The sequence below is a fragment of the Diadema antillarum genome, unplaced genomic scaffold, assembly GCF_040938485.1.
Source record: "Diadema antillarum isolate AM-2024a unplaced genomic scaffold, OU_Dant_1.0 seq00000810_RagTag, whole genome shotgun sequence".
In the NCBI taxonomy this organism is placed as follows: Eukaryota; Metazoa; Echinodermata; class Echinoidea; order Diadematoida; family Diadematidae; genus Diadema; species Diadema antillarum.
The window spans coordinates 3,300,659-3,366,156 of record NW_027271690.1 but is presented as its reverse complement, the minus strand read 5'-3'; the positions used below and the strand labels follow the sequence as shown (position 1 = coordinate 3,366,156).

At 38.7% G+C, this 65,498-nt stretch overlaps 2 protein-coding genes across 2 annotated transcripts; both read left to right on the top strand.

Moving 5' to 3' along the window:
- Positions 1–5,480: 5,480 nt before the first annotated feature.
- LOC139739694 (UDP-glucuronosyltransferase 2C1-like) lies at positions 5,481–33,618 on the top strand. The gene is made up of 7 exons (XM_071650304.1): positions 5,481–5,786; positions 21,340–22,009; positions 22,042–22,196; positions 22,797–23,040; positions 29,070–29,289; positions 29,789–30,002; positions 33,610–33,618. The coding sequence occupies exons 1-7, from the start codon at positions 5,481–5,483 to the stop codon at positions 33,616–33,618; spliced, it is 1,818 nt and encodes a 605-aa protein (XP_071506405.1).
- Positions 33,619–34,992: 1,374 nt separating this feature from the next.
- LOC139739720 (UDP-glucuronosyltransferase 2C1-like) lies at positions 34,993–43,512 on the top strand. Its single transcript, XM_071650328.1, has 4 exons — positions 34,993–36,260; positions 38,133–38,376; positions 39,030–39,249; positions 41,357–43,512. Exons 1-4 carry the CDS (start codon positions 35,403–35,405, stop codon positions 41,640–41,642), a joined length of 1,608 nt encoding a protein of 535 aa, XP_071506429.1. The 5' UTR covers positions 34,993–35,402; the 3' UTR covers positions 41,643–43,512.
- The last annotated feature ends 21,986 nt before the right edge of the window (positions 43,513–65,498 follow it).

The following is a 65,498-nucleotide window of genomic DNA, read 5'->3' as shown; positions in this document are numbered from 1 at the left end:
TGATGGAATATGTGGGAGATTAGCGAAACAAATTGATCGGGGGAACTGAGAGAGGAAAAGGTTGATTAAAAGAGGATATTCCCCTTGTACATGAGGGAACTTTTGATTTTATCGGAATGTAAGTGATAAGTCTTGTGCACTAAGAATTATTCAGAATCTAACCTTTGTTACGCCAGTGCTTAGACGGAAACTTTATGTAAGGGCGGAATCTTTGGAAATTCAAATTTATGAATGTTGTGAATTTTTCAACGATTTTTCCTTTCTTTCCTTTCTTTCTTTTCCTTCTTTCTTCCCCCCCCCCCCCCACGAACCAAAAGTGTGTGTGTGTGTGGGGGGGGGGGGAGCTGCAGCCCCCCCAGCCCCCCCCCCCCCGCTTCCGCGGCCCCTGTATCGTAATGGTTTGCGTTAATCATTACAAAAAGTCTACACACGTCGGCGGACAAACTCTTAATGAGGTATGATGTCATATTTTCATTAACATACAACCAATTGAAACCCGTTGCTGGTAGTGTATAATGAATATTCATTAATTGATCACGCGTTGACCTCATTTGCATACAAACACAGGTCAAAGATATTAGCCAATCACGAGCTAGCGCTGGACGGCTGGCTAGCGTGGTCGCGCTCCGCGAAATACCAGCATGCGATGCGCGCAGCTAGCTGTATTATGCATGCACTGAGGGGATAGCTAGCTAGCTATACTAGTAATATAGCTAATGTGACTAGATGTAGTTGTATACGTATGCATGCAACACAAGAAAGTGTTAGAACTTATTTCATATTTGGACTTCATCGAGTAGGGCCCTAGACCTCTATTCTACAAGTACGAGACTACTTCATTCTGGAACCAATGAATGAACACCCAACCCAAAGACCAAGGAGAAGATGTGCTTCATATTGCATCGGACATTTCAAAAAACTTCAAGAACTTCCAGAATTAGGCCTACCGCGGAGACCCAGGAGAAAACAACTGCAGTGCCAGTGGAACAAAAAGTCAGCATTTGATGTCGAGGTAGGCCTAACGTTAAACTCTACTAAACATCATTCTAATATTTTGAAGCATGTTTAAGTATTGTCTCATGTAACTGTTAGCGCCGATGTAGAATATAACGAATCAAACTAGTGTAATTTATAGAGGGGATTAAACTAGTAAAAGTCAAAACTATTTATGCATTCATCAAACAGTCACTAGTAAAAACAGTCAGTAACACTAACAGTGTAGATCTACTGTAAGGTATACACTCTAGTCTGTAGTGTACTAGCTATAGTAACTAGTAGTAGTAACAGCACCAACCGTAACCCGGTCCACAAAACCAGGGTCAGTGAGCGGTAATTAACACGAATGAGCCTTTTTCTTGCGTATTCAGCGGCAGTTAAATAACGTCCCTCAATTGTTCTAGCCAAGTTACAGTCTCGGGAGCAGGCCTCAGGCTTAGGGTGTAAATTAGGTCCCCCAACATGGACCATGTTGTCAGGAAGGCGGGTGATATGAGCGCCCATCTGGGGGGCGTTTCATCAACAAGTTCGTCGGAGGTTTTCACCGACAAATTTGCTATCAGCCAATCAGACGCAAGGATTTCAGTAGCTTTCAACAGTTGTCAGTGTATATCACTGACAAAAAGTTTACCGTTTCATGAAACGCATCACGTCCTCGACCACGTAATCGTAACACCATGATTACTTCCTGTCTCCCCCCCCCCCCCCCCTCCCCCCGACCCGGGGGGAAAAATGGAAAAAATTGGATGAATTTTTTTTTTCATCATTTCATTTTCATTTTCATCGACTGTAAATCTGACGTTAGTGTTTAATAACTGTCAACCATAAAGCACTGAAGCACAGCAGTATTTAATAAAAGTCCCAGTAAAAAAATAATATCGAACAGTTTAGAGACAGTAGTGCGTGGGTAGCTTTTTTCTTATTTCCGTGAGTATTATACTATACTTATAGCACAAGGTGATAGCTTATTAAGTATATTGTCTAGATTGTTCATCTCATTCTAGAAAATCGTTTTCATCATTTCATTTGATAACTTATCATAGAAACTCTAGTTCTTACAATTAATTATTGATGCTCTGTTTATTTTTACATGAAAGATTCTGGAGGAAGATGATCACACTCACAGGGTTTTAGTTCACTATACCGGATGGGGGGATCAGTGGGATCAGTGGCTGGAAAAGGTAAGATGTATTTTCCAAAATTTAAACTATGGTCAATGGAAAGCCAAATGCCTGTTGACTCCTGCTGATGTGCATGGATGCTGCATACATCTCATTTTATTGTGCTACTTATTCATCTTCACATGTACTTGAATAGATTTTCAAACATTTTTGTCATTTTCTCAAACCTAAGCTCAAATAAAGATAAAAAATACTCCAGAGCACAGTCTGGAGAGGACATCATTTGCCAAACACAAATCAGTTCAACTATTAAACAGGAACGTACAATAGATACTGCAATGTTGTCTTCCCAGAGCTGATCACTTCTTCATAATTATATACAATACCAGCATAGAAGAGAATTCCTATGTCAGAAATGCTGTCCATCTCTTGGAAAATGAAGGCACTGTGAATGTGTTGTACAAAGTCCCTAAAAAAGTCCTATGCTCCAAAAGCTCTTGGGAAGTTAAATTTCACTGTCAATTGTAGAATTTAGTTTAGCTGACTTGCGTTTGACAAATGATGTCACCTTTAATATAGAGTGTGATCTGGAGGGTTGTTTATATTTATATTTTTGTTTTTAGGGTGAAGCTTAGATTTGAGGAAATGATATGATTGACAAAAATGTTAGAAAATTTGTCATACATTGTATACAATGTGAAGATGAACAAGTAACGCAATAAAATGAGATGTATGCGGTATTGCACGTCACCAGGAATCAACATGTATAATTGGTAGAGATGCTTGTTCTTAATTGTGTAACATAATTCAAATAATCTATCAGGAATCTTCAGTCACGTGTCTTTTCGTGCTTACTTGAATGCCCTATGGTATATGGAATCTAAATAATGTTTTTACTCTGTAGATTGCTCTAATGTGAAACTGAATGCCCATTATGAATTTTTTTTGTTGCCCTATATCGAAATTGAATGACTCTCTATACTCTTCCATGCACTAATACGAAATTGAACAGGAAAACGTATATTCCTAATCATGTAACCCATGTTTAACATTAAACTGCCGAAGGGATAAAGCCATTGTTATAATTCAGTTATACATCGTACATGATTCCTTTCTACCTACTTATCCTTCGTGTGTATACTTACCACTTCTCTAATAAATGATGGGTGCTTAGTATTATCATCTTTGATTTACAGAGAGATTGTATGAACTTGACTTTTAATTTCAGGCGGATCTCATCACCAAAGAAGATTTTTCAGGCAGCTGCGGAACAGCAAGTGATGTCAAGACTGCGCTCAGGCTTGCCATAAAGGAAAAACTTACAATCAGCATAAACCAGAATCCGGAGTGCGTGGCACGTGTCCCTGTAGATCCACTGGTGTTCGAGGAAGTATTTGCACTTTGTAAAAATACTCAAGACCGTAACCTAATGAATGAGCTGAATGCCATCCTCGGACCCGACTGGAACGTAAGAATAACCAATATGGCAGGGGATTTCGCATACGTGAAAGAAAAGGGCCTTTACCTAAAGCTCAGGAAAATGAGACCAATTACCGAATTTGTGGAACGTAGTGGTACCCTGCAAGAACATCACCTGGAGAGAGGGCACTATCTGATGTTGAGGTTCATAAGGTCGTATGGAACTCGAGAAGAGTGGAAACAACAGAAATGAAGTCAAGACACAACAACGTTTTGTTTCAGGGTTGTTTAAGAGTTTTACAGTTTCTTAGTTTCAAAGTTATTTAGACATTTTACACTCACACGTCATTTCCATATTTTTTATGCAGTTTGATTCATTCATGAACTATGGCATACTTTTTTTTAAATGTAGATTTGGCTTTTGTTACTGAAGTTACAAAGTTACATATGCATAAGGGTCCACAACAGGTTTCAAACATTGTGTTTTCTTCTATATGTCAACATTATTCTATGAATATTTCTTCAACTCCTCGTCTACTGAATGCAATAAAATCGTATCTAATCAGACCTAAAGGACTTTTTTCTCGAATAAAGCAGTCACGACGTGGAGGGAAGCAGCGAGCTCTGTTCAGTAAGTGGCTTAAAAAGACAAAGACATGGCAGCTTAAAATTTTGCAGTCAGAATGTCCGCAAAAAAGTCTGCTTGATACCATAAAGAAACTGAAAAGAAAAAATGAGAAGTTGACAGACATAAAACAGAAGCTTGAAAAAGCTTTGAAAAAGAATGAACGCCTTGAATTGATCAGGAAAAAGTACAAGAAACGTGCTCTGCATCTCTCTATGTTACTGAGAAATAGACAATCAGGCAAGCGATCAGCATGGATGAGAAAAGAACATTACTCAAGGAGACATGCCAGGAGACTCTCAATGCATCTCAAAGAAGAGTGTCGGGCCAGGTTGCAATTTCTTGATTCGTGGGGAGTTCGTGTCATACATATCACTGTAACAGACACAAACAGTGGAGAACTGAAGGATATTTCTCTGATTGAAGATACAGAAGAGTTGTGTAGCATGACAGGATGTAATGAAGAGGACATTTTACAAAGGGTAAATCTCGCCGTGCTAGTAAAGGATGCTCATGGCATCTCAGATGAGTCTTGGAATGCACTTGCGTGTATCAGCAATATCCCGAATCTCAAAAAAGTAAAAAGCCACATGACAATCACTGAATGCGAAATGGATATCCCTTTGTCCAAAACCAAGTCGTCTAACCCAGGAGTTCAAAGAGATATAAAGGTACTTTTGAAAAAAGAAATTGAATGTCTTGTAGACAAGGGCATACTTGGAAAAGGTAAGCAGAACGTAGATGTGAAGATAACTGGAGATGGCACAGTGGTAGGCCATTGGCATTACGTGAATGTCACATGTACAATTCTAAACGATGAAGCCAATGCAACTTCCGCAAGTGTACATCATCCCATAGCGATACTTTGCGATGAAGAGAAATACAGTCAGTTGAAAGAACACTTGGTGGATATAGTGCAGGATGTAGCTTCCTTCACAAGTGTTGTCATTGACGAGTTGGAGTACACTATTCGATATCATTTATCAGGAGATTACAAGTTTCTTCTAACCATCTGTGGAATGGGAGCGGCCAATTCCAAATATCCGTGTATCTACTGCCTGATTGATAGTCAACATTTGCATGTTACAGCTCCCAAACAGCCCAGGAGAATCGGTGAAAAGGGATATTCCTGTGTACGAGATCCTATATTCAAGTCGATCGGAACGGAGAACGTAGTTTTTGATACGTTGCACATGTATCTTAGAATCACAGACAGGTTACTGAAGAAGATTATTCAGATGATCAACGAGCTTGACTTGCAAGAAATTGGATCAGTGAGTAGGTGTTATGCTCCTGAAAAAATGAAAAGATGCGCTAAGATGGAAGACATCTTGAAGAAAGCAGGTGTGCGTGGTGCTCCTCTGGCTTATGACAAAGATGCCAAAATGGTCAAATGCCGGGATCTGAGAGGACCAGAAAAACAAAAAGTTGAGAAAGTCTTGGATGACATAGAAAAGCTTGTTGACTCTCATGCACACGGACATGTAGTGGTAAATGCATGGCGCAGGTTTAGGGTTCTGTATGACGATGTTCGATCATTCAAGAAGGCTGAGGCCATGTCTCCTGACAGGCCTGCCAAATTGACAAAGTTGAGAAATGACTTGGTTGAGTGGTATGACAACCTGGTAGATGCTTGCACTTCGAAGATAGCAACCCCCTACATGCATCTCTTTGTAGTACATGCCGCTGATATCATAGAAAGGCTAGGTTCTATCCACATATTCAATGCTCAGGGACTAGAAAAATTAAATGACATGACAACAACGGAGTACTTTAGAGGTACTAATCATCGAAGAGGAGTTGAGTCACTAGTCCAGATCATGCGAAGGAGCAATAGACGCCTCTACCGTGCACACAAAGGCATAAAACTTCCACGAAAATCCTACAAGTGTGGAAAGTGTGGCAAATATGCTGGCCATAATAGTGCTACTTGTCAAATGTAGAATTATGTCACAATGAATCATAAATGGTTCATGCACATCCAGTCACCCAGACCATACAGAAGCAATGAAAAATTAATATGGATCTTTATGTTCATCGTTTTGTATAATAGTACAGAGATGTTGTTGATGTTCAAGATAGTATGCATGTCCAAAAAAAAAAAGGAGAAAAACGCAGGTGTTTAAACTTTGGGGTACTCTGCCCTACTTTGGGTAAAGGAAGCAATTGACAAAACTGACAGTTATTGTTAAAAAAAAAATAAATGTTTCTGTCATTCTTTATTGACGCCAATGTAATGTCATGATGTCTTGCCCAGCACATCACTTGGTAGGATGAGTGTCCATGCACAAGAATTGACTACTAAGAGCGCACTAGATAGAGTATGAAAATATCACTAACTCAGATTGGATGGTATGTCATTTGCTTCCAATTGCCAAAGTAGAGCAGTACTGTTCTGATGGAAGTCAACTTTTTGAAACTTAAAAATTACCCTTTGAAGAACATTGCATAATTGTGTATCTTTCCTGAGAATATAAGGGTATAAAGTTCTATTTTCAAATGTCACCGTTTCATGTTTAATAATGTTACCATGGGCGTCACCAGGGGGGGTGCGTTGGGTGCGAACGCACCCCCCTTCAGATCCTGAAAAAAAAAAAAAAAAAAAGAAGAAGAAAAAAAAGAATAAATCAGTCTGCGAGCGACCTCAACGGCGGACGCTAAATAATTACTCTTTTCTAATTTTGTTTATATTTTGCACCAGGGACACACACACACACACACACACACACACACACACACAAATCAATTCGCACCCCTGTTTCTGGCAGCACTGATTTTGTACATATCTATTAGTATTCTACAGTGTTTATTATTTATCGACCGTACTGTAAATCCGTACGATACGGAGCACTTATACACGTTTGCCCCATCCCACATAATCATAATATCCGCGATGAAAAGATTTTCTTGCTTTTTTTTAGAATTCAAGAAATCTGTCCAATTATTTCACCCAAAAGCAGTGGCGTAACTACGGAGCGGGGGAGGGGGGGGGGGAGGGGGTGCGCCCCCCTCCCAATCCGCTGGTAAAAAAAAAAGACTTACCGAAATAGTATTCCTCAAGTGTTAGTAAACTGCTTTTGAATGAAAGGGTGATCAAGAAATAAGATATTTTTCTATGATTTCTTTTAACCATAATTAGATAGGTATATAGTGTGAAACATTGTTGAAAAAGCCCGGACCCGACAAAAGATTGTGATTCAGCGTGATTCCTGGTTGGCATTCTGCATAATATAAGCAGGATGTGCGCAGTGTACTCAGTACATCCGAACGAAGAGTCGCTACAATGTTGCGCAATGTGATGTAGAATGTACACCTTTGTACCTTACGCTTCGTTATATCAAAGCTAGATCATTGATTTTGCAGTGTTGCTTTACATACTAGTCTATGTAAAAATGTCTTGCATTGCCAATAAAAAGACTTGACCTGGGCTAATTCCTATAACTTTTCCATGTCAAATTGGTATACATATACGACACACACACAAACAAACACGCACAATTAGTTTAGGGGATGCTCTAAAGTGCAGATTTTGGACATCCTTTCTCCGCTTGGTCACTTCGACGCCACCTCGCTGGTCATATACCTCCCCTGGCCAGTCATGAACATAAACCCACACCCTTGACTACCAGTGGCGGATCCAGGGAGATGGGCGCACCGGGCGCACCGGGCGCACCGGGCGTCCCCCCCCCCCCTCCCCCTTTAATTTCCAAAGCGAAAAAAATAATAATATAGCTTCAAACGGCAGTTTTTGGACAGTATAAAATGTCAAAATTTTCAAGCTCGCTCGCTCCTCTCGCTCGCATTTAGTCGTAATGCCATTCTCCTGAAGTTGCTGCCAGTAATTGCCGGCAGTTGCACCTGGTGCGCGCCCCCCTTAATTTCCAAAGCAAAAAAAAATAAATAAATAAAAATAAAAAAATAGCTACAAACGGCAATTTGAGGACTGTAAAATGTCAAAATTTTCAAGCTCGCTCGCTCCGTTCGCTCGCATTAATCTTTATGCCATTCTTCTGATGTTGCTGCCAGTAATTGCCTGCAGTTGCGCCCGGTGCGCCCCCCTTAATTACCAAAGCGAAAAAATATGGCTAAGAACGGCAGTTTTTGGACTGTAAAATGTAAAATTTTCAAGCTCGTTCTCTTCGCTCGCTCGCATTTAATCGTTATGCAATTCACCTGATGTTGCTGCCAGTAATTGCCAGCAGTTCTGCCCGGTGCCCCTCCCCCCTTAATTTCCAAAGCGAAAAACATATGGCTAAGAAAAGAACGGCAGTTTTTGGACTGTAAAATGTGATATTTTCAAGTTCGCTCGTTCCGTTCGCTCGAATGTAATCATTATGCTCTCCTGATATTGCTGCCAGTATTTGCCAGCAGTTGCGCCCGATGCGCCCCCTTAAATTCTAAAGCGAAGAAATATAGCTACAAACGGCAGTTTGTTTGTTTTTTACTGTAAAATGTCAAAATTTTCAAGCTCGCTCGCTCGCTCGCTCGCTCGCATTTAATTGTTAATTGACGCAATTCTCCTGATGTTGCTGCCAGTAATTGCCGGCAGTTGCGCCCGGTGCGCCCCCCCCCCCACCTCCTTTATTTCCAAAGCGAAAAAATATGGCTCCAAATTGCAGTTTTGGGACTGTAAAATGTCAAAATTTTCAAGCTCGCTCTCTTCGCTCGCTCGCATTTAATTGTTATGCCATTCACCTGATGTTGCTGCCAGTAATTACCATGCAGCAGTAAGATGCGCCCGGTGCGCCCCCCTTAATTTCCAAAGCAAAAAAATACGGCTACAAAAGGCAGTTTTTGGACTGTAAAGTGTCAAAATTTTCAAGCTCTCTCGCTCGCTCGCTCGCATTTAATGCAATTCTCCTGATGTTGCTGCCAGTAATTACCGGCAGTTGCGCCCGTTGCGCCCCACCCCTCCTTTATTTCCAAAGCGAAAAAATATGGCTACAAACGGCAGTTTTTGGACTGTAAAATGTCAAAATTTCCAAGCTCGCTCTCTTTGCTCGCTCGCATTTGATTGTTATGCAAGTTACCTGATATTGCTACCAGTAATTGCCAGCAGTTGCGCCCGGTGCGCCCCCCTTAATTTACAAAGCAAAAAAATATGGCTACCAACGGCAGTTTTTGGACTGTAAAATGTCAAACTTTCCAAGCTCGCTCTCTTTGCTCGCTCGCATTTGATTATTATGCCATTCACCTGATGTTGCTGCCAGTAATTGCCAGCAGTTGCGCCCGGTGCGCCCCCCTTAATTTCCAAAGCAAAAAAATATGGCTACAAACGGCAGTTTTTGGACTGTAAAATGTTAAAATTTTCAAGCTCGCTCGCTCCGCTCGCTCGCATGTAGTCGTGATGCCATTCCCCTGATATCGCTGCGAGTAATTTGTCGTTTCACACCGTCATTCCATAATCCATTCATAAGGGGTACAACCCTCTCCGGCACTTCCACACCGTCCCCCCCCCCCCCACCCTTGCTCGCTCCCTCGCATACTATCCCCCCCCCCCCCCCCACAAGATGAAATCCTAGCTACCGGCGCGCCGGTGCCCTTTCCCCACTTGGTTTCCCTCAAAAAACAGTAAAAGTTATAGGGATTGAGAGCTTCCTATATTGCAAATGTCTGTCCAAAAAATCTCGTAAACATTTAGTGTCAAAACGCACCCCCCTTGAAAAAAAGCTGGTGACGCCCCTGTGTTACTGTGATGGATGTACATGGCAAACTTTTTATGCTTCCGCCAGAAGAGGTCCGAGAAGTTTTCGGGTTGTCCGTCCGTCCGTGGATCAATCAAAATGCTACCAATTGTATATGATTTAAAGAATACAATGCCATCTAAAAAGCCCGTAAAAGAATCGTTGATGTAATATGCATTAGCTTCTATGATCGCAGGTCTCAATTACTGGTATGTCTTGAACATTATGTGCACTTCATTGAGCCGTAAGTCTTTACGCAATAATCATGATAATGACAACGGCTTGCAACTATGCAAACTACTAGTATTTCTTCAACTTTATTTTGAAATAATTTTTAAAATGTTTATATTTGATTTTTTTCAAACATATCTCACGTTTATAGAGTACAGCTGTGGGTCAAATTCTACTTTTTATAAGGTGTTCTGAATTTTTGCAAATGATAGTGCAGTATCATTGTTAGGACCTATTGTATTCCTTCACAGTACATGCTAAAGTGCTGTGTCGTGCACACTTAAAAAAGTGTTCATAATCATATCCATGTATATCAGTTAAACGACTTAGAAGCAATGAACACATGGCCCAGTTGTTCTGAAATAGAAATGAGTTTTGGATATGGATTCCTAAATGGTAGTTCTGAATACATGCACTCTGATACAATGATGATACAAACAGGTAATACATTGTACTATATTAGCAACTGAAATTTTCATGATGTTCCTTGTTATCGTTGCAGATTATGAAATTTATATAAGGTTTTTTTTTTTTTTTAGGGAATGTGGTGAATTATAATGTAATTCATTTTAAATCTTTCCAAACCTCCGTGAAATGTATAAATTGACTCTCTCATAATCGAAATATCCTAAAGATAAAGTCATCAAAAATATAATTGTATTGGCTGGAATAGTTTAGCTTATGAGTCATGCAGCCTGCTTCACCCGAAAGCTCATCAGCACTGACCAGTATTTTTGCATTCAAAAGAGAAGACGATACAACCCTTCGTGCCGTCTTCTTCCCTCATAAATGAAAGAAGCAAAACAAAACAAACAAATGGTCAGTCACTGATGAGCCTTATGGTGAAACATCCTGTACGTCTCATTAGCTAAACCATTCAAGCCAATGCAATTATACACACAGCTCCCCTAGTTCAGCGCTTTTCCAAACTTCAGTGTATTATGTACATACATTACACTATATTCGTATAAGCAAAAATATACCCCTGTTTTTTTTGTTACAAGTTTTACGCGCAAAGGTACAATCCTGCCATGAAATTAATCCGTACATTGTTGACACAATGACTTGTTATTCAATTTCACACGCGCTGGATTCTTTTCTAAACCGTCACATAGTTTTGCAGATATCTACTACCTTGTAGGACTAAATATTTAATTGATAAAGACAATAGATGATTTGTACCAATTCTGTCTCTTGTTAGAGCATTTGTACCAGTTCTGTATCTTGTTAGAGAATTTGCACGTATTGTAATTTTGCAGATGACTAAAAAAAAAAAAGACTGAATAAAAGCAAATGGCTGTTGGTCTACCGTCATATATACACTGTTTTGTGTTTATGTCCAAAAGGTTTTGTCAGTGTATGACATGTGTATACAGCATGTGCTTGTGTCGATTTTGCTGGGTAGAGGTGTGCCTGTGTGTGTGTGTGTGTGTGTGTGTGTGTGCGTGTGTATGTGTGTAAGAGAGAGAGAGAGAGAGAGAGAGAGAGAGTGGGGGGGGGGGGGGGGGTGGCGGGGGATCGAACTCAACGGAATCAAAAAGTAATTACGACAGTGCAGAGCGCAGTGACATACGAGTACATTATGCAATTCAGCCACACAACGACATTGAAAAGTGATTAATAGTTCGAAGTTTATTCATAGCCGTACACAAAAGTCTAATCCGAATGATTAAGTGTCAATTCTGTAATGATCAAATTGATATTTTTTTTATATTACTGATGTAATACTTTTCTAGCTGTGCGAGCTGTCTTTAATATTCAATGGGCATATATACCGTATTTTGATTTGGTCATACTCTACTAGTACGAGTAGTAGTACGAGTAGTAGTAGTAGTAGTAGTAGTAGTAGTAGGAGGAGGAGGAGGAGGAGGAGGAGTCGTAGTAGTAGTAGTAGTAGTAGTACGTCCAAAAAAAAAGTGTATGGAAGGGATTATAGAAGGCAGGAGATGCAGAGCACGCCAGTGCAGTGTGTGGTGTAAATGAGTGGACAGGAAAGAGTGTCGATGTAGTAAGGCGGCCATGAACAGTACAGAGTGTGGAGGTCACAAAGTACACTGTATCCGATCGCGATGCAGCGAGATCATTATTTTTGAATCTGAGGTTCATTTACATGAAGCCAATCACAGCGATCCAGTGGCGTGAGTAGTGATGAATATTAATGAAATGATCACGCGGTGACCGATTGCCCGAAAACCTATTAGCCAATCAGAATGCGGTATCCTAAAGTGCGGCACGCGTTAAATACAGTGTATCAGAGGCAGATTCCGTCAGCAGCTAAGGAATATGAATATTGCAGAGGTACCTATGGGAAAGTTTTTCCAATTGGCTAGATATTTCACATGAATATTCATTAGAATATGATTATTCATTTTAAGGAGTTACTTTTTGGTTGTGCGACAGGAATAGTGGTTCTTTTACGTCTCGAAGTAGGTCATTCTGATGGGACCTCTCCCTGCCTGTTCGCGCGCACCGCGCCGTTCATATAACGCGCGAAAATGTGTGTCCTTATGCGGAGTACTGAATCCTAAGGTGAAAAACAGCTAATTTTCAACTCAAAAGGTACCTATGTAAAATGTGTACAGAAATGTAAAATTTCTGCATCTACTCCTTGTGTACGACCTACATTTCCATTTTGATGAGTTACTTTTACTTCCCGAGATATTACTGCGCAGCTTTGGGCTCATGAACTAGACTTTGCGTGCATTAGCCCTATACCTGTCTATGCACTCAGATGAGTGCTTTTTCAAAACGCGCTCTGCGTATGGAAGATGTCACTTTAGAAATTGTAATGTCTGACGGTCGGTGTTGCATGGAGCTCATCTTAAGGCAGTAAATTGTTTGAAGGTATTAAATACTTGCACAGAGCTTGAAATCATCCAATATTTCACAGATGTGGAAGGAGCTTCTGTCTGCGATAATGGCCGGACCATTTCTGCTTCAGATTTGCGATCGTGTGCATTGTACACAAAATGGCCAACGCAAGGCTTTAGCACTGCGCGCTCACGATTATACACAAGCAAGCACAGTATATATTCGTAGGGACATGTATGTAGACACAAGTCCGCGTACAGGTTTTATGATGCTATCAGGGCAGGTTGGATGCTATACATGGCCGGCGGAACCTAGGGAAGGGAGCCCCCCCCCCCCCCTTTTTTTGCACCATACAAAGGATAACATAAAGTGTGACTACTTTGGGCCCCCCCCCCCCACTTTTTTGTAAGTGGCACTAGAAAGAAATAGAGACCTTGAAGTGTGAGGGCCGTAGGGCAGGGCTCGGCACTAACGGCGGCCCGGTTGCCCGGGGCCACCAAAAACGCACGTCGGGCCACCAAAATTTCAGAAATGAAGAATTTGGTGGCCTGATCGGGCCACCAAAAAAGGTTAGTGTGGAGCCCTGCCGTAAGGTTATGTTTTTGCGCTGAAGTCCTTTTTATTTATTTATTTTTTTTTTGGTTGTCAGCTGAAGAAACCCAGAAGTGGCACCAGAAGTTGGGTTGAAGGCCTTTTTTTTTCTTTTTCTTTTTTTTTTGCGTGTTAGCTCATGAAGCTCGGAAGTGCCCCCCCCCCCCCACTTTTAAAAACGCTCCGACGGCCCTGCTATAAAGTAGCTGCGCGCAGAGCAAGAAACGACTGAAGTCCAGCCGGCAATTTCAACCAATCAGAATCGAAAATTCATCAATTTATTCATTTAAAAAGATATCACAGTGGAAGATCGGGGGGGGGGGGGGGGGTCATTGGGCGCGCGCCCCTCTTTATTTTTTGTTAAATCAAAAGAAATAAAAAAATGCGCACCCCTTTAATTTTGTAAAGTCGCCTCCCCTCTACGGAATTTGTTTCATTTTATTTTTTATTTTTTGCTTGTCAGGTGAAGAAACCCGGAAGTGGTACCAAAAGTTTTGCTGACGGCCTTTTTTTTTTTTTTTTTTTTCTTGTTAGCTCATGAAACCTGGAAGTGGGCCCCCAACTTTTGAAAATGCTCCGTCGGCCCTGCTATAAAGCAGCTGCACGCAGAGCACGCAACGATTGAATTCCAGCAAGGAATTTTAACCTACCAGAATAAAAAGTTCATCAAATTATTCATTTAAAAGATATCATAGTGGCTGATGGGGGGGGGGGGGTGGGGAAGGTCAACGACAGCACGCCTCCTCTTTATTTTTTGTTAAACCAAAAGAAATTTAAAAAATCCGCACCCCTTAAGGCGCCTCCCCTTTACGGAATTCCTGGATCTGCATGGGCGTCACCAGGGGGGGTGCGTTGGGTGCGAACGCACCCCCCTTCAGATCCTTAAAAAAAAAAAAAAAAAAATCAGTCTGCGAGCGACCTCAACGCCGGACGCTAAATAATTATTCTTTTATATATTTTTTTTTTATATTCTGCACCAGGGACCAAAAAAAAAAAGAAATAAAAAATTCGTGGGCAAAACAATTCGCACCCCTGGTTCTGGCAGCAATGATTTTATACATATCTACTAGTATTCTGTTTTATCGACCGTACTGTACATCCGTACGATACGGAGCAGGGGATGCTCTAAAGTGCAGATTTTGGACATCCTTCCCCCGCTTGGTTACTTCGACGCCACCTCGCTGGTCATACCTCCCCCAGTCATGGACATAAACCGACACCCTTGACTACCAGTGGCGGATCCAGGGGGAGGGACGCATCGGGCGTCCCCCCCCCCCCCCTCTTAATTTCCAAAGCGAAAAAATATAGCTTCAAACGGCAGTTTTTGGACTGTAAAATGTCAAAATTTCCAAGCTCGCTCGCTCCGCTCGCTCGCATTTAGTCGTAATGCCATTCTCCTGAAGTTGCTGCCAGTAATTGCCGGCAGTTGCGCCCGGTGCGCCCCCCCCCTTAATTTCCAAAGCGAAAAATATACCTACAAACGGCAGTTTGGGGACTGTAAAATGTCACAATTTTCAAGCTCGCTCGCTCCGCTCGCTCGCATCTAAATTCTCTTGATATTGCTGCCAGTAATTGCCAACAGTTGTGCCCGGTGCGTCCCCCTTAATTTCTAAAGCAAAAAACAGATATAGCTTCAAACGGCAGTTTTGGGACTGTAAAATGTCAAAATTTTCAAGCTCGCTCGCATTTAATCTTTATGCAATTCTTCTGATGTTACTGCCAGTAATTGTCAGCAGTTGCGCCCGGTGCGCCCCCCCCCCTTAATTTCCAAAGCGAAAAAATATAGCTACAAACGGCAGTTTTTTACTGTAAAATGTCAAAATTTTCAAGCTCGCTCTCTCCGCTCGCATTGAATCGTTATGCAGTTCACCTGATGTTGCTGCCAGTAATTGCCAGCAGTTGCGCCCGGTGCGCCCCCCCCCCCCTTGATTTCCAAAGCGAAAAAATATGGCTAAGAACTGCAGTTTTTGGACTGTAAAATGTAAAATTTGCAAGCTCGCTCTCTTCAATCACTCGCATTTAATCGTTATGCAATTCACCTGATGTTGCTGCCAGTAATTGGCAGCAGTTCCGCCCGTTGCCCCCCCCCCTTAATTTCCAAAGCGAAAAGATATGGCTAAGAACGGCAGTTTTTGGACTGTAAAATGTAAAATTTTCGAGCTCGCTCGTTCCGCTCGCTCGCATGTAATCGTTATGCTCTCCTGATATTGCTGCCAGTAATTGCCGGCAGTTGCGCCCGATGTGCCCCCCCCCCTTAAATTCCAAAGCGAAAAAGTATAGCTACAAACGGCAGAGGTTTTTTTACTGTAAAATGTCAAAATTTTCAAGCTCGCTCGCTCCGCTCGCTCGCATTTAATTGTAATGCAATTCTCCTGATGTTGCTGCCAGTAATTGCCGGCAGTTGCGCAAAATATGGCTCCAAATGGCAGTTTTGGGACTGTAAAATGTCACAATTTTCGAGCTCGCTCTCTTCGCTCGCTCGCATTTAATTGTTATGCCATTCACCTGATGTTGTTGCCTGTAATTGCCAGCAGTTGCGCCCGGTGCGCCCCCCCCCCCTAATTTCCAAATCAAAAAAATATGGCTACAAACGGCAGTTTTGGGACTGTAAAATGTCAAAATTTTCAAGCTCGCTCGCTCCGCTCGCTCGCATGTAGTCGTTATGCCATTCTCCTGATATTGCTGCCAGTAATTTGTCGTTTCACACCGTCATTCCATAATCCATTTATTGGGGGACAACTCCCTCCCACAACCTCCCCCCTTGCTCGTTCCGCTTGCTCGGGCTCGATCGCGTTCATGACATCAGTGTAAGAATTATTACTAGAATTTTTTTTAGATTATACCATGATTTATAGGCAAATTGTTCAATAACAATTTACTTCAAAATGTACTGATACCTTAAACAAGTGGGTTTGTTTCAAGTCGATAAAACACGCAATAAACTTGCATCAAATTGCACTATTTACAACATCAAAATGCAAAAAGTGCTCACCGTGGGAGGGGGACACTCCCTCCCACATCATCCCCCTCGCTCACTCCTCTCGCTCTTGCTTGGCCGCGTTCATGATATTCAGTGTAAATATTAAAACAGGAAGTTTATTTGGATGATACTATTTTAGAGGCAAATTGTTCAATAATAATCTTCATCAAAATATAGTGCTACCTCAAACAAGTGGGACTGTTTCAAGTCGATAAAACAAGCAAAACATGCATCAAATTGCACCAGTTGCAACATCAAAATGCAATTTCAGTTCTAACCGTGGGAGGGGGTTGGGCCCCTCCCACATCCTCCCCCCTCGCTCGCTCCGCTTGCTCGGGCTCGGTCGCGTTCATGACATCAGTGTAAGAATCAATGCAAGAAGTTTATTGAAATGATATAATTTATAGGCACATTGTTCAACAACAATTCCCATCAAAATGTACTGCTACCTTAAACAAGTGGGACTGTTTCAAGTCGATGAAAACACGCAAAAAGCCTGCATCAAATTGCACTATTTACAACATCAAAATGCAAAAAGTTCTCACCGTGGGAGGGGGACAACATGCACTTCCACACCCTCCCCCCCCCCTTGCTCGCTCCCTCGCATACTAACACCCCCCCCCCCCCCAAGATGAAATCCTAGATACGCCGGTGCCCTTTCCCTGCTTGGCTTCCCTAAAAAAAAAACCGGTAAAAGTCTAGGGATTGAGAGCTTCCTATGTTCCAAATGTCTGTCCAAAAAATCTCGTTACATTTAGTGTCAAAACGCACCCCCCTTGAAAAAAAGCTGGTGACGCCCCTGATCTGCCACTGTATGATATACCTCATGATATTAAAATTCTTAGGTCTAGTTCTACTTGTATAATTATAATAGATCCTGAGTCTACTCCTAGAATAGCTAGTTAGACCTAGTCTAAAACGATGGGGCATATAAAGCAAACATTATTATAGTGCTCGCTGCTTTTCATAACGACCCTTCTATCACCCCTCGGCTAACGCCTAGGGGTGATAGAAGGGTCGTTATGAAAAGCACCTTGGGAGTGGATATTTCATCCACCATCGTCATGAGAAGTCAATATTTGTTTACTATGGAAGTACTCATAATGACAATGATAATAATAATGATGATACAAATGTATGTTCGTCTTTATTTCATAAGGTGAACTTTGCACATTGATATGTTCTTATTTAGTGTAAATCGACACGTGTTTATCGATGATCTCTCCTTTCAAGTGTACGATGAAATACAGCAGTATACGACAGATATACATGTCGCCTGTGTATATATTATAGATATGCATGTATATATTATAGATATGCATGTATACATATATATAAAATACTCAAAAAAAGTTTGGAACTCTGGGGAGGGGGGGCATCCCCCCCCCTATTTTTTTTTTTTTTTTAGGGGGGGGGGAGCTCGGCTCAAAAAAAAAAAGTCGGGCCAACATAAAAAATCACAAAACTCATGAATTTCCAAAGGTTTCGTCTTTTTAGATTTTCCCGTCTATAAGCGGGGGTTTTATATACCAAAAAACTCGGCCGTCCGAGACCCCCACCCCCGTCCCACGGCCCTCTCATCCTGGAAATTGTTCCGCAGCCCTGAATATTGATGTAAAATTCAATTCAATTCAATTCAATTCAATTTTATTGCCCGTTTCTGGAAATTTGTTTTGTTTGCATGCATATCCGGTTACATCGACACCTTATACATAATTATATACAAAGCACACCTATGCATTGTAACATAGATACATAGACATGATAGACATACAAAAGATATACATCAATACAATATCACTATCATTGTCATAAATATATAACATCAAAGAAGTATTAATCTGTATAAGTCAACTTAGTATTGGATGTGGTGTGTATTTGGTTATTAATATATACGGGTGTACAAATAATATGTGTCAGTTGATAATTGGTATGTTTGCATGCATATCAGGTTACATCGATACATTATACATGTTATACAAAGCACACACATACATTGTAGCATAGATACATAGACATGATAAACATACAGAAGATATACAGCGATACAATATCACTATCATTGTCATAGATATATAACATCAAAGAAGTATTATAACATCTGTATGAGTCAACATTGTAGTGGATGTGGTGTGCGTATGATATACGCGGGTGTATAAATATGTGTCAATTGATAATAACTATATATGAAATATAAACAATACAAATGAATGCATGTTTATATGTAAATAATGATTGTATAAAAATCTTGAAGGTTACATACGTGTGTGTGTGTATGTGCATGTGTGTGAAGGTACAAAAATATGGATCTATGTGTTTTTGACAAAAAAAAAATATATACATCACACCACGGTCATAATCATTCTATATACTCCTGAATTAATATTTTCACTTGACTTTAACCTTTGGCCTTTGACCAAATAGCCCAGAATTGCCCTGCAAAATCTTTGTCGAATGACAAGATATACACTGAATTTAAAACATACGAGCAAACAAACCAACCTTGGGGCAATTGATAAACACAGCTTCATCCACTCATACATAATAATGATACACATATATCTGATGTTTGATATAATACAGATTTGATAATTATAACACAAAACTACACAAACAAGATATTACAATCTGAGCAATGTCCCTCCGTTCAACATTCTAATCGAGCCAGGCACAAAGGAGTCCAGGAACCTACTTGTTCTACATCGAAGCGATCTCAGCCTGTTCCCTGACCTTAACACTACATAATCATCATTCAGAGGATGAAGCTCATTATCTATGATTGATTTGGCCTTTTCAACAATTTTACTCCTACAAAGATCTTCAAAATGTAGTTGTACCCCCTAGAATCTTCTCCGCCTGTCTGACTATCTTTTTGATCAAAAGAGAGATCTACCTTTCGGCAGGCGGTGAACCAAACCACACAGTCATATTATACAAGAATGAATACTCTCTATGACAGCTTTATAGAACAAGTGCATGATGGAGCAATCGACATGAAAAGAGTTCACTTTGCGAAGAAAATACAATCTCTGCTGGGGATGGTATAGTATTGGTGGCGATGAGAATTGGGCTTTTAACTTTCTGCGAGATACCAAGAAACCACTTATGGAATAGTACAAAGCATATCATTCAAGGGATTCAAAGTTTATTTGGTGAAAATCGGTTTTGGAATGACTGAGACATCGAAAAACAAAGTAAATCAAAGCGATCGTAGTAAACGGTGGGACCTACGTTTTATTAGGATCACTCTATTTTGAATATCTCAGCCATTTCAAAACCAATTTTCCTAAAATGAATGTTGAACTCCTCTTGGAATTAGATCCTTTTTCATATCTAATAAGAGGTTTCATTATTTCACCAAAAAATGATAGAAACCTGAAGTTAGGTCTCAACCAAAACTATACAATCCCTTTAAAATACATAACCATAACAACATTTCGAAGATCACTCATCAACAGGGAAAAAAGTGAGTGACTTACAAAATTGATCGGGCCCTTTTACAACTTTTCACTTTTGACCTTGCCCCACGGATGAAAGCACTGTACCGTGTATTAAAACCATAATCGTAACAAGTATGACATCGTTTTATGGAAAATTTAACAACCTTTATAATGTCGATTATAACTGAGATAAGGGAGCAATAATATTTTATGAAAGTTAGATTTCTAAACGTTCTAGTTGGACTCTTTCATGGGTTATTGATAGACAGGCCTTATTGGAGCATAGTCCAAGGGTTAATGCTCGTTCGTTATTTCTGTTCTTTTCTTTTCGTTCTTTTTCTTTCGCTGAGAGTTGACCTCGTATTAAATGGGGGCTCCCTTGTGATGACGTAAATTTGCTCTTACGCCAATGTACAGGAAGCATGCCATAAAAGGCCGGCGCTCACTCAGGACGTTATTTTGTAGCTATGCTTCCGCTGCTAATGGTTGTAGCAATAGGTCCTGTGCAGGTCTCCCCCGTGAACATAAGCAAACATTCATGTGCATTCCAGTTCTGAGCTACTATCGTTCTCACAACAAGCATGGTGGCTAGCGTAGTAATATACTAATGATGCACAGGATAGAGTGCGTTAGTGTAGGCGTAGTGCACTCGAGGGTATTTACAATTGTGAAACATGCACGAGGCGAAGCCGAGTGCATGTTGCACTACATTGTAAATACCCGAGAGTGAGCTACGCCTACACTAACGCCACGAAATAATCCTGTGCATCATTTGTTTTATAAAATGGGTCGAAAATTCGAAAACTAACATCATTTTTCAGCGCTTTTCACGTACCTTTGTGGGTCAAGAAGATGTTCGTCCCAAACTTTTACGCACGTCGCACTCGCGGAAGTCCCGCACATACAGTACAGTGTGTATAAGTATAATGGGGGGTTGGGTTTCCGGACACCCGCATGAAAACTTACTTATTTTACATAGAATATGCACCCTTTACCTTAAAGACTTGATATAGACTCCTCATATAGGCCCACTAGACAACATACTCTGAAAACGGCGTGAGAATTAACCTGCTAAATCGTTGGATTTGCTCTTCAAAGTGACTCCATGTACGCGCGTCCGGTCCCATAACGATTGGTTTACTGTACTGTACAAAGTGTACGTATACAGTGTTACAGTAGTACAGTATACGTACGTACGCCACATATGTTATGCACAAGGGAAGACAGGCCGGCCGGCCGGCAGCCCGAACTAGAAGTTGTTTACAGGATTGACAGCGCGTACGCGTATGCATGCAATTCATCAAAGGAGCCGCCGCGCGCACAGACGATCGGCAATCTACCATAGGATTACAGGCAGTGCAGTTGTACTGAAGTAAAGGAAGGAGGTGTGTCTCATTTCAGCGCTTCCTATTGGCTACATTCTTGAACCCATTTTATAAAGGTGCTTATTGTATTACAAATATATGTAATAGGCCTGACCGCATCGGTCAGTGGGCGTAACATCCTCATCTCATCCGGGTACGGAGGGGGGAGTCACTTCATTGCCGGCTCGCTAGTGGGGAAGGCACTGGCCGAGCGGGGACATAACGTCACAATGCTGATAGGAGACGCATTCAGCTACAGGGCTAAGGATCCGCTCTACAAGAACCTGACATTCGTGATTTTCAATCACTCTGGATCAAACGAAGAGGTGATAAACCGAATCCAGTCCATCGGAGATATCGTGTCAGATTCATGGTTTATTCAGTTGGTAAAATATCAAAGAATCATAGAGGCTGGCTTCAGTGCAGACTGCAAAAAGATTCTGGAAGACGACGCTGTCATCCGTGAATTGAAGAAGGGAGAGTTTGACGTGATGATAATGGACACTGTGTGGCTTTGCTCGTTCCTCATTGCGAGGAAAGTTGGTCCTACTCCAGTGATTGGAGTATCGCCGGTATCTCTTTCTGTCATCAATCATCTTAGTGCTGGCAATCCGATCTACGCTGCATTTATGCCGGATAAAAGATTGACTTCCGGTCTACCTCAAAAGATGAACTTCTTCCAGCGACTCGGCAACGCTTTAGTTATCGGCCTCTGCATTCAATTTGTGTACCCTTTGCATTTCAAACGTACGACGCCCTCATTGCCGAACACAATTTAGGCCCGAACGGACTGACCTTCCTTGACCTCATCAAGAATGACGTCATGCTGTGGCTGGTGAACACTGATTTTGCCTATGAATTCCCGATGCACATTACTCCCAACATCATTCCTATCGGAGGTCTGACAGCAGGACCTCCCAAGCCATTGTCACAGGTAGTTTAACGTTTTATTACCTTTGCTACCACTCCCCCTCCCTTTGCTCTGCTCTCACTTTCTGTTTGAATTTTCCTGCCTCTATACATCAATAGGTTATCTTTTGTTTCTTTTAGAGATTTTTGAAGACACAACTATGTTTATTAGACTTTTTATTCGCGATTCGTGTCTCTTTTTTTTTAACATTCACGTTCCACTTAAGAGTATCATTGTAAAACCTTTTTTTTTTGTTGTTGATGGCAACACCTGTTTAACCTGTAATTTGATAACCATGTTAACCAAAGCTTCAAAAATTACTTTTTTAAATTATTGTTAATGTTTTCATTTTCTTCCCTTTTTTGTGTTTGTTCAGGTGTCTCGCTCTTGGCATCTCCTTTTCTAGCTTCTCATATATTAACTGTTTCTGTGCCAATAAGTTAAATGTGCACAAATGTGCACGCATCTCACACACAATTGACAGGAAATAAAAATGACACACAAAGTGAACTAATTCGTCTATCCTGAGCAAGTCAGGTATATTGATTTCAGTTTATTAAACCTGAATTAAAACATCATCAACATTCTTCTTTCTCATTTTCTTTTTTTTTCTTTTCTTGACAGGAAATGGAAGATTTCATGTTAAGCTCTGGAGAACATGGGGTTGTCATATTCTCGCTCGGTTCATACTTAAATTTCGGCAAGGATCTGCAATCACTCAAGTCAGACATTGTCCAAGTCTTTGCCGACGCTTTTGCTCAACTGGATCAGAAAGTGATATGGCATATGAAAGATGCGGGATCGCTTAACAGAACGCTGCCACCAAATGTCAAGACTCTCTCGTGGATTCCACAAAATGATCTTTTGGGTAATGCATTTTCCATATTTCCGAAAATTATCAAAATCTGAAGAATTATTGGATGTTATGGTACAAAGTCAGATTCCTATTTTCTCCTACAACATCAGCAGCAGCAGCAGCAGCAGCAGCAACAACAACAACAAATGAGATAAAGAAATGTTATTCAGTCAAGTAACATATCTTCCTGAAGACAAGTATATCATAATTGGACAAGAGTGAGAGGGATAATTGGGTGAATATATATATATATATATATATATATATATGTATATATATATATACATACATATATAATGTAATAATTGTATTACAACTTTATCACATCACTGTCATAAAATTCATCTACCCTATTCAAGAAAAAAATAAATTAATATTTCGCTGCCGTTTATGCATTATACAGTGCGTATAATTTTTGCAAAAGTCCCAGGTTGGTTTCTTATTTCATAGTTTCAGACGAACTCTAACTGCTGGAATACAACTTTGAGACGAGAATAATTCTATTTTTGTTATAATGCATCATAAAGGACCAGCCGCTATACACCTTCTACAGAACTTTAAATTACAAATTACTCCATCACTGCTATGAAATTTCCATCTTTAAAAAAAAAAATATCTGCCCGCTAATACATCGCCATCTCGTATATCGTTTATGCACTAATACTCACTTCCTACATCATCATAATCATCATTATCTTTTCTGTTTTTGGATACATATCCCCATTAAGGAAAGAATATATTTTGCCTTTCTAACTTTACTTCTCTCTCTCTCTCTCTCTCCTCTCTTTGTTGATTTTTCATTATTTTTTTTTTGTCGTGTTAAACTTTTTTTTTGTTTTTGATCATTGACATGTTATGTTCAAAGTACAGTGTTATGGGCGGGTGTATTTTAAAAGAAAACTTGCTTCTTTTTATTCTCGCGTGACACCATTAATTTTGTTTTATATATGTTTGTAGTTTCATTAATTCATTATTCGTTCTCTTATGTATTTTCGGAGGGTCTCACAACCTACAAGCTTTGCTTTTAAGGACATTCCTCATTTAAAGTGAAGTCCATGTCATTTTCTTCAAAGTTTCCATACCGTAACTTTGACTAAACTAAACTTTGACTAAATATGTAAATAAAACCACCGGTCTGTGTGCTTATTTTTCTTCTGCGGGACTTTTGAAGAATATGAAAATCTGCCGTCCAGTACCAAAATGATAGCGTTACAGGATCAAGACCATGGTTGGCAACAATTACATCTGCCTTGACAAACTTAAATCCCCATAATTCCTTCAAAATCCACGATATTTTCTCCAAACTTGCAAGAATTGCAGAAAAAGGTACCCGAAACGAGAAAAAGCTTTTTAGTCCAGGCTAGGCTCCATAGAAAGTGCACCTAACCTTGTTTTTTTTTATATATACAATGTTTTTTGATGGTTTCTTGTCAATTCGAGGGTGCTGATTCCAAATCCGATTGATGCCACTCGCGTAACCTTGAGCATTTTCGGCAAAATGCAAAAATCCAAAATGGCCGCCAGATATGCTAATTTGGCCATCATAATCCCAGTTATGTCAATTTTATGACCAATTATTCTATCAAAGTTGTTCAAATGTCTGTTCCTTGAGTAATTCTACATACACATGCAAGAATTTTTTTCTTTTGAAGAGGTGCATTGAGTATTTTAAGCTTATTTTCAATTCAAAATGGCCGCCACTCCTATACTCATGTTTATGAATGGCAAAACACATGCATAGAAATAGAAGACGAATTTTCAGTCACATACCTACGCTTTTATCAAGTTTTGCATGTGTAATGCAAATCTGATGAGTGCCACTCGCAAAACAAGCAAAAAAAACAAGCAAACAGACAGAAAATTTATTGTTTTTAGGCTTATTATATCCTTCTTAATACAAAACTTCAAAATGGATGCCACTCATATACCCCATCACAATTATGGACGGCAAAGTGTGCATGGAAATAAACAAATTTTCTTTTTTTTTCTGTCACTCAGGTAAACTGTTTACCAATTTGTGTGCTGATTATAAATCAGAAGGTTGATCCTAACAAAAGCTGTTTTGTATTTTGATGCAAACATCCAAATTTGCTCCCTCAATCTGAATTTTCCCCGAGGAATTTGGAAAAATCCACCAAAACTTGAATTGATGCCAACGTCAAGATCGTTTATCAGGAGTTATTAGATATGAACATTTGACACTTACTTGCCTTGACTCTTGAGATGTTCAACATCATAATATTCACTCTACTTTACTGAATGAAAAGGCTGAAACCTAGATGATGACACAAATGAAATTCCCAATTAACTGTCCTGTTCTTCTAAAAGCGATATTATACAAACTGTTCAGTCCCCTCATCCGAGAAAGAACATGAGGCAGGTGGGGAAATTGGAAAAAAGGGACCATCTCACTTCCTGTCGTCAAATCTCTGAAATGAAATCAATGGTCGAAAGTTCTTCATGTTAACCCAGATGAATTATAATGTAGATGAATTTTACCACCAGTTTTTTTCTTTTTTTTTTCGGAGTGAATGTGTTTGCGTATAATATGAGACTCTGAGATATGTACAGTGCTGCCTCATTCTGAAAGCAGTGCTATAACAACTTCACATGGGGTCATCCCACAAGACCGACACCCACGAGTCATACAGCCTACGAGTTCGACATTGAAAACAGGTCCATGAGTCATACAGCTCACGAGTCATACAGCCCATATGTTCGACATTAGGCAAATAAAGCCCATGAGTTCGACAATCGGCAAAAACAGCCCACGAGTTCGACAGACTCAACACGGGGCTTAATGTGTCGGTCTCGTTGGCCTTGTTTGCTTAGTGGCGAACTCATGGGCTGTATGACTCGTGAGCTGTATAACTCATGGGTTATATTACTCGTGAGCTGTATGACTCGTGGGTGTCGGTCTCGTGACGTGCACCCCTTCACACTGCTTGTCTTTAATCTACAGCACTTGCAGATTCAGGATTGCTCTAGGTAACCAGACCAACTGTGTTAGGACTCTGAATGATGGCCTCCTTAAGGTGGCTGTATAAAACTAACTCCACTAGAGCTCTTCTTAACATATACATGGTGACATAACATTCACTTCGCGTAGGAAGTTTGAACATGATCTTGCCTTTACGTTTCATAGAAAGTCCTTGGATGACATGAGCTGAGTACTGACCCATCTCAAGACAATAGAGGAGTACTTCACCTTCTGGAGACTTTGCCCCAACCTTTATAAGATTATCACCATGCCTTCCATCTTAGTAACCATCTTGCCAACGCTATGTTCAAGGCAGCCCTCTGTGGCAAGCCTTCCAAGCATAGGCTAAGGAAGTACACCCTCCTTCAATGGCACTCGATCACTCTCCCTCCCGCTGGAAGGAAAGGATGGCAAGTGTCACCAGTGCCGTCAACGTATACCATGACCTTCCAAACACGATAGCATGGGGGTATTTCATGAAGCGTTTTGTCTGACAAAGTTGCTCTCAGCCAATCAGATGCAAGGATTTTAGTAGCTTATAACAGTTTGTCAATAAGAAAAGATCTGACAAAACGCTTCATGAAAGGCCCCCTTGAACAACCTGCCATCAATGCGTCGGAAATCCCACAAGCCTAGATTTCCCTCCCGTAACTTGAAAGCTTTGACCCCAAAACAGGTTGGTGCAGATGCTGGTCTGATGTCATCTCTGATATACCACCCAAGTTACCTACAACACTGTCTCTGGCCTGGCAATAAAGCCATAGGGCTTCAACGGGTGGTGATCAAGCAAGTCTTCATGTCTTCATTCTGTTTCTATGGCAAATAATCGCCCTCTGACTCCTGAGGAAGTGCTGAACATATCATAAGATGTGGTTGCAATTAAAGAAATTGCAGGACCAATAAGCATCTGTAGCCTGAGAATTCTGCAAATTTGGGGCTGATGTCGCCTGCTGCCAAACATCCAATTAAAGGGTTCTTTAAAGACAGTAAAAATGACAGTTTTAGTTTTAAGACAAGACTGAATGAAATCATGATGTCAAAGTGTATATTATCAACACTTGGGAACTGTGAGAGAACTGAAAGAGGTATCTCACATTGCTCCTCGATTGATGTTCAATGAATATTTTGTACGGTATTGCGTTTGGACAGTTTCGTTTATGCCTTCACCAGTTTTTGTTGTTGTTTTACTTCAATAAAAAAAAATCAAGTTTGCTCGATAATATCAAGGCGGTACTTCTAAATTATATCATATCAAAGCGATGGAGGTTATGATCCATTTCAAACTCGCCTCGGGACTCCTCCCTCCCCAACTCCTTGCTGGAAAAAAAAAATCTACAATGTAAAGGGTATTTAGCTGTGTCATTAATGTCCGATGTGTTTTTGTCTGAAACCATGTATCTCTGCACTTACTGTACAGGATTTTTCTGTATACTTTGTTAATATGGTTTTAGGGGAATGCATATTAGAAGCTTTGCTTTCTAGCTTCCCCTCCATTTTCAACATTATTTGATAAATACCGTGTATCTAGGCTTCTTAATATATTGTGTTAGTATACCCAGGGAGGTGAGACACCTCCCTGGTTAGTATTACATTTTTATATTCAACCTGCTTGTAGAATATGATGGTATATCGATTTCTTGGGAGACGTTTAGTGAACTTATATTCGTTGTTGAGACAAAATGGAATATATAAGATATTGTGTTAAACATCGTAAGGTTTATGAATATTAAATGCTCAAATTTACATGTAGGCCCGGTATATTGTAAGTGACACCCAACATATTTGTATTGCACCTGCAACACTTTATGATAGCGTAGGTACGGGACTGCAAATACAGTAATTTTGTTCCATATGACTGTCCATGTATGTTTTGCCATTCATATAGTACATAAGCATAGGAATGGCGGCCATTTTGAATAAAAATGATCTTTAAATACTAAATGAACCTATATGAAATGAAAATTCTCTTGCAAATGCAGATTGAGTAACTCTAGGAACAGAAATGTACAAAGTTTGGCGGAATAATTGGTCATATAATGCACATTTTTGTGTTTATCATGGCCGAATTAGCATATCTGGCGGCCATTTTGGATATCTGCATTTTGCCGAAAATGCTCAAGGTTACGCGAGTGGCATCAATCGGATTTGGAATCAGCACCCTCGAATTGACAAGAAACCGTCAAAAAAACATTGTATATATCAAAAAACAAGGTTGGGTGCCTTCTAGCCTGGACTATTTAGAATTAGGGTTTACACTCTCTTTCTTGAGCAAGCAGCGCCCTCACGCGGCAGAAAAAAACACCGATATCTCTCAAATCCTTGTCAGGGACGTTTTCTGTTAGGGGTGAGCTAAAGGACAAGGTTCATAAAATTATGTTGTACGTTCAAAACCCATGTCATTTTCAGGAAACTTGTCCAAATTGTAGAAGAAGGCTTACTTATTCAAGAAAAACAATAAAAAGTGGAGGTTCATGTGTTCATTTTTGTGCTAGCAGAGCCCTCATGCGACATAAATCATCGTAAGTCTCCAAAATGTGGTCAGGAACCTAAGCAGGGATGCCCTGACAGGGTGGGTTCATAAATCTCACGCTTTACATTCAATGTAATGTAATTTAATGTTTCCACGTTAGCGTGCCTGGTCAGTGACGGGACATTAATCTGCACATTACTTGAATATGAGACCGTTCTGAAACAAAAAATGTTCACACAACAGTAGATATATAATGTACTCTTAAATGAATCCCGCAAGAATTGGAACAATCATCCCTAAGCATTCCCACTGATTCCCACTGATCGGTTACCAGCCATCCCCTTTAAGTGGGACTCTCCATTTCCATTCCCATCCTTATCCAAATGGTACTATGCATATTCTGTATAATATGTGACCATCGACCACAAAACCAACAAAAAGTCGCCAGACATGGACTTTTGGTTATTAAAAGGGCAGATTCTGAAAGTCTGGCGACTTTTTGTTTGTTTTGTAGTGCACGGTCACATATGAATCCAATAATTGTATAAAAGACCGAGATTCGAGGTGTTCTTTCTTCTAACATCTCCACAGGTCACAATAAGACGAGAGTCTTCATGTTTCACGGTGGTAACAACGGTCTTAACGAGCTCGCTTACCACGGCGTACCGGCAATCGTCATACCTCTTATGACCGATGGGCCTGATGCGGCGGAGCGAGTGAAGACAAGAGAAATTGGAGTAATCCTTGACAAAATGAACCTGACTACTGAAACGATTCTGTCTGCTTTGAGAGAGGTTCTCGACAAGGATAAGTACGTCCTATTCAAAGGCAAATCAATTGCTACATCAGAGTCACGTTTTTAGACATACACTTGTAGTGAAGCAGGCGATGCATAGTCTGTAAAATATCTGATTTAACTTTCTGTAGCTTTGCAATTTGTTCAGACTTTCCTTATCTTGAAAACTGAAATAACTTAATTATTAATTTTCTTTTCAAGAAGTACACCTTAGTAAGTGATTGACAAATTGCCGTGCATCGACGTAGATATATACTAAATTGTTTTAAAGTGTTTTAGTAGTAGCCATGATGAAAAAAAAAAATCATGGGCTTTCATACTTGAGCAGGATTCGAATATACGACCACCTCCTAATTTCACCTTTGTATGTATCTGTAAAATACAAGGCGAGGCTACGCTTTAAACTAATAGTGATAACGTTTAAAACAATAACAGAAGAAACCAGGGGGAAAGGCAGCAAGGTGTATAGTGGCAATCAACATGCAACTTACTTCTTATCAATTATCACCTCCAGGTATGCAAAGAATGTCAAACGTGTGTCCGCCATTTCACGTGATCGACCGATGCCACCCCGGGAACGCGCTGCATTCTGGGTAGAACACGTGATGAATCATGGCGGTGATCACCTCCGCTCCTCTTACAAGGATCTCACTTTGGTGGAGAGTAGCCTCCTGGACATCTTCGCGTTTTTGACCATCTGCCTTTTTCTCATTGTGCTCATTATTTACGTAATTGTTAGGCGTCTACGTATACTTTTAAAACGTTTCGCATGTTCACGGGCTAAAACCAAATGTGACTAAAGATAGTACAGTGCACTCCTTGTACAACGAAGATGATTATAATGACATTTCTTTATAACAAAGTAAAAATTCAGGTTTCAATATTGTCATCATTGGAGTCTGTGGAATTAAATTTGCTTATAAATATTAAACATGGTTATAGTGAATTTTCGTCATAACGAAGTTATTTCCGAGCGCCACAGACAAAGAAAAACGAGAAATGTAATACATGTAAGGTGAATCTTTTACGGAAAAAAAAGAGCGTCTCTGCATGGAAAAAATCAAACCCAGAAATCCCTCTGTGGTCGTTCGGTCGTTATTTGCGTCACACATCTTTCGTTATTACGAACATCTGTGACGTTATTTTGAAGGTTTGTTATATCTAATGTTCATTAATTCGAAAATGAAATAAGGTTCTTTATAACGACGGTATACGTTAATCCGAAAATGATTTGAGCCTTTGTTATTCCGAAGATTCGATAAACGGAAAATATAATAAGTTTGGTTAATGAAACAGTGAAAAATCCTAATATTTATAACATTTTTTTTTTTCATTTACGGATTTATAAGCCTTCGGAATGACGAACCGCATTTCCTTTTTGGACTAACACCCTTTCGGAAGAATGAAAAGTCCGGAAAAACGAATTTCTCATATAATGTAATGTAACCGAATCCTAAAGCAGAACATTTTATTATACATGTGTTTAAAAACTAAGCTTGAAAGCACAAATACCCTATTATTCTCCCTTAAATGAAAATTTAAACGAAATCGATGCGATTTCATCCCATTTAATATTGCTTTTCAGCGAATGATAAATACTCATTAAACAACATACAATACAAACATTGGTTGCATGCTTCCATTATTGTTATACTGTATTCAATCGGTTATAACGCATGTTCGACACCACGGAATAAAACTGTCTTTCCCGAAGATTTCGTTACAACTGGAATGCACTTTAATAACCAGCATATTCCTAGACAGAGAACTGCAAGTAGTTGACAGCCAGAGAAAAGACTTTGCTCTCCATGAGTGTTGTGTCACATATCGGGAAGCTTAGCTTGCATAAAAATAGTAAAGGTTCGTTGCTGTCATTCTGTCTTTATGATCTTTTGGCGTCCAACTGTGTACTGAAAACAAGACACTGTACACACAGAATGAAGATCATGTTAAAGGGATGGTACAGTATCGGTGGAGATGAAATTGGGCTTTTAACTTTTGGTAAGATACCAAGAAAGCGCTTATGATATAGTACAGAGCATACCATTTTGAGAGGAATTCAAAGTTTATTTGATGAAAATCGGGCTTGGAATGATTAAAACATCTTACAACAAAGTAAAACAAAGCGATTGTAATAAAATGTGGGTCCTACACTTCATTAGAATCGCTTTATTTGGGGGGGGGGGGGGATATCTCAACCATTTCAAAACCAATTTTCATCAAATGAACGTTGAATTCCTCATTGAATTACATGCTCTTTCATATTTCATGAGAGGTTTCTCAATATCTCACCAAATTGTTAGAAACCTGAAAATAGGTCTCAACCAAAACTATACGATCCCTCTATACATCAATAATGATACCTTCTGTTCTCATCATGGGCATCAAATTTCCATTACGTTATAATTATGCATTTTGTCAAACCAGTAAAATATCACAATAAGTTTTGAATGGTATATCATCGAATATGAAAAATAAAATCGATATGCCCGAAACGAGAGTTTCGTAGCAATACAACCATTCATTTTCACTAACTCGGTGTATATTGTGTTTTGCTGTTATCATACAGATATTTAGAAAGTCTTTGTATCTTTCTTATAGTTATTTGTTAGCGGCACCATGGATGGTAATTCTGTCTATATTCCTGTAGATGAACTAGTATTCTCATGATGCCCACTAAAATTTATTCTTTAATTCAAAGTGCAAGTGGATTAACGTTGCTATTCTTCTTTAAACGGTGGGGGTAGCATGCAGAAGCCCTGAAATACCCCAAATTACTTTGTGATTGCTTTGTGAACTAGCCTATAGATAGGTAACTTGAAAAATCCTTACGACCTTGTAATTATAATTATGCATATTATTAAAAAAAAACATTGAGAAGCGTCTAACATTAAAACACGTTTTTGAGGCTGTGAATAAAGTCAGTTTTGCCGATGGGCATGCACACGTACGTCATTGAAGGGGCTATTACAGTGTTAAATTAAAAACTCTTCCTCAGAGGTGTGAGTATTTTATGAGTTCCACCCGTTCATCCATCCGTTCATTCATTCATTCATTCATTCATTCATTCATTCACTCATTTATTGTTTTCATCTTCAACAGAAACATAGAAATGATGTTGTTAATGTGAAAAATGGATGAAATTTTGGAGTGCACATTGAATTAAATTCTAAAGTATGTATTGGTAATAGAATGGAGAGTAAAAACATCATGACGAGTATTAGAAGATTTCTTATTATGGGGAAGAAAGCTACAGAAACAATCATATTCTAGATAGCATCTACTTCCAAGAAACATGATTACATAACTGTTGTGCTATTTCATTACGTAAATACGGAATTGCAAAAATTCATTTACACGAACTAGACAAGAAAATATGCCTAATAAGTTCTAAAAAAAAAACCACTCCTGACAGATCGTAACTAAGTCTCTGTCGTATCGAAGAGAATGAACTTGTGTGTGTGTGTGATATATATATATATATATATATATATATATATATATAATTATAGAGAGAGAGAGAGAGAGAGAGAGAGAGAGAGAGAACACGGTTTGAAAATAACCACATCGTGGCTAACACAAGAAGTGACAATGATTGACGATCGGAACAGCAGAATTTAAGGTATATGAACCAAACAATAAGGCTACTTATGCGAGCCTGGGTTGGTCTGGGGGATAAGTGTCAATTAGAAACGAGACAGAGAACATCATTACTACAATGCTATATGGACTAATTCCTATTACGTGTTCAATGTATACGACATAACTTAACATTCAGTACTTTATGTTATTGAACTTCGTACAGTGGTTGCTTCGTTGTGTAGATATATACCGCACATAGATTTCGGAAACGCTCAAATAAAATACAGTGTATTAAAATTTTATGTCGTCAAGTCACCTAATAAGACATTCAGGAAGAATAACCATGCGTCCATATTTTGTTAGGCTTCGTCTTTTTCTTGTCCATTTTTCAGTAAACGATGATGTGGTCTTTGTTGGAACAAAAACAAACATAACATTTTGTTCAGATTGATGGAAACTGATATTTTAACCCCAGAGATCTTTCGAGGCATGTAATATCTTAAATACAAATAGTTTTATGATCAAAGCCTATTTTAAGTCTAATTCTGTCTTATAAAATAAATATCTATTACTCTTATCTACTCGTGAGTCACAAAAAGAATTTCAAACTGTGGGCCTATCAGACAGTCTGAAGAAAGATTAAAAAAATGCATCTCATGAGCTCTCTCAATACAAATGTAGTTGCAATATTTGCATAAAATGATGTTGTATAGACAGGTACTGCCAACTCATGTTTTCCCGCACTTGTTGCAGTTTGAGTAGTAGTCTTGACATCTTGAATTAACAACTTCTTGTAACAATTTGGAAATCTAAGAAATCAGAGAAATGGGTCTTTTATCCCAAAACCTTTCTTATGATAATCTGGCCTTGGTGGTCTCAAGTTGCTAAATTTTTTGATCTTTACAGTTTGTAATAACGGCAAACGTCCTGAATGAACCATGCCCTGCTCTGAACTATAAACAGAGAACAATAAGAGTATACGACAGTGTTGCAGGCTTATGGCCTATTGCATGAAGTGAGCAAGCAACCAGAGGCCAAGGTGATAGTTACAATTTGTTTCCCTCGGACTCTGCACAATTGGAGAGGAATTCCGACCCCTCCCCCCCCCCCCACACACACACTCACAATATTTTTAACACGAGAGTCGACTATTCATATCGATTTGTTTAACGGTATGTAGGTTGGCTCTAATTCGCAAAGATACCACTTCATTGAACAGTTACTGAATTTTCCTCGCTTTCTTGGAGGGTCACTGTATCAGGCACTATTCACAGAAGCAAAATAAAAAAGCAATTCTATTTTCCCGAGGAACTTGAAGACGAAATACATGTTCAAGTTAAAAAACAAAAACAAAAAACACTGCATAACAAATAATCTTATCTGACGCGAGGCAATCTTTTTTTTTTTTCATCTTCTTCTTTTCTTCTTCTTTGTTCCTCTTCCTCCTCCTTCTTTGAAACATGTGCTTATGTTTTTATGTGCATGCATTTCACCCTTTACCATGAATTCAGACTAGCAGTGGCCAGGGCAATCTATCATGAATTATCAATGAAGTATTCATGTGACTTGGGGCCAAAAACTAGAAGCGTAGTCAGCAGAGCTCTGAACAGACGGTAGTCATGTCCATTGTTCAGGGTCATTGTAAGCACACAATCACATACAAATCACTGATTCCTGTGTAAAGTTCAAGTTTTGTACAGAAGGTTAAAGTTTGACCAAAGTCTGGAACATAACTGCAAAATTAATCATGGATTAATTTATAGAACAGATTTATTGCTTTCATATTCAAATCATGTCCGATTAAATGTACACTATTTATCTATCACTCATATAGATGGCAGTGTCATCTGATAGCTTTTGAACTATGGATCAAAGTAGGAAATGTGTTTTTTGTAACACCTAGTATTAGGATGTCAGCTATTTCGAGTGGTGTAGGTCGGGTTTTGGGTGTCCTTGCAGAGCGAGACAATGCGATCGCAAACCTCGATGATAGAGGGCGTCAACCCACCCCCCCCCCCCAAAAAAAAAGAAATAAAAAGAAGAAATAAAAAGAGGAAGGACTGACAGAGAGAGAGAAGAAGAGAGAGCCGCAAAAGTTCGCGGTGTCTGTATTGACCTTTGGACAGTGTTGCAACTCTCTCCCTCTGCAGCCCGATTTCACGGGCTGTCGATCCCAATGTCGTGAGCGCACGAAGACAAAAGCCGTACATTTGAAGAGTTGAGCAGTTGCTTCATTCAATACGTTGTGAATATTCCGCGTAGAGACTGGTCGTGATTCCGTCTCGTCCCCAGGGTAAAGCTACCAAGAGGTAGGTCTGTGTTCACATGGAAACTCGTCCACATATCCTTTTGCGTGCTGTGAGTGCCGAATGGCACAGAAAGGGATAATGCTGACGTCAAAACCGCATTGACAGACGTAATTAAGGAAATCACAGGTGCCTCGGTTGACTCCACGTGCTTGATCAATCGCCTGCACACACAATTACGTACAATAATTGCACTATCCCTCGCCGTGTGATTATATTCAAGGGGATCAACCGAATAGAATGGCCGCTACTGCTTTGTTAGCTGCTCTACTTAGCACGGTGGCCACGTTAGTCTATGGTGGTAACATCCTCATCTCGGGAGAATATGGCGCAGGAAGCCACTTCATGACGGGGTCCCTTCTAGGTCAAGTGCTCGCTGGCAGAGGTCACAAGGTCACCATGCTCATTTCCGAGGCCTTCGCTCACCGGGCAGAGGATCCAGTCTACCGGGATTTAAACTTCGTGATCTTCAAGCACGCTGGTCCCATTGAAGAGGTGCGGAACCGCTTCAACAGCATGAGGCACATCATGTTTGATCCAATACCAACTCAGATGGCAAAATACGTGGAGATATATGAGCCGGGATTCTTAGACGACTGCAAGAATATCTTGCGAGATGATAACGTCATAGGGCAGTTGAAAAAGCAGAAATTTGATGTGATGATACTCGACACTGTTTGGATCTGCACGCCACTGATAGCGGCAAAAATCGGTGGCATTCCTCTGATCGGAATGTCGCCGGTTACCGGGATCGTCTTCCCGATCAACCTCAGTGCGGGGAATCCCCTCTATCCGGCCATCATGCCGGAAATGACGTCAGGGGCAACACAGCGAATGACCTTCTACCAGCGACTCCACAATGCCTTCCTCAGCGGCCTGTTCAGAGCCGTCTATCCCTCCGCTTTGAAAAGTTACGACGCCCTGATAGCCGAGCACAATCTATATCCAGAGGGTAAGACATTGTTTGACGTCATCAGACACGACATAATGCTATGGCTGGTCAACACTGACTTCGCTTTTGATTTTCCTATTCCAATTACTCCAAACATCATTCCGACTGGAGGCCTGACAGCAAGACCCGCTCAACCCTTGTCTGAGGTGATGTACAACATTTGAAATGATTGATTGCAAATTGAGCTTTTAGAGCGAATTTTGAAGAAAAAAAAAACACATTTGTAATTCTTCAATTATTATATAGAGCGAAATAAAACCCTTCCATTGATACCTTAGTATGACATTAAATTTCAATTTCAGTAACAAGGAATATTCTTAGATTTATGAATAAAATTATCCCAGATGTTGAGTTGTTAGTGTGTTTGTTTTTTAGCAACTTTAATCATAACTATCCGAAATTTCATTGACTAAATTTCATTGTTTGAATCCCCCCCCCCAAAAAAAATGGAGTTAAGTGGTTTTGAGATCAAAATTTTCATCTCTTTTTATCTTTTTTATGTGTTTATGCTAGTTTTTGCTTTTGCTTTTTTTTTTGTTGAATTTTGGTCAAATTGGTCACGTTGCAGTATGAGATAAATCTAGCATCCATAATTGGATATAATTTAATTCATTAATTTTTCTTAGTGCTGCTGGATGACTATTCAGATCGTGAAACTGGAACCTTATGGGGTTATATCGCAGCAAATAAATCCAGATTCATACATTAAAGCTATACGTTATTATACGTTGTAACGGAAATTATATCTAATGTTCCATTGCTTCCATAAAACAGCTCTGAAGAGTCAATAATTTATTATAAAAAACATGCAAATGAGTGCGTTCATGTTGTCATTGTCTCTTAATTATCCTCATAGATTCTTTTATAAACTTTTATTTTTTTGTTGTTGTTGGCTTTTTGCAGTAAGAGCACTTTTCCATCGACACAATGGAAACGTAAAATATCCAACATGTCGCGCTTCAATGGAAACTAATGAAGCTCCATGCGAATTGATTGATGGATACAAACAATTAATAGAAGGCTTATGAGTAAGAGAATACAGGTTGGAATTGAAGGTTGACATCAGTTAATGTGTAACCTGACTTTCGGGAGGAGGGTGAAGTCAAACAGAACAGTACAAAGTTCAGTCCAATAAGACAAAGAAACTAACATGTTATCTTCACCAAACAGTGAATTATAGGTCACAATCAATTAACACAAATCAGACAAACCGTCAATGTGAAAATGTCAACACTCTCTTTTCGATCATTGCAGAGAAACATTCTCAATCAGAATAATCTTTTTTTCCCTGTTCATTAGTTTTGACTTAAAGGGGTAGGCTAGTACCTGATCAGTGGGAATCAGTGCGAATGCTGGGGGATGATTATTCCAATCCTTGTGGGATTCATTTAAGAGTACATTATATATCTACTGTTGTGTGAAAATTATTTGCTTCAGAACGGTCTCATATTCAAGTAATGTGCAGATTAATGCCCCGTCACTGACCAGGGACGCTTACCTGGAAACATTAAACTGCACATTACTTGAATATGAGACCATTCTGAAGCAAATAGTTTTCACACAACAATAGATATATAATGTACTCTTGAATGAATCCCCTAAGGATTGGAACAATCATCTCCCAGCATTTCCACTAATTCCCACTGAGCAGTTACTAGCCTTCCCCTTTAAGCCCTTTTTCATTTAAAGAAATCATTACTACGAAATCTTCACAACTACTTTAGACTTTGATGTTAATCAAACAATGTCTTCGTCACATATTGACGGTAGACATAAATAAAAATCTAGATTTGTCTCCAGAAGATAAGGAATTTAAGAACGTGATGCCCTGACACATGGTTCCTCATTTTAATACTTTGGATAATTTTTAATCTTTACCGATAACAGTTTTGTAGAAGAACATGGTGATGATTAACATCTCATCAGTTTCCCAAAAATTATTTTACTCTAATGAGCAATATTCCTGTCTCTGACTTTAATCTGTCTGTTTCTTTATTTTTGGTGTTGTTAACGCATAGGATTTGGAGAAGTTCATGGCTAGTTCTGGCGACCACGGAGTCGTCATTTTCAGCCTCGGCTCCTACTTCACTTTCGGTGACGACATGACATCGATGAAGTCGGACCTGTTTAACATCTTCGCCGACGCCTTCGCCGAGCTCGATCAGAAAGTTATATGGCATATGAAGGAGGCGGACAAGCTCAACATAACGCTGCCACCTAACGTAAAGGCTTTGAAGTGGATGCCCCAGAATAATCTATTGGGTAACATTTATAGTGCGGTTACGTATTTCATTTTACAGTGCAATCTTTGTATAACGAATACGGTTTTAACGAAATTCCGGTTACAGCAAAAAAGAAATTGAGGTTGCAACAATATCCATGCCATGCATTTGCTTTCATTGTTCAATCTTTTTAGTAAAACGGATTTTCACATAACGAAAAACAAAATTGCCGGTCCCGAAGGCTTTGTTATTACGCGAGTCCACTGTACATTGATCCCTATGAGATCCTATACCTCCTCACACGGGTGCAGCGTTACTACATGCAACAGAATAAATAAACCAATAAAGGGTTTAACGATGGAGTAGTCTATCGACCTACTTACAAAAGAAAATCGGGCAAATGATGGAAATCCGTTGTGGTTCATTCCAGAAGACTTTCAATAGTCAGTAGACAGTATCAATCAGGGACATTGTGCCATACGAAGGAGAATAAGAATAAGAAAAAGAAAAAGACGATGAAGGGAATCTCGCAACAACGCTACAATTCTAATAGTACATGAACTGAACTGAAATAAGACTAAAATATAATGTATTACAATCATTATGCTTATCTGAATCACCGTCTTTCTTAAAAACCATCTGACTACATAATTTCACTCATATTCCAGCATTTCCATCATATTTCTTTATTAGGTCACAATAAGACGAGGGTCTTCATGTTTCACGGTGGTAACAACGGTCTCAACGAGCTCGCCTACCACGGGGTACCGACGGTGGTCATCCCACTCATGGGGGACCAACATGACACTGGGGCGCGGGTGAAGGCCAAGGGACTTGGGGTTACAATTGACAAGATGACGCTGGCTACGGATGTGGTTCTGTCCTCGCTCAGGGAAGTTTTAAATAACGAAAAGTACGTATGATTCTCATTTTAAAGGACTGTTACAAATTTGGTTGAGATCGGGAGTTTTTTTTAACTATAAAAATATCTATAAGAAATTTGAAAGAGCATTCAGTTCTAAGAGGAATTAGAAATTTATTTGATGAAAGTCTGTTTTGAAATAGCTTAGATATCCCAAAACAAAGAGGTCCTAATGAAAGGTGGGACCCACCTTTTTTATCAGGAACATTTTCCTTTGATATGTTTTTCGAGATCTTAGCAATCCCAAAACCAATTTTCAAGTAAACTTTAAATTCTTCTGAGTATTGTGTGCGCTTTACTATATCATATACAAATCTGTAAGTGGTTCAAATGTAAAAACCTGAATCCCCACCTTAACTATCTATAGAAAGTAGATATCCCAAGAATGTATGTATTACGTGAATATCAACTGAATATGCTGTTATAAAAAATACAATGTATAATCGCTTTACTTCAAAAGGTGTAACAAAATCAATGATCTGTATTTGCATTTGAATGCGTGTTTAACTGATATGACCTGGACATAACTTATCATGGTGAAAGTATGCACGTGAAAAGGCAATAGGCAATGTATAGGATAATGATGAAGGAGAATTGTAGTTACAAAACATAATTATACTGAAGAGTGATGATGGTATAAACTTGATGACAATATTACCACTCAAAAGAAAAAGTTCCTTTCCAAAGGCTTCTAAATCACTTTTGATGATAAGGGAAATTTTTTTTTTTCAGGGAGGTGCTAGAGATGGAGAGACAACTACTGCTCTCCTTCGAAGTCATGCGCGGCACCGCGGAAAAGTTATGCTTTGAACTATAGGTGTCACCCATGTACTTTGAAAAAAGAGAGCATCAATAATCGGGACTAGCGCTCTCACATCTAGAAATACTTGCCCCTACTGCAATTCGCTCTCTCTTTCAATGTGATGGCAACAATTAATTTGTGTACCTTGAATTGGAGCAGCGAATCAAATTGCAGTGCAGTGTACTTTATTTGACAGATCAAAATATCCCAGATTAAAAGATAAAAAACTAACACGCGGAAATGCATTATAGAGAAATATAAGGTTCTTAAGAGGGCCTAATTTTCATTTCATTTCGATTTGGGCATAACGAAGAAACTAGAAATGCATGTTTATAATATTGAATTCTTTCCTAAGATATTCTGAATCAAATTGAGTATTTCATTTAAAATTTTACGGTGAAATAAAGCTTGTAATTCAACGAAAGGTGAAGTGCGTTCTTCGTCTCCGAACTTCGTCGTGCAACTAAAGCGGTGCCCAGCATGACTTAAAAGCGTAGTGGAATGGTAGACATCCCATTGTAACGCCTTGAACCCAAACATGTGTTTGCATGAATTACGAAGAGTTGCCACTCCATCTCTGTAACACCTCCCTGATTTTTTAAAGGATTTTCATTTCAAATGTTTCTCTTTAGTGTTCTCATAAAAATTAATGACTTTATGTCCTATAATTTACCCCTTTACGGGAGAAAGAAAATGTGCCTCATAAAACATCTTCGTGTCTACACTCATTTTCAAAATAAGAATTATTTTATTGGATTTCGTGAATTAAGCACCTTCTGGAAGAGCAAATGTTTGTGACACTGTACAGCTCGTAAAAAAGTTTCTGTGACTTTCGTGTGTATTTTTCTTTAATGATTTTTTATCTCTTTACATTATCCCCCGGTTTCCTCAATTTGTCCAAAGAGTTTGTAGGCATAAAAGTTAGATATTACATTGATCATAATCTAGTAATTATCTAGGTCATCTTGCAAGATATACACAGATAGGAAAGCGAGCAAGTCTCGCCTAAACTCTGGACTCAAAGTGCAATCAAACATGAACAGGGGTTTCTGATCGGATCCTGCTGGCTGTAGTTCCTTGTGGACAAAAAAAAAAAAAAAAAAAAAAAAAAAAAATCAAAAATTGCTGTAGCTGTAAAGTTGCCTGTTTGGGACGACCATAAATGACTATATTATTACTGTCAAAAGACCCATTTTTTATCGAAAAATGAACTGCAGCTCTTGGAAAGGATATATATATATGTGTTATGTATATATCCCATTATTATTTCATTTTTATTTGGATGACGAATCACAGGTATGCGAAGAATGCCAAACGTGTGGCCGCCATCTTTCGTGATCGACCGATGCCACCGCGGGAACGCGCTGCATTCTGGGTAGAACACGTGATTAAACATGGCGGTGATCACCTCAGCTCGTCTTTTAAAGATCTCAGTTTGGTTGAAAGTTTCATGTTCGATGTGTTTGGGTTCTTGATCCTTGTTCTATCCATTATTGTTATGCTTTTCTATGTATCTCTTCGTTGGCTATTTAGGGTGTGTAAGAAATGTATAGGCTCAAAGGATAAAATCAAACTTAGCTAGCGCCAACTTAGATTTAACAATGTAGGACCTATACATAACGTGTTTTCCTCTCAAATAATTTTGTTTTTCCTCAAAGGGTTTTCAATGTTACTGTAGTCGCAATCGACTTTCCTCAGGAGGAAAATTCAGATTAGCCTGGAAGTTTAATAATTTAAATAATTTTTTGTTATTAACGAAGCTTGTATGATTTTGACCTGTCAAAGTTAAACCTTAATCATTTTCTAATCATTTGTCTTTGCGCATGAATGGCACCAAAATTCAATAGACAGTAATGTCTTATGCTCATCACTATTAGATTTCAATTTAGTTAGGTAGCGTTCACACAATATTACATCATTACCAAAGTTACTGCAGGAATGCAACATAGTGATATAATTATTTAGAAGTTTAATTAGGATGCGTTTCGGTAATACTGTAATTCGTTCAATTTACCCAATATTTCTCGACAGATCCTATCGGTGTCCTAGCAACACGATCTGCATTTTAAAAGAGGTGAATCGGTTCAATTCTGCAGTTTTTTTTGTTTGTTTGTTTGTTTGTTTATTTGCTTTTAATAGATCGTACATTTCCGATGACAAGACCGTGTTATTTCGAGTAGTCTGATGCAAAAATACTGAGTTGATTTTCTGAAGTTCTGGTATTGGTTTCAATCGCGCTGTCTCTTGTTTGAAAGGCAATATCAATAATATTCTGAATTATTGGAACAAAGTAAAACTTTACCCACGTAAGCAATAAAAACATGCATTCCCTCAAAGCCTAAAATCAATGATATCAGGGAACCAGAAGCGAGTCAAAGGTCTTATAGATGGCGGAATCATACGTGTTGTATGTGGTCACTTGACCATTAATTTTTATGCCTTTTTATTCAATATTTTCAGTTAACGGGAAGAAAAAAGAAGAACCAACACAACAAAAACACTTGGCTCTTATCTTTTGGTCGATAGATTTGATTTTTTTTTTAATAGTTATCTTCTTTATTCGGTGATACGCTATCGGCGTATTACCTATGGTATCTGTACGGAATCCTCCCTTTTGTATTCTTTATTAACTACCTGATTTTGTGGGCACGATATCTCAACAATGGCCAATTACCATGAAATCTTCAGTCAACATATCTCATGGCAATATCTAACGACACGAAACTTTTCATGACGATAACTTATCTGTTTTGTTTAGTATGCATGAATGAGATCGTATGCACGTAGTGGTTTTCTTCTTTGCTAAGTGTTCCAGAGGAGGTTGGGTCTTATCATTTTCAAGAAAATTAATGGATTTAGTTCCTCTCTGGGGTTTTATTTATAAACATTAGATTTGTGCGAGGTGAACATTTAATTAAAAAAAGTTCTGCGCCTACGCACAGCCGCTCATCAAAATCGATCTCGCGTCGTCTGAGTTTTCACGACGGTCTTTGCTATTTTAGCGTCCGGTCAAATTCACGGCGCAGAAAGCTGCTGCTTGATGCTATGATAACGAAGGACATAAGGAGGCTACTTTACATTGGAAAGACTGCGGCTTCACGAAATCTAATGCTACCTTGCAACACGACGCAGTAGGAGACTTAGGAGAACGGTCAACGAGCGCAACCGTCGTCCTAACGTTCCCATCACATATCTAAAGCTCCCCAGTGATAACTAAATATGTTTAGACGGAAATACTTTTCCGATTCATGTTTTTTTTTTCTTCCTTGATAGTTTCACTACTCGTATCAGTTTCCCTTGATAATTTCTTTTTCGATAAAACAGACATAATGGTCACATCATCCTTTTTGTGCCGGAGACTATGGATACAGTGAATAAACTGGATTATCACTTTTTCTGTGCCGATCGGTACTCATGCAAAGTGGATAATTACTAAACGACCTGTACATGAATAGAGGAATGTAAACTCTCTTTTGTTATTATTGGAGGCAATTATATCTTACCGTAATTAAGCTGGATTAGCTCATTAGGTCATTTCATTGTGAGATGCTCAGAGCAATGCTTCGTTTCTGTTTTTGTTTTTGGGTTGTTTTCTTGTCATTGACTCGATCCTTTGATAGTGCTGACTTCCTCGACCTTGTCATGTTCGTGATGTGATGTAGATGTGCCTGCTGTCGAGTGAGCTAGTGGGGACGGATAAAAAAGATGAGAATTCAGTATTCTTTGTGTGTGTGTGTGTGTGTGTGTTTGTTGTTACTGTTCTTTTTTTCTTCTTCTTTAATGTAAGTTTGTATCTTTTCATTATTTTTTTTCATTGCCGGAAAGATCATCTAATTTTGATTACAGCACACTTAACGGACTCGTATTTTGCATACTATACGTATGTATACAGAATATATTGCGCGGCGAAATCAATATAGGGATAACGCATTCAAGCTGCAAGGGCGGATCCAGGATTTCCATAAAGGGGGGGGGGGGGGCTTTAGGTGCGCCCGTGTTATCTCAGGACATCTACGATGGCTACAGCCAAGTATACGGCGTTGAGAGGTTTTGATTTACCACTGCACGAGTCTGTTATCTTCATCAACAATACATGTAGTTCCAGTTGTACAATGCCAAGGGAACAAACTCACAGGAAAAATTGGAGAATCCACAAGTCAACCAACAAGTTATTTCAGCATTTCTTATTGCGATCAACCAAAACTTACGACTGACGGAAAAATCAAAGATATCATATCATATGTCTGTGATTGTTCTCAGTCATCCAGGTAAAATATCATGAACTCTATCGATAAATCTGGTCAACTGGACTTACGTATAATTTGGAGTAGCGCAGTTTCACGTTCTCTCCGGGACGCTTTATCAGGCCTGATCTCCAGTGGCGTATCTTTGTTGATTTTTTTTTTTTGGGGGGGGGGGGGGGGCAAGAGGGGGGAGGGGCACGTGCCCCGGGCGCCACTCCTTTGGGCGCCTAAAACGAAAGAAAAAAATGTTAATAATTACTTGAATTAATAACCATGTATTTAAGAGAATCCCGTAAAGCAAGTTACCCACTTTTCAACCGCCTAAATTGCGGATGCATGATTCGAACGCCTGCGCTGCGATCATCGTTCGAACGCATCTATGCTCATTGTTCGACGCCATATGTCCATTCTTCGACGTTCGCGACGTACCGCGCCGTGCGCTCGCCCTGCCTATGAATGGATTAGCGCGCGTGCCAGGCGCGGGCAAAACTGTACATCGCACTATGAGAGCGCGGTACTCCATGTACCAGTACTCCACGCTGTGCGAGAGATTCAACGCATTCAGAACTAGTCCATGGGCCAAGAGCCGAAAAATGGGTTATTGGTACCACCAGAGGTGGCAAAACCTTTTTGGTGTCATTTTGTTTGTCGGGCATAGATATGCTTATCAAGCTATGATAGCATGTCCAAATGAGTAGCTTAGTCATAATAAATGAATTTTTAACCAATTTGGTCTCGTTTTTATATCCCAATACTTCTGAATCGAAACTAACCGCTATACAAATACGAGCACTGCCTTCCGTATGTCCACAGGTGTTCTGTTGTAAACGCGGTGCGCTTAGTCTTTATTCAAGGCAGCGAAGGGAATATCCAAAGGGTTATGATGTCCACAGCTGTCACGTGGTGCGCTTACTCTTTATCTAGACCAATGTACCGTTATCATATCTAAAGTTCCTACGAACGGGATTATCTATACCATTTTTATACTACCCTCTCAACAAATACATCAGTTTTAAACAAAAATCACTCTGTTCATTTACAACATTATCAATTATAATATTGTAGTGTACCGGTACATTGTTTTTGCATAATCTTTCATTGTTGGATGGAAATAAAGCGACATTGGCGTGGTAATAGCGTTTTCACTGTAGCGTTTTCACCGGAAAATTATATATAATTGAAATAAATACGCTAAAATTCACGAGAAACTGCTTTTTTGTTGTTGTTGTTTTTAGATAAAGGCATATACACTGTATTATAAGCTTTGGATATTCCCTTCGCCGTCTTGAATATTAGACTAAGCGCTGTGGACATCATAATCCTTGGATATTCCCTTCGCTGCCTTGAATAAAGACTAAGCGCACCGCGTTTACAACAGAACACCTGTGAACATGCAGAAGACAGTGCTCTTCTTTGTATAGCGGTTTGTCTCGATTCAGAAGTACATAGCGGGGATATAACAACGAGACCAAATTGGTTTAAAATTCATTTATTATGACTAAGCTACTCATTTGGAAATGCTATCATAACTTGATAAGCATATCTATGCCCGACAAACAAAATGACACCAAAAAGGTATTGCCACCTCAGATGGTACCAATATCTGGCCTGGCCCATGGACTAAACACGTTGCGATCGAACCATGGCGATACCGCAAATTCTGGCACGGGTGGCATGCAAAATATCAGTATCGCGTAAACGCTCACGTTATCTCAGAAACTGCTGCCATCGTGGTAGTCCTGATTCTGGACGTTTCTAATCATTACGCATCCACGCGTCGCTCCACAGCTATCGCGCTATCCCCTGTAACCGCTCGATGCCAACAAACCTGTCCGAAAAAAACCGTCCAGAATGGTTTGACAGTGCGTAGGGTCAAAAGTTCATACTAGTATTAGGTATGCTGACGTATTGCCCTATCTCTCGCAAACTCATTGCGTATGCATGAAAACTAAGGGATCGATCACAGAAAAGAGTTCTGTGGGATCGATCGATCTGCAGCCAGCTGTGTGCATTGCACCGTGAATACAGTGCGATCTGCAACAATTACTACTAGTAATTATGTGCACTGAGATGCCTGCATTTTTGCACAACACACATTATCACAATCAAAGAGCCAACTCTTTGATCACAATGCAATGCGATACTCAGTTCTTCAGTGATCCGTACCATGCATTGTTGCACAGCTGATTCGTGCAACGTTTTTGACTTGCTGAAAGTTATGGTTGCAGTCATCTAGGACCTACTTTCACGTGGTGTTTTGGACTTTGTTGTGGCCAGATTCGATGAGGACTTGAATATTATTCTTGAAATTGAAAATGGCGAGCTACAAATCGTCAGCTCGCCGATGTATGATTTGTGATGTGCCACTTCTAACGTCCAAACACTACATAAAACTGCAAAGAACTCTGTGAAGGTCGTGAGATGTGGACCTCAAGAAAAGTTGGAAGATTTGTTGATGTTATTGTTGGTAAAGGGGATCAATATGTTGTTTTTTTTTTTGGGGGGGGGATTGTGCCAATCACATTCATTAAAGGAAATAATTTTGTCATCAATTATTCTTCATACATAATATTGTATGATGAAATATTCAGAAAGTAAAGAAATTCTTTAATTGACATAGGCACTTGTACGCACCTGTTTTCACTATTATCTGGCCCACTAAATAACAATGTAATTTTGTAATGTAAGCTCAGGGCTGTGAGATGTGGGTTCTATGAACCGGTACTTAGCTATGGTATACACGATACCAAGCATATTCAGGGGTGGTGGAGGTGAAGGGGATACATTACACAATTTGTAGTGCAAAGTTTTGAAGTACATGTAAGGAACCAGAAAGTGCCTTTTTTTGTTTGTTCTTTTCCCCAAATGTTAGTAGAGAGCAGTCTAAATATAAAGAATTGCGCTAAGTTTGTACAACTTATCATTTTATTACCACTTCATGTAGGGCGTACTCGGCAGTTAGACCGAAACTATTCACTTTGATAATTTCTGTAACAGAGACAATCAGACCAATATCCCTGTTGTAAGAATACCCCGTCACTCAGTTTTTTGTTTGTTAGTCTTCATGTTAGTCTTCATGATAATAAAGCTAAATTTAGTAAACCAAGATGAAGATGCTTAAGGGCATTTGCTACAGAGAAGTGAACAGTTTTGGTTGAACTGCCCTTCTGCATATGCATTATATATATATATACACAGCAAAAAAAGTAAGTTCCCCCCTAACATTTTTGGATATATCTCAAAAAAGTATTTTACGGATGTTCATAATTCGAACAGGAATGGATAGGGAATTTCATTACTCATAACATGAATGGCATATCATTGCCACCAGATATCATTATTGGTGTAGAAAATCGCATTTTATGTCAAAATGCATGGGAAAAAAAGTTGCACTTTAGGCCATAGAGAGCATAATGTATACATTTCCTATGTAAGTTATCAAATGATCTTTTTAAATTGTGTAATTCTCAGGAATTTCTTCAGGTACAATGTGCTTCCCTATTTAACAGATGTTATGCATACTTTTTGAACAATAGGCCTTTTCAATATGAAAATATTGGTAGAAGCCATGTGATTTGTAATTCCAATTCAGGTTGATCACATTAATGTGCCTGTGGGCTTTTTCCATCATGCCCTCAAGTTGTAGATCAGTTTGCTGAGGGAAATGGCATCGAACGTATGGAGTGGCCTGCAAGATCCCCTGACTGTAATCCAGTAGAGAATCTTTGGGATATCATTAAGTGGAAAGCGAGCAAGAAGTTGAAAGATGACACTTCACTGCAAGAATTTCAGCGCATCTTGCAGAGAGCATGGACCAACATTGAGCAGCGCCAAGTACAAACTTTAGTTAACAGTTTGAGGAAGAGATGGCGGCTGGTCATTGCGGGTGGTGGACATATCAATTATCAAATACTTCACTATATGCTCATGAAAAGAAAGAGATAAAGAAATATGCAATAACCCATGCTTAAATGTTCAGAATCATGAGTGATTGTTTGATTATTTGTGTAAAAGTCATTGCAAATCACTAAAGTGCAACTTTTGACATAAAATGCATTTTTTCACACCAATAATGATATCTGGTGGCAATGATTTGCCACTCATGTCATGAGTAATAAAATTCTTTATCCATTTCTGTTTGAATTATGAAAATCGATTGAATACTTTTTGAGATATATCCACAAATGCTAGGGGGGAACTTACTTTTTTTGCTGAGTGTATATATATATATATATATATATATATATACATACTTTCTTTTGGGGGGGGGGCTGAAATATCAATTCTATTAAGCAGTCGGGCAGTCTCCACATAATATTTTTTTTTCCTTTTCATTTTATGAACAATAAGTGTAAGGTAATAATACAGAACTATATCTTATATAGCGATGTCCTTTAAAATATCGTAGTCGAGCACAAATAATTGATGTATGTCGCGGTTTCATCGTATTCGTTCTGAATAGGTTTACTTTATGAGAATAACGTTCGAGTTCTGTTTGCAAAGTTATTTGACGAATTCGACGTAATGTAATAGTAATAATGAAAAGTACATTAATTACAACATTTGATAGAAGATACTATTAAGGTAGCATTAATATCATTAATAAAGTTTCTGTGAAATAGGCAATTTTCTCACGTTTTGTTTTTTGTCTCTAAAGGTTTGTAGTCTTGAATATTATTTGGCGCCTTTTCGGCTACGAAAATGATGCGAGGCATTTTATTTCTGGTGACACGAATGGCCGCTACTAATGGAGATGCTGCTACTCATATATACTATCAGATGTGTTTTAGGCATTTTACTCTTGATCTTAATAACAAGCGCAGAAGGCACGATTGACAACGTGAATGGAAATGAGAATGTACGAGGTATAATGTATAAGAGATGAATATTCCAGAAAAAAAAAAAAAGTTCTAATGCAAGTATCATCACGGTATGGAAGGGCACTAAGAAATAATGGCCTTTGCTTTTAGGATATTGTTGCAAGAATGGTATTCCTTATAAATACTGATGCACACACATACACGCCACCACAAACACACACACACACATTCACACACCCATAATCAAGGACTATTGAGTCCGATCACTTTAGAACGTCACAAGGAAATTTTAGGTTGTTTGCTTTGGAAAGGGATTTACTTCGTGTGTATGGCTTTTGTGTAACGTGTAATGATTCATGAAAATATTTCTTTGTTTTTTTGTCACATGCCTCTATGGTGAAATATAATTTTGGTGTTTGTAAATTTGAGTCAAAAGACGACCAAACAATGCATTTCTTGTACGTCAATTACGTCGTACACAACTTGCCTCGAGACCACTGCAAATATTATACAAATGCAACTTATACACGTAGATTTTTTTTTTTTTATTATTGTGAAATTAAGATGTTGATGTCAAGAATGCATGATGACAAAATAATGTATTTCTGCAGTTAACAGAATATGTCATGCTTTTACTGCACTGAATTTCTTTTCCAGGTCTTGTGTGGGAGAAGAATAATATGACGGAAATACAAATACACACATACACAATACAATAAGCACTGACAATGTTTAGAACAAAGTGGAACAGAGTAAAAAGTCACGTTTTGTCAAGTGCAAAAGGGCGTTTTGTTTTTTTCTAAGCATACTATACATCACCGCATGGCTGCACACTGTAAACAGCAATGTCTTTCTCAATTGAAGTTTACATTCTTCTACTGCAGTAAGAAGGGTGTATTCTACCACTCGAAACATTCTAATATGCAAACCTACCTTTGCAGTGGTTACGTATTTTTACTCATTAATATAAAATTGTAAACATTGTTGAAAACGCGGGGTTAGGGGAGAAAGAGCAATAAACACAAAATTCGGCCTGTGCTCTGCATGAAAGGCGGTTGTTGCCATTTGGTCTAATCAAGTATTTTCTATGTCATTACCAGCTATAAATGGACTTTTAACTTGGGGCTACCCGGCACATCGCATTAGAAGCTGTATGATGATTAACTCCACGGACAGGTTACGTGTTAATCGGTAGTTAATATGACCACACACAATCCATCCTTTGGACACAAAGGCATGAAACACAGCTTTCAAGGTCCAAGCGAATATTCCAGATTTTTTTTTTTTTTTTTTTTTTTACGATTGTTTGGAATCGGAATCGGAATTGAGAATTTAAAAGTTTTATTTCACTACAAAATGACTAGAAAGTATTCTTCTGTTCTCACCACATAATCATGGTTTCACTGTAATTATAACTATTGCAGAAAAGGTCTCCGTTTTCATTTCTTTGAACATTTATTAAAATGAAAATACGCGCTAGATTTGGCAGTCTTCATAAACCATGCTGGTTGTAGCAGACTTAAAAAAGGGGGAAAAGAGTGGAAAGGGTAGAAAGGGGTCATCTCTTACACCCCTTTCTTTGTACGTTCATTTCAGTAGTCTATCTACCATGCCAAACTCAATAATTAACATTGAAATACTGTAAAAAAAGTTTGTTTGGATTCAAAATTGCAGCCACGATACAAAACAAACTTTATGAGGATCAAACTAAATCATGGTCGTGTTATTACAAACGATTACACAGTTTGACAAAAACGTATCATTAAAAAAAAAACCGGACAAAACAAATTTTGAAACTATACCAGTATTCAATTAATAAACCATCGATTCTCCTTTAATTTCATGAAATATTTTCTTCTATATTTTCCAAAGCAAGTATATCAAGTGTGCGATGCTTTCAAGCCTGTAGTGAGAGAATTTGTTTGCTTGATCTTCAACATGGCACATACTGAAAGGCCCGAACAAACAACCAATGTAGAAAAAATGAAACAAATAAATGACATATGCATCGTACACAGTAAATGGAGGTAAGAAATATCACATCAGTACAATACTATAATGCTTACACTCCGAAAAAAGTGTTATAACAATGCCTTGTGTGGGCAAACGGAATACTCCGCTAAAGAATCGACAGTACATGCTTAAACAATGGTCGAGAACTCGATCGAAATTTGTGAAAGTAACGAATTACGAATTCAACCACTCACAAATCTTGGAATAATACACGGTTTACTTTGTGTTACCGGTTGTTACATTTAAACTGAAACCAAACCTAATATGAGATAATTTTCTATTGGTCTGGAATGATTTCTTGGCACTTACGGGAAGGCAAGCGCAGAAAGAGAAAAATAGTAATAATAATGAAATATTGAACACGTTTTCGTAAAAAATAGATAAAAAGGAAGAGAGTAAAGGGTTGTTATTATTAACACCTACACTTAATATAAAGAACATTATAAGATCAAACCAGTGTGTTGGAATTTGACTTCACGATTAATTGATAACAATGCGCCATCCATCACAAATATCACAATATTCTACGGCAAAAAGAAGTGAGACGCGGCCGATTCTTTTTTCATTATTCTCAAAGATAAATAGAAACACTATTGCAAACATCATTAAAGCAATTTGTATTCAAATAGTATGGTCACTGTTTAATTGCTATGAAACATATTGTGAAAACTATTAGCCATACTTTACTCCATTAACACTTGTTTAATGATAAGGCAAAGAAATTACTGACTGCGCTTTGTTCAAGGCGCAAAAGTAGGAAAGACACATTTCGTTGCGAGTACATACTAACATTTCAATTACACCTACGTCGAACAACATGTACAGCCTCACATTTGCATGTTTCAGAAGAACAACATTTTACTACTGCACCTTTGTATACTAGCAAAACATTCATATTAGCAAAGTCTTGCACTGTATGAAACAAACACATGACACAATCATGTCATGGTTACTTACGAAAAAAAAAGGAAGAGAATCAAACGTTTTGAGCTTCTGCAAGAAAGGATCTCTGAAACAGTTCACCATCACTTCTAAGATGATAGCTGCGTTTAATTGCAAAATGTTTTCTTTTTTTCCCGGAAGATAGACTGCTACTCTTAAAATAGGTATAAAGCCTTGACCACATACGGCTGAACATGACTGGACTGTGCAAACCAAGGGGAAAGAGCTAACGGTACGAATCATATTGATATCGATATCTACACTATGGTAGAACTCATCGTACAATCACCGAAATATGTTGGAAGTCAAATTAAAAGTCCTGATATTTGTATAATGGCTATGTAGCCTACTGACCACACCACTCTTCCCGAAAACACAGCAACAATAGAAATAAGAGCTTGACATGTCATAATCATTCACTTTTGTTTTCTTGTGTGAAATGGTAAATATTCTAATCCTCTTAGAAGAAGAAAATATTAAGAGACGGTCGGCGTGTATACTGCAGAGTTGGAACATGAATGCCGGTCTGTATGATCACGTGATTGCCATACTGTTTACTTACAGGATGTATTGCTTTACAAATGAAGCTATCAAACACATGGAATTTGGTAACGTAATGATCTCTAAGGTCTATGGCAAAGAAAATATTAATAAAAACAGTAGGCATGTGCCAGCAGGTGACACTTGGAAGACAAAACATAGACTCGTCTCCCTACAAAATGAAAAGGAATATGGAAGAGTAGTAGTTGTAGTAGGTACTATAAATGCTTTTATTCCAGCGCATATCCCGAACAATGAATGGCTCATTGTATTCTGTTATGGAGAGAATGGTATCCTTCGTATCAATTTATATGAAGAACGGATACACATCATCATATACGGAAAAAGAAACACTTTTTCCGAGCAGACTCTTTTCCAATTGTTGCTTAGTGGTATATTGGTATAAAGCATATCATGAAAACAAATACTTATTAATGGTACTAAGTATCTTATTTCATTCAAAAGGAGACAAAGGCATTATCAAATACGTTATGTAGAGCCTCCAAGGGGAGGACATGTAAACTTTATCGACAGTTTTACGTATACACATTTCGCTTATATCTACATTGAACATTGTGTAAAACCTCTATTTTTTGTTTCTCTTTCCCGATTTTTATTTTTTTTTTTCAGAGGTATTTGGGTTTATAACGACATACTGGAGAGAAACATTCTCCCTCTTACAGTTTTTCACTGTACATTTCATGGTTATTCACTTTACAAGTCGCTTTTTTATTGTTATTCGAGAAAATTACATATTATATCAATCAGTGTAATCTATTTGAAGTCAAATATACCAGTATAATTCTTTTACTGCAGCAATGAATACGTATCTCTAGTTATCAGAACATTCTACTGTACAAAAATTCAACACGGCGTGAAATTTCATAGTCATTGCTGTTTTCTGTGTTTGTTGCTGTTGTTGTGATATCGGGAATGTTAAAAGCTTCGTTGAAGAAGACCAACCCAACGGACGGCCGGCGTACATTCTGTAGGTGAAACATGGTTACCACTTTGTCTCATCACTTATTTATTCTATTGCTGAAACCTAGGATGCCACTGTACCTTTACAAATGTAGATTTTAAACATATCGCATGTGCAGTTATCTCTTGATTATCTTATATTGCCTGGAATAACATGAATAGACATTGTGTGGAAGGCAACAGAAATATGGATGAAGTGAGAAGGAGCTAAAAGAAGAGGTATTGTAGCTGTCAGAATGATACGATTTAGTCCGCCGTATTTGAAGACTTTATGTACACCATCAAATACGGTTGTGTTCAAAAGTAATCACTTCAAAATTGAAAGAAATAAAAACAATTAAACATTGTTATCAGTAACAATGACACTAAACTAACATCAAGTACATCATAACAAACTGTAGTCTGTAATAACTGAGTGACACAATTATGACATCATTCATATACAAATATCATTCACAATATTCCAATGTAAACACATAAAACATTGCTGATTGTTCAATCGTTATTTACGTCAAAGATAAGTAAAAACACCTTCTGTACATATGTATACGTAAACTATCATTTTTACCGAACAGTATATATTCTAATCACATGCTAACTCCCAGCTTGCTGTTAAACACATCGTGAAAACAAAATTTAATAGTTAACCTCAGTTTACTTCACGAAAAAGACAACGAAATAATTTATTCTGCTTTCGTACAAGGTCAAGAGAAGGGCATGTATACATTATCATCGATATATAAACTTCACTTATACCTACATCGAAATACTGTAAAATGTCATGAAGTTTGGTTCTACAGAGGAATTACGATTTACTACGGCCAAAATGGAAAGAGAAAGTCTTATAACTTCTTTCAAAGTCCATCACTGTGCATTTCATAGTTATTCGGTTAAAAGACATATTGTGTTTCTTCAAGGAAACTGATAGAAACGGTTCACCAATGGTGAATTCCGTCCGTCAAGCGACGGGACAGAATACTATGCACTATGTACAAAACGAATGCAAATTTTACACAATTTACTATTTTTCATCTGCATGTTGATGAATACCAATCTCAATTCAACATTTATAGTTAGAACACATGAACAACAGACTATAATGCAATTGCAGTATTTGCTGATCCAAAGCCATTTAACTAGATCATTTAACAGATCTGAATATGTTACTCCAATGATACTCCAGTGCTGTCAACAAAGGAGAAGGAAATTGATATTAAACCACTCCTTGTGCTATGTAAAAACCTGGAAAAAGCAAATATAATACAATTGATGTATTTCCAATATACATAAACTTATACTTCACATAACTGGACATAATGTACAACAACGATAACTTACTTGTAATGGGGAAAATTGGAGATACTACTGCTATACTCATGACACAGTCCTATTATAAACATGTTGCACTGGAGATATAAAGAAATTTACACATGGCGAACATTTGAGTATATGAATATAAGAACGACCCAAGTCCAATTTTTGGCCAAATTCAGTTTGACATGGGAAATTGTAGCTTATGCATGGACTCATCTTGTGTGTAAATGATAAATCCTAATTACCCCCGGAAGTGCCTGAAATGAATGAGTTAAATCTTATATTAATGTAAGAATGAAGGACTTGGGTCATTCTTACATTCATATAATAGCGCCCTCTCTCATCCTTCTCCCATCTCTATAGCAGAATATCATGTATATGAATCAAAGAACGACCCAAGTCCATATGAATCAAAGAACGACCCAAGTCCACCACACAAAATGGCCTCTCCACAATTAATGTAAATGTTAATTGTCATAATAATATATGTTCTAATTTGTATATACAATGTTGCCTTCCCATCACAGTTAAATAGAATATTATTTGACAAATAAAAAAGATATGAAGTTTTTTTTAGTTTACTCGAAATGATCTTCCATGGACTTGGGTCGTTCTTATATTCATATACTCATTTCATTGCTATCAACGTTGATAGCCAGAGGATATTTAGCGTTTCTCCGTAACAAACAAACAAACAAACACGAACATCTGAAACACTCACAATACCACCTATGAGCGTTTTTCGTTTTTTGTTTTCTCCTTTTACCAAGAGACACTGCCTACCTTGCAAACAGCCTTTCAAAGCAATTTGTGTGATATACAAGATGGTACAGTTAAACTCGCCTAAGTCGACATCGCGTATGTCGAATAATCGCGCAAGTCGATGATTTTAAAAAGTCCCGACTTACGTGTATTAATTCACTCACAAGTCGAATTTTTAAAGTCGAATACTCGCCTAAGTCGATGAAATTCCAAGAACACTTTCACGGAAAAAGCATTAAATTCACTGTGCCTAAGTCGAATAATATCTTATTGTGTAATAAATCACTGTCAAAATCAAGAGACGCCAGTTTTTGTTTAAGCCCGACCAGACAGGTGACAAAAAAAAAAAAATGATCTAAAGTATCAAAATTCAAAGCGATATCGCATGCGATTGTTGAACTCTCTTCGTGTTTGGAGGTCCGCTGGTACAGCCCTGTCGCGCTACGTACGTACAGCGACTGGGCTGTGTATAGTCTGTGTATGTTTGCAGTCTGCTCTGTGCATTGGAGTGGTATGGATGAAGCTGCTGAGTTTTCAAAGCGGAAAGTAGGGGGAAAGTTACGGGCACGCGTAAATCAGAATTACACCTCTACACGCATTTCAAGCCACGGTATGGTAAACTGGAATCAATCACTGCTCAAATATCGTTCATATTCACTTCCCCAAGGTTTAACAAGGGTGTAAAGTAATCGGACCTGTGCCAATACTAATGCACTGTCCATGCAAAGTTAGCCGCGGCCCTGCCGGGCGACCCGTGCTGCAGCACACCTCTCCAGCTCTCGGCTCCAGAGTAGACAACATACAATGTTCATGTACATTTTATAAACATAATGTACGTGTGGTGTATCCCAACTGTAAGTCGATTTTTTTTCGACTTACGCACAAGTCGAAACTCGCCTAAGTCGATGTGTTTTGCTCAGTCCCGAGAAGATCGACTTATGCGAGTTTAACTGTATATATATTGTAACGAATTTGCCCATGTAATCACTTTAGAATATAGTTCTATGTTTTATGATTCTGTGTATCATGCGATCACACGTGCGCGATCGCGAATCTTTGTAAACACCGCCGGTTACGTAATCTTAATGTTGAGTCATTCGTTTTGAACCGCAGCCCACACATTTCGCCCAGGTTGAGTTTAATGTTGTGAATATATTAAGCTGGGCGTGCCTGACGGAATTTTCCATGTATGTGTGAATGCTTATGTTAAAAACTCCATTGGTCGCGTCAGTCGACAATCAGACTCCGGTTAGAGAGGACCGTTATAACTTTCTCAACGTCCCGTCCGCGGACTTAGGATAAATTGCTTTCCCTAAGACAAGTATTCTGCGAACTGAGTTAAAGTGCTAAACAGCAGGATAATCCAGGAGATGCCAACCTGCTTCTAACCCGTTTCCCTTCGACGACGACGGCGTCGGTAAGTTTACGGTGACTTGGCCAGGCGAACTACCAGGCGGTCTGGAGCCAACGCCCACCTGTGATTGCTAGACGGCAACTAGTGGGAGCCACGCCGAGGTCGATCCAGGGCGTCGAGACTGTGTGAGTGGCAACGCGCACCTGGCGGCCAACGCCCTTCTGCTCGGCGTAGTCGCGGAGCCGCAAGCTGACCTGACATAGCGTCGCCCGCTGATTCGACGACGTCCCCGTACATTGACGCGCTTTCGACGTGACAGCGTCTGGCGTCTCCACCCCGTCACGTCGCAGATGAGTTGGGCCCCGACGTTGGTTTTGTTAGGGCAAAACCCTGGCCAGGTATTACATAGTCTTGTCTTTAAGTTATCAGTTGTTAACGATCCCGTCTAACCTTTCATTGTTATGGTTAATTTCGCTGTAATGTTTGAACAAGAATTGTTATTCCGGTTGGAAACCGATTGTTAAGTAAATTCCTAATAAAGCTCCGGAAGATTTGTTCATTTCAATTCACTCTGATACCGCCTTGCATTCATTTGTGTGAACTTGACCGTAACAATATAACGTATTAACACGCTTGAATACATGGAGAGGACTGCGAACAAGACAAGAGGAATGTGCGGACGAAAATAAAATAACAAATACCACATCTTTTACAATGTGAGAAGAAAAAAAAATGAAATACACATTTTCAATTTTCTACAACACTGCATAAACATATTTAAGTCTATTTGATTTCAAGTTTACAGCCTCGCACTGCATATGTGGTGCTGCATCACAATACCAAGAAAGGTCCCCCACCCTTGGGTTTTACTTGAGGACTCAATGTAGGTAAAGTAGATACACCTACACTGTAGTTAATCTTCAAATTCATGAAATTCTAGTTAATCTGTAATGAAAAAAAAAAATGGGTTTGCGGTTAACCATGTGGTAATCCTGAAAGGGATTGTCGTATACATGGTAAAAGAAAAATATAATCTTCGCAAATCGGGGGAAAAAAACATACTCGTCTCTCTCTTGCGATTTCTCGCATAATTCTTAACATTGCAATTCGACGAAAACATCACATGTTAGAAAAGGATTTGAAGTCTGACGTATTCCAAAAAAAAAATCCCCACATAGTTTAACTGCCATATACATAAAAGTGCAGCAATCATGAAAGGAAAATACGAAAACTTTGAACGCGATCATCTCGAAATGTCTTAAAATTGCACGGTACGGATGACGGTCAATGATGCAAACCATAATATGAAATACAACGATATATTTTACTTATCAAAGCATTATTCTGCACCATGCCCCCTTCCCCTAAACAAAAAATGGTGACAAAATTGTTCAGTAACATTACATTGTCATGTACCTTCCTAGATATGTCAATAGTAATATCAGACTGTTGGCCTGCGTTCCCTAGGTGAAACAATGTTTTATCGAACAAACCGGTTCAGTGTATCGTTAAAAGTTAAAACTGTTTTCTTTTTCAAACAATCTGCAATCATCATGATGAAGCATAATGATTGGGAATGTGTCTTTTTGTCAAGTGAATAGCCAAGGAAGATGCCATCCTGAGACAAGTAACATTGAACAATTTATAAGAGAAAATGTTCCTTTCGTTTCGTATGAAATGAACAAAAAGAAAGAGAGAGACAAAAGACGTCATAGTTTGTCAACCTGAAATGTAAAGTGTTCACGTTTTAAAAGGTAGTCGAGGTATATTTGTATTCAAATTTACTGTCTGGAGTAAATAATTGTAGAGGCATGATTATTCTTCAGATTGTGATTCCTATACAGTATATCGATCAAAGGATCAAAAGTAAAAACCTTACAGGTCGATGGGAGAGAGAGAAAGAGAGATAGAGAGAGAGAGAGAGAGAGATAGTATGGGGGAAAGCATGATGTCTGTTGTGAAATGCTACAAAACACATTCATATCCATAACTATGGCTTTGTTGCCAGCAAACATAGAAGCACGTGGGTTTGATTCACATGAGGAAATATCTGATCATCCTAAGCAACCTAGACATTTTGGAGTACTGATGTGGAAGAGAAAATCAAAATCCTATTACACAAAGACACCGACAAGCATCCACCTTTATGCAATGGAAAGAAAAAGGAGACACCACACGAAACATAATTGCTTTACAAATTCCAGATAGTGACTACGATCTACTTCTAAAACACTTTATCGGAATGCACTGGCTTAATCATTATGATCATTATAAATGTATTAATGACTATGCTTGTAGCATATCAGTGTTGATTCCACGTACTTTCGTCAGATATATTGAAAACCACATGATCTAACGATGCTTGTAACTATGTCTCAGTGCCGATAAACGTCTTGATGTCATACTCGTGACACACAATCAGGAGAGAGCAATGACATCACACTCCATAGAGATAGGAAAAGCAGGGATATAATTCGCCAAGGCCGTTCAACTGCACAATGTCGCTCACTCTTATCTCTTTTCACCCCTCCCCCCCCCCCCCCCCCCGCCATTATATCCCCCTTTCCCTCAGAGGTGCCCACATGATACAATCATGGTGTTTTGAGTGGGTACCTCCACTTTCTTTTTTTGCAGAGTGAAAGTGTATGTTTTTTTTTTTTTTGTACTGATCATGTAGACATAAACAAGTTGGTATCCCTGTCTGGCTATGCCAAATACCAAATTATCATATTGTTTCTTGTTTCTTGTACATTCTGTTGGAAAAGTGAAAAAAAAAAGAGTTTGAATTTGACTTTGACTTTGTGATAAAAGACGTCTTCCGAGGAGGCCTAGAAACGATTATACACGAAGTTTGTCATCCAAATGCCATACTGCACAATTTTCTCTGAAAATATTAAGGCTGTGTAAATTTTCGCCATACTAGCAAATTGAATTCCAAATGGGTTCCCAAGCTGTTTAAGTAATTGACATCGGGGTTAAAAAGAACCGTTAAAGATGAAGAAATTATTTTTTTTTCTTCTACTCGCTGTTTCGTCCATCAAATGTGACCCTGCACTTCAAAACAAACAAAAAGTCGCCAGACATGAATTTTTAGGTAAGACCAGATTCTGAAAGAGCAGACTTTAAGCTTTAAAATGATGTATAACTCAAACCAAATGGACTCTCTTAACCTAGCTAAATATTGGAAAGAAAGCACAAACTCAGGAAAAGTGTGAGCTGAGAAAAGAGGCTCTGAAGTACAGTGTCTATTCAAGCGCTTAATCTTTACCAAACCGTGCTGGCTGTGCGATGAATGGGACAAAAAACAGGAAGTAAACCACCAGAGTAACAACAGTGAAGGGATTATTAGATTAAACTGAAATTAAGCATGCCTCATTAACACATTCTGTCCATAATTCATGCCAACTTTCAAAGCAGTAGCACTATCCTTTCAAAAGATATTGGAGTTGCAAGTAAAGAGTGTGGACAAGGTTTTTCAGAAACGAAAAAGGGATTCTAAAGACACACCTAATCACATTATTCTACCAAAAATGTTTGAGATAAACTGGTAAAAAACACACTTTCCTGGCCGTTTTATGATACCAAATTTTAGTATAATGTAAAAGAAGACCCGCTCTTTCAGAAAATATGAAAAATTCAAGTTCGGCTAGGTTGACCCATTTCACTTATTTTCAGTCCTCACGCAAAATCAGTGTGTGCGATTTTATGTTCGTTATGAGGTGCACGGTCACAAATGGTTTACCATTTCCAGGGCATATCTCGTCAACTGTTGTTTTACATTCTCAGTTATTTTTTCCTTCGATTGAGTCTTGGTTCAGTGCCCAGTGAGGTAGAAGTTTCCGGTACCTGGCTGTGAAGTCTTCTATCACATGGCTTCTGTCTTGCAAGACCTTTTTATCACGTTTTCCTCTCTCTCTTCTCTATACCCCATTATTCAAGGATGTTTCTTCTCATCAGTTGTTATTGATGCATCAATTTCCGACAATCTTTGTCATTCGACACCATATTAGACTTAATTAGTTCCAGTCCTATTGCTTGAGTTCGTTCTCTGGTTCGTCCTGCTCGTCTTCCTGGTTTGTGTCCTCTTGCCTGTCCTGGTCCTCTCCAAGTTTAATTTCCTTAGCGCAAGTCTACCTTTGCTCATTTCAGGTTTGTACGGATTTTGTGAACTGTCAGTGCTTAGAGCCGTGGCCTGTTTCGCGTCTTCTCTTGCGTTTTGGGCTGCCGCTATCACTGCCGCTGTCACTATCACTATCTGCGTTACCATCACTGTCACTGTCACTGTGACCATCACTGTCTCCGACATCCTCGTCACTGTTACTATCAATGTCACTGTCTCCGACATCCTCGTCACTGTTACCATCACTGTCTCCGAGATCGTTGTCTCCATTACCATCACTCTGCCCGAGATCTTTGTCACTAACAGCATCACTATCTCCAGGATCATTGTCAATATCACCATCACTGTCTCTAGGCTCATTGTCACTGTCACCATCACCGTCTCCGAGATCGTTGTCACTGACAGCATCACTGTCTCCAGGACCATTGTCAATATCACCATCACTGTCTCCGATATCATTGTCACTGTCACCATCACTGTCTCCAGGATCATTGTGATTGACACCATCGCTGTCTCCTATATCGTTGTCCCCGTCACCGTCTCCGGGATCACTGTCACTGTCACCATCGCTGTCTCCAGGATCATTGTCACTGACACCATCGCTGTCTCCAATATCGTTGTCCCCGTCACTGTCACTGTCCCCGAGATCACTGTCACTGACAGCACCACTGTCTCCGAGATTGTTGTCACTGACAGCATCACTGTCTCCAGGATCATTGTGATTGACACCATCGCTGTCTCCTATATCGTTGTCCCCGTCACCGTCACTGTCTCCGGGATCACTGTCACTGTCACCATCGCTGTCTCCAGGATCATTGTCACTGACACCATCGCTGTCTCCAATATCGTTGTCCCCGTCACCGTCACTGTCCCCGAGATCACTGTCACTGACAGCACCACTGTCTCCGAGATTGTTGTCACTGACAGCATCACTGTCTTCGCTCTCACTGTCACTCTGCGTTATAGATTAAAGAGAGAGGGTAGGCTGATAAAGATTTTCATTACGTTCGTTTTCTTTTAATTGAAAATCCACAAGAAATAAATAGAAACCCGGCGACAAACAATGGGATTTTAATTTTCTTATACTTGTGATGAAAGTATGTCGTTTATTTCAGTAATTTCTAGGTTTTTTTTTTTATTAAGATGCATCATGGGCATTTTTTCTTTGTACAAATATTAGGAGACAAAATGCTTTCGTTAATGAAACCAACGTCTCATCCTATAGATTAAGATGTCTCAAAACATTATCGCATAAGTTTTTAAATCTTTATTTTCATCGCATATTTTACAACCATATTGCGTCTACTGTTCTTGCCATTTTTTTTTGAAGGTTCTGAAGATATCCTCAAACAATACGTAGGATCTGAAAATATAAAAGAAAAACAAATATCCTCAACACACGATGGACTTTGGCTAAGGTGAGCTAAAAAATGGGCCAAAATGTAAATGTTGTCTTCATCTAACATGTAAGCATGTCTAACAGCGAAGTGGGTCAATGTAACCACATTAATGTGTAGGAAGTAAATGAAGCTGGGGGTTTGGGGTTAAAGAATGAAACATGGAAGCGCTATATTAAACCAATACCACAACTGTCGCTTCTTTCTCACTTTTCTGTCTTTTATTTCGCATGGCTTAATATTGTTGCAAAGCTTTGCAAAAAAAAAATGCTCACGGGGAAGTGGCAAGGGAATATTACATTTTCAAGAATGACATGGTAATGGGTTTGTTTTCTTTCTAATTAGCTTGTAGATGTGCTCACACATTCACGTATTATGAAGAGACAACTGTGCGCTCAACCACTAACGTACTCAGTGCACTGATATAATGGTAAACATCTGCAAACTGCAAACTGCAAACTCAGTACGCGCTTCATGCATGCAATACGCCTATCCATACATTTTTTTATTTGAAACGTACGTTAAAAAAAGAAACAACACATATCCATAAACACAAACCATACCTGTGTCACGAATTTTTGGTTGTCAGTGAGAAACTTGTTTGAAGGCTTTCCATTGATAGTGATATTCTGCAGCTGTACCATGAAAAAAAAAAAGGAAGTGGCAGTAAGAAATGCGTCATTGTAGACTTATTTTCTCATGAATCATTCTAATAAGACATATATAAACAATTCTTTGATTCCAACAAAATAACTTAGCTTTATGATGTGTTACAACACGAGGATTAATCTATGTTCTTATAAAACATAATATGACAGAGCTACGTGAACGCGCATCAAAAGATCATCTCAAAGTAGCACGCCTATATTTTATGTCAGGACTCAATAAGGTGAAAAGGGTTAAGCTAGTCAATCTTGAGTTTTTCACGGTTTTTCAAAGAGCAATTCATCTTCTACATTATCATAAAGTTTGTAATCATAAAGCTGATTAAAACTAATTTTTTTGAACATTTGTATTTTCTAAAACACATATTTTTAGGTACCATATGTGCTTAGGTACGTTATTCAATTTCAATTTCAATTCAATTCATTTATTTTCAGTCTTCTTTTTCCCCAAAAAACATAACACAAGATAAATCAGGAATTACATCATAAACAAAATCATTAGCCTTTGCAATAGATAAATGAAATCGATAAACATAAGAGCGCATACTGGCAAAAAATGATGATACATAGTCATGCTTCAGTTGAAAAAAAAAATAGAGAGGTCCACTAAAAAGCAAAGCTTGTATATTGTAATCACTCATAAAACTTATGAATTACTTATTTACAAACACTTGTCACAAATATAATATAAGACAGGACGGAACAGAACAGAAGAAACACAACAATATGACACAGCTTGCCAGAATAGATGAACAGAATGGAAGGAAAGAAAGAAAAAGAGAGAATGAGAGAATGCCTACACGCTGAACAAGGGAAATGGAACAGGGGATGGTAGAGAATGTGCTTCAGAGTTGGCGTTGCATGCAGCTGTGCAAGGATTGTGATAGCTACTTTATGCCGTAAAAATGAATTCAGTGATTGAATGATTGGTGGATGGATGATGAACCCTGAGGTTGACGAAACCTATAGCTAATGAAAAAAAATGTACATCAGAGAGGATCTAATAGAAAAAATTCAACTTGCAGTTAAAAGAATACAGATATGAGGAATTTCTTATTTCACAGCTTAGTGAGTTCCAAAATCTAGGACCAGTGTATATAAATGCATTCTGAGCCAATAAAGTTCTTAGGAGGGGTAAATGAAACTCATTAGATTGTCTAGTGGGATAATTATGAAAAGACTGGTTCCGTGGGAACATTGCATTGAAAATACTGGGAAGTGCATTTACATTGTAATTAAACATAAACTGACCAAGTTGAAATAAACACAAATCATTAATTTTCAAAATCTTATATTTAGTAGATAGTGGCTCTCTATGGTAACGTGGCGGGACGCCACAAATAATACGAATAGCCTTTTTTGTAATAATAGTAGTTTATCTAGTAAATTTTGATGGGCACTACCCCACGCTAGGAGTCCGTAATTAAGATAAGGTAAAAAAAAAAGATGTATGATTCAATTCAAACGAACTCTTCTAACCTATCTAAATATTGGAAAGAAAGCACATACTCTGGAAAAGCGTGAACTGACAAAAGAGGCCCCGAAGTACAAGGTCCTCAATCTTTACCAAGCCGTGCTAGCTGTGCTATGAATGGGAAAAATGCCGATTTTCAAAGCAGTAGGATTATCACTTCAAAAGTTATCAGAGGTGAAAGTGACGAGTATGTAAAAAATATTTCAAGAAATGAAAAAGGGCCTTTAGGACATATCTGATCACACTACTATGAAAAAAAAGGTTGTAGAAAAGACTGCTTTTCCATTTGTTTTATGATCCTAAACTAAAGAATAATGTAGAAGAAGAATAACTATTTTAGAAATTTTGAAAAACTCAAGATTAACTTGGATGACCCGTTTCACCTTTTGTTTTGAGTCCCCACGTAATATCAAGGCGTGCGACTTTATGTTTATTGTGTGATGCATGGTCATAAAATACATATTATATACAATCAAATTTAGTACTTATTTCATAATTGTTTAATATCTACCCTGCAGCTTGAGGCTTTTGATGCAAGTGTCGCGAAGAACTCTTTAGGCAGTTGTGTAGAGCACGTGAGATTTGCATGTGCAAGATGGGGTATACGGCACAAAAATTCAGCCAAGTTTGATGCTCCTCGCTTTGAGAGTAATAATGGATTAAGGGCCAGGTACAATTCACGGATCTGAGAAAGTGAATATCAATGTAAATACAAAATATCATATGTTTCTTTCTTCTTCTTTTTTTTTCTTGCTCGAATCTCATTACATATTCAGCTAGCATTCACAATTCTAAGACATATTGAAACAATA

Excerpts from the sequence above, each read along its gene's own strand:
- LOC139739720 (XM_071650328.1), top strand. The coding sequence starts at position 35,403 with ATGGCCGCTACTGCTTTGTTAGCTGCTCTACTTAGCACGGTGGCCACG. Across the intron at positions 36,261-38,132 it reads CCGCTCAACCCTTGTCTGAG|GATTTGGAGAAGTTCATGGC; the intron begins GTGATGTACAAC and ends GTTAACGCATAG. Across the intron at positions 38,377-39,029 it reads GCCCCAGAATAATCTATTGG|GTCACAATAAGACGAGGGTC; the intron begins GTAACATTTATA and ends TTTCTTTATTAG.
- LOC139739694 (XM_071650304.1), top strand. The coding sequence starts at position 5,481 with ATGGAAGACATCTTGAAGAAAGCAGGTGTGCGTGGTGCTCCTCTGGCT. Across the intron at positions 5,787-21,339 it reads TTGAGTGGTATGACAACCTG|GTGCTTATTGTATTACAAAT; the intron begins GTAGATGCTTGC and ends CATTTTATAAAG. Across the intron at positions 22,010-22,041 it reads GTACCCTTTGCATTTCAAAC|GCCCGAACGGACTGACCTTC; the intron begins GTACGACGCCCT and ends AACACAATTTAG.